This window comes from Scyliorhinus torazame, chromosome 13 (assembly GCF_047496885.1).
Source record: "Scyliorhinus torazame isolate Kashiwa2021f chromosome 13, sScyTor2.1, whole genome shotgun sequence".
NCBI classification, from domain to species: Eukaryota; Metazoa; Chordata; class Chondrichthyes; order Carcharhiniformes; family Scyliorhinidae; genus Scyliorhinus; species Scyliorhinus torazame.
In genome coordinates this window covers 200689828-200761763 of record NC_092719.1, presented here as the reverse complement: position 1 = coordinate 200761763, position 71936 = coordinate 200689828, and the positions used below count along the sequence as shown (strand labels likewise).

General features: G+C 46.7%; 2 protein-coding genes and 1 pseudogene across 5 annotated transcripts in view; all 3 read right to left on the bottom strand.

Moving 5' to 3' along the window:
* Positions 1 to 19463: 19463 nt before the first annotated feature.
* On the bottom strand, positions 19464 to 24201 carry LOC140387638 (cold shock domain-containing protein E1 pseudogene; annotated as a pseudogene).
* An 11558-nt stretch (positions 24202 to 35759) lies between these two features.
* On the bottom strand, positions 35760 to 47478 carry LOC140388528 (hyaluronidase-2-like). Of its 3 annotated transcripts, none has more exons than XM_072472885.1 (4): positions 47365 to 47477; positions 42215 to 43195; positions 38184 to 38273; positions 35760 to 36474 (listed from the first exon to the last, which is right to left on the bottom strand). In XM_072472885.1, exons 2-4 carry the CDS (start codon positions 43133 to 43135, stop codon positions 36157 to 36159), a joined length of 1329 nt encoding a protein of 442 aa, XP_072328986.1. In that variant the 5' UTR covers positions 43136 to 43195; positions 47365 to 47477; the 3' UTR covers positions 35760 to 36156. The 3 variants fall into 3 exon arrangements, with proteins under 3 accessions (XP_072328986.1, XP_072328987.1, XP_072328988.1); XM_072472886.1 differs by lacking the exon at positions 47365 to 47477 and adding an exon at positions 46947 to 47328; XM_072472887.1 differs by lacking the exon at positions 38184 to 38273 and having other exon boundaries at positions 47365 to 47478.
* Positions 47479 to 58214: 10736 nt separating this feature from the next.
* The window catches only part of LOC140388526 (solute carrier family 26 member 6-like), a 182758-nt gene continuing 169036 nt past the window's right edge, over positions 58215 to 71936 (bottom strand). For both annotated transcript variants that reach the window (XM_072472883.1, XM_072472884.1), the window contains exons 18-21: positions 67861 to 67915; positions 66507 to 66646; positions 63372 to 63431; positions 58215 to 58558 (exon numbers count right to left, since the gene is read on the bottom strand). In XM_072472883.1, the coding sequence (XP_072328984.1) occupies positions 58538 to 58558; positions 63372 to 63431; positions 66507 to 66646; positions 67861 to 67915 (276 nt within the window). In that variant the 3' untranslated portion in view covers positions 58215 to 58537. The remainder of the gene's footprint in view (positions 58559 to 63371; positions 63432 to 66506; positions 66647 to 67860; positions 67916 to 71936) is intronic.

The window sequence follows — 71936 nt, the reverse complement described above, 5'->3', positions numbered from 1 at the left end:
TCCTATCTCCTCAGATCCCCCTTGAACCCCCCTCCACCAGTCCTGTCAAGTTTCACCCGTGCATTGTTACCCAATTATGCGCAACCTGAATCCCCAAGTATCAGAACCTAACCTTAGCACCCCTAAATGGCAATACCCCAAGACTTGTAATCCTCCCCTAGTCATTCATCGGGAAGACTCACTCCTTTTCACATTCAACTTGTGCCCAGAGAAGGTCCCAAGTTTCTCCAACAAGTTCATAATTCTTTACATACTCTCCAATGTAGCAGTAAGTTGTGAGCATACAACGACTCCCTATGCTCCTTATCCCCCGCACAATATTCCGCCACTCTTCCGAGGCCCGGAGCACAATTGCCAAAGGCTCTATCCATCCTGTTCATTTGCACACTCGCTGTGGGGGATGCGTAGAATAAACGTACCCCTGCCACAAATGTCGGCCCAAACCTCCGCAAGGCTTCAAACAAATACCGCCACTCAACGTGGCCAGAAGGTTTTTCCGTGTCCATTGACACTATCACCTCCAGCACCCTGCTATCCAATGGGGTCATTCATGGCCATGTTCAACAGCCTCCTAATGTTGTTCAACAGCTGCCACCGCTTCACGAACAGATCTGAGCTTCTGAGACCACCTCTGGTACACACCCCTCCAATCGCCTTGCCAGCAACTTGGCCAATACCTTCATGTCAGTATTTAGCAATGAAATGGGCCTGGTATGACCCACAATCCAACGTATCCTTATCTTTCTTTAGAATCAAAGAATCAAATCTCACAACACCAGGTTAAAGTCCAAAAGATTTATTTGTTCACTCAACTGTTGAAGGAGCTATGCTCTGAAAGTTTGTGATTCCAAATAAACATGTTGGACTTTAACCTGGTGTTGTAAGACTTCTTACTGTGCCCACCCCAGTCCAACGCCGGCATTTCCGCATTTTGGAATCAAAGAAATAAAGGCCCGTACCAATGTATCCGCCAACACTCCCATCTCCAGTGCTCAGGAGGTGTGGGCCCAATTACCCCCAAATCATTTCATAAAAATCGACCAGAAACCATCCGGTCCCAGCACCTTCCCCGACTGCAATGACCCCACCCCCTCCACTATCTCCGACAACCCCAGTGGCTCCTCCAGTGCTTGACACTCCTCCACCTTCACTTCTGGGAACTCCAGCCCATCCAAGAAACACCCCATATCCGTCTCCCCTCCCTGGGCGCAGACCTATACAGTCCCCGATTAAAGGCCTCAAACACCTCATTAATTTGCTCTGGTGCCGTCACCAGGCCACCCCACCTCCCCTCCGCCGCCCTTACCTTCACAACTTCCCATGCCGCCGCTTGACCGCTGGGCTAGAAGGTGACTAGCCTTCTTGCCATACTCATACTGGGCACTCCTACCCATACAACGCTGATCCACCGCCTTTTCTCTTGTCAGTCAGCCAAACTGCGATTCGTGTACAATACAGAGCATTCCAACACAAAGCAACACAGGCGGTTAGCACTGTTGCTTCACAGCTCCAGGGTCCCAGGTTCGATTCCCGCTTGGGTCACTGTCTGTGCAGAGTCTGCACGTTCGCCCCATGTCTGCGTGGGTTTCCTCCGGGTGCTCCGGTTTCCTCCCACTAGTCCCAAAAGACGTGCTATTAGGTAATTTGGACATTCTGAACTCTCCCTTTGTGTACCTGAACTGGTGCTGGAATGTGGCAACTAGGGGCTTTTCACAGTAGCCTCTTTGCAGTGTTAATGTAAGCCTACTTGTGACAATAAAATATTATTATTATACAACTCTAACTCCCCATGGTCTCAGACAAAGCCTTTCGCCTCTTCTAGCATCTGGAAATAAGGTTCCTTGTCCTTGACCGTTACCCATAACTTGGCCGGATACAACACCCCAAACCGAGCCTTGGTACAGTGCTGCTTTGGCCCTGTTGAATCCCGCCCGCCTCTTGGCCAGGTGTGCCCCAATGCCATGATATATGAGTACGCGATTCTCCTCCCAGCTACAGCAAGGCGTTGCCTTGGCCCACCTTGTCATCTTCTCTTTATTTTGAAACTTCTGCATTCGCACAATCACAGCGTGGGCCTGCTCCCCCCGCCCTCAGCTTCTGTCTCAGGCACCGGTTGGCCTGATCCACTTTGGGGGCCCTCTCAAATACTTACTCATCCACCAACTTCTCAAACAACTTCATCACAAAGCTGGTGGCACTCGTTGCCTCCACCCCCTACGCAGACTTTCGCCCGCAGCACCTTGCACATCGACATCTTCGCCTCCAGTGATACAATTGGGTATTCTGGTCTGAGATCGCCACTTCTTTTATCGTCGCACCTCCAGGTCCCTCTCCACTCACTCCAGAGCCATGGGAAGAGGTGCTCCTGCCCTCTCAATCGCTCTCGGCCAGTTTCCCCGCATTTCCTTGCGCTGTTGTTGAAATTCATCTTTAATGAAGCTCTAAAGCAGGCCCATCTGTGATGTGGCCATCAACGATGACCCATCCCCCTCCCCCAGCTTCCCACCAGCTAGAGTGGGCTAGAGATTTCACCGAACTCTGCCAGGGCTGCTACCCTGTCGTCATCCCACACTGGGGAAGAATCCACCACCCACCTCTCTCCTCACACATCAAAAATCACCCAATGAATGGGCCGAAGGTTCCAAAACCAACACCTCCGCAGAGGAACTGTTGCCATCTAAAATGGCCGCCCGCAAAGGGTAATGTGAATTGTGGTCAAGCCAGGACACAGACAGTACACATCCTCTGTGTATTGTGCAAATGAAAAACCAGACCGAACTGAAACTTGACCTTAACAAGACCTTATTAAAGGTCAATCACAGATTTCCCCAGGACAATAGACTCAAATCAAGGAATAGCAACAGTAGCAGACTCCCCGGCGCCACCTCCCCTTATTTGGAAACGCCTACGCACTTGGAACAATAACGGCTAGGACCCGCCTAGCCATCAAGGTACTCGCCCCTAATTGGCCGGTATCGATCAGAGTGATTGAGACTCTATCGATCCATTGGACCATGAGTTAACCCCGCCCAAAAGGGCGCGAAAGAGAAGAAGGATAGGAAACCCTGCGCACTAGGGATCGATCTCTTTTGGGATCGGCCTGTGCCCACACCAACTGCAGCGTACTGACCAGCCAAGTTCAAGACCCGCGATCACTACCTGAGAGAGAGACGAGCCACAACCGATATGAACCTGACGATTTCCAGCCAACGCACGTGGGGACTCAGATAAAGGCCTTATCTACCCGGACAGAGCCTGTCATCCAGAAGTGAAGTAAAGGTCATCTTAGTTGGTAGGTGTAGTTTACTACGTAGCTGCGTGTATCATTGCACATAGAAATAAGTTTTGTGTTTAATAATAAACTGTCTTTTGAACTAACAGACTGGTTGTGTGGTCGTTTGGTCAATACAAGAAACATACTCGCGGCTTGTGGTTTGATAATAAAGTGGAAACATTTATTGGCGACTCTGACGGGACTCGATTAGAAGTGACTTTGTTACTCCGAGAGAGCCCACAACTTTGAATTAAATTGGGAAAAGGAAAAGAAACCACAAGCGCAAGTTTCGTACTGACCAAATAACCGAATTTCGGAAGTGTGCACTAACCGCATGCGTAACTAACAGGGAAGGGTCAGGTAAACTCGGCAGACTTGCATGCAAATCTAGGGGGCTTGTGAACCAGAATATAGCCATAAGCCGTACCCATTGTTCGATTGACTGTAAACATGTAATCAAACATTATGCATATCATGTGTATTGTATAGTAAACTGAAATAATGTATGTAAATATTAAACATTTCCAAAGGAAAGGGGATGTGATGATATGCATAGCCAATCATGTAAATAGTAATGTATAAGACCTCCAACCAGCAGGTGGCAGTAGCAAATAACCACATGACACAGTTACCTCAGGGAGTCTGGAGATAGTCGTCATCGTGGATGGTCATATTTGTAGTAGCTCTTAGATAATTTATAATAGTTAGTAGTTTTTGATATTTTTCTCATGGTTATCTAACCCACGTAATTATTTTATAATAAACATTTAACTAGTCAAGAATTAGATGTTCTCTAGTGCATGATTCCTACCGGCCAATACCCAGAACGTAACAATGGGGAGAGGCAATATGGATCTAATAGCGCAGTTCTAAAATTTGTGAAGGAACAGAGGGATCTTGGGGATCCTTGTGAACTGATCATTGAAGGAGGAAGGGTGCACTGAGGTAAGTTAGAAAAGCATATGCGATCCTGGACTTTATAGGTAGAGGTATTGAGTACAAAAGCAGGAAAGATAAGATTAACCTTTCCTGCTCTTTCAAATATTTATACTTTACAGCTAAACACCAACTGGCTTTAATTACAGACAGTAATACAGAGCTCAAAAGCAAATTGATGAGGATGCTGGAAATCTGCATCATAAACATTAAATACTTGAAATTCTCTCCAGTTGGTCCCATTGGTGGCTCTGCAATCAATGAGATAGGCTTCAAAAAAATGTTGTTTTTTTGCTATGTGGGTGTATTTGTCACCCATTCCTAGCTGTTCTGATGGGTCCTTTCAATGAACAGCAATATTAAATCAGGGTGCTGTGTGACTTGGAGGGGATTGAAGGATGATGATATTCTCTCCACATTGATGCACTTGAAGGCAACCATTGGGCAGGAAAACGCTTTGAAAGTAAATGGCGAGACTGTTTATTCTGTCTCACATTGTGAGCGAAGGCTGATTTGTTTTGCACCTCTGGTGAATATAGAACATACTGCTGCCTGTACACACCATAGCCACAATGCTTCAGTAATGGATGGGGTGTCGACTGAACCCGCCCGAAGAGGCGCCATCAAGTGAATTGCTCTGTACTGGAAGGTGTTGAGCAACTTAAATATTGTTGTGGCCGCCTCCGTCCAGAGACGAGGTGATCAAATTCATGGCTGATCTCATCCTGGCCTTAACTCCACCGTCCCACCTGTTCTCCATAACCCTTCAACCCGTTACCAATTTAAAATCTATCTAACTCCTCCTTAAATTTACTCATTGTCCCGGCATTCACCACACTCTGGGGTAGCGAATTCCACAGATTCACAACCCTTTGGGAGTTTCTCCTCAACTCTGATTTAAATTTTCTGTCTCTTATCCTAAGACTAAGATCTCTCGTTCTAGAATGCCCCATAAGAGGAAGCACCGCTCTACGTCTACTTTATCCATACCTTTTATCATCTTGTATACCTCAATTTGATCTCCCCTCATTCTTCTAAACTCTAGAGAGTATAGGCCTTGATTTTGTTCATGGTCATACATTGCACAAATATCATCCGCTACATGTTAGGCCAAGACTGAATGTTTATTCAGGTCCTGCTACAGGTTGACTTGAGCTGCTTCAGTAAATGAAGTATAAATATGACCAAACACTGTGTTAAAATTACCAGTATCACTATGGTGCAAATAAAGGGGAGACATCCTGGATGGGATTCTCCGCACAGTGCGCCCCTGCTGGCAGCGAGCCTCTCCATCCCACCAGCTGGCCAATGGGGTTTCCCATTGTGGGCATCCCCACGCCGTCGGGAAATCCCCGGGTCTGGGTGCACTGCCGACCAAATGGAGAATCTCGCCAGCGGAGAATCCAGTACATTGTGCATATTGGACGCAATGAAATGAAATGAAATGAAAATCGCTTATTGTCACAAGTAGGCTTCAAATGAAGTTACTGTGAAAAGCCCCTAGTCGCCACATTCCGGCGCCTGTTCAGGGAGGCTGGTATGGGAATTGAACCGTGCTGCTGGCCTGCCTTGGTCTGCTTTCAAAGCCAGCGATTTAGCCCTGTGCTAAACCAGCTCAGCAGTGCAATCGTGCACCAAAAGATTCCCACCCAGGCTGTGCACAAGTTTACACATCTAAGTAATTGCAGGTCAATGTATGCACACCACTCTTGAATTCCATAAAATGTGGGTATGATTCACTACATGGGGATTACTGAATAAATGGGATAGTAATCTGAAGGGAGGAGTGGAAGGTGTTAATTAATAACCATCGCTTGTAAGAGAAAAAGAGACAAAGGAGTAAAACTATGAGGCATGCAATAGTTGAGCCAACAGCAGAAAGCGACGAGATATTTTGTGATACTTGTACAAAAAGCAATTTTCTTTTTCAACCAATATTAATAATAATCTTTTTATTGTCACAAGTAGGCTTACATTATCACTGCAATGAAGTTACTGTGAAAATCTCCTAGTTGCCATTTTCAGGGAGAATTTAGACTGTCCAATTCACCTAACAGCGTGTCTTTCAGGGCTTGTGGTAGGAAACCGGAGCACCCGGAGGAAACCCACGTAGACACGGGGAGAACGTGCAGACTGCGCACAGACAGTCACCCAAGCTGGGAATCGAACCTGAGACCCTGGCGTGGTGAAGCAACAGTGCTAATCATCATGCTACCGTACCACCCACCTTTTCTGGTATCGGCAAAATTAACACTTACATGTCATTTTTCTGGGTCACAGTTAAGCTTGATGTTCCAAGATGTAAACTCATGATCAGGAAGATAATTCATTCAAGCACAGAGAAGTTTCTTGAACTTTGTTCAACTTGTTCTTGTTTAAATGGATTGTTGATATGGATGTAAAATCAAAACATAATTTATAGACCGGGACCCATCCATCATGGTTACAAATTATTACAAATCAAATAGTTACTCAGAGATATGGTTAGTTTTGTTCTGTACCAAGCCATGTTGAATTGAACAGCCGGTGCCCAGACAATGGAGAGATTCATGAATCAAATTATTACCAAGAGAAATGATTATATTTGTTATGTACACGCATCCAATTTTACAGCAGACACTACTGACATGACTGACACTGGAAAGATTAGTGGACTTAAAATTCAAATAGAGCTTCTGTAATCTGGAACCACTTTTATTAATTTCAAGTTTAATTTTAATGCATCAAGGTCTGGTTGAGCCAAAGATTCCCACATCTGGGCACCCACAAAACTGATGTTGTTTGGCTTGGCTCCATCTTGAGCAGCCTTGACTGCTGGCTCTGCCTGAAACCATTGACATCCTGAATGCTCTGTCCAACCCAGAGTGGAGTGTCAAAGCTATCCCACATCACAAGGTAGAGTTTCCATTTGCTTTACACCCAGTTCGAGCTCAATCGGCTGAACCAGCGCAAAGGATCCAGCAGTTTTGAACATTTTGCATTTGTGTTTTCTGTGATCTTTTACATTGGTTCAAATTTCAGTTTGTCTGAATCAGGCCCACAAATTGGCCATGCGCTCCAGGTAGTAATGGTGAGAGTCCATTGATTGCGCGGGATATCTTTGAGAGTGTGGGATAGCTCTGAGGATGCGGGATAGCTCTGAGTTGCGGGATAACTTTGAGAGCACAGGATATCATTGAGCTTGCGGAGTAGTTTTGAGCACATAGGATAGCTTTGAGCATATGGCGTAGTTCTGACCACGCAGGATAGCTTTGAGCACGCAGGATAGCTTTGAGTGTGCAGGATAGCTTTGAGCACGCAGGATAGCTTTGAGTGTGCAGGATAGCTTTGAGCACGCAGGATAGCTTTGAGCACACAGGATAGCTTTGAGCACACAGGATAGCTTTGAGCACGCAGGATAGCTTTGAGCACGCAGGTTAGCTTTGAGCACGCAGAATAGCTTTGAGCACGCAGGATAGCTTTGAGCACGCAGGATAGCTTTGAGCACACAGGATAGCTTTGAGCATGCAGGATAGCTTTGAGTGCGCAGGATAGCTTTGAGCACGCAGGATAGCTTTGAGTGCGCAGGATAGCTTTGAGCATGCAGGATAGCTTTGAGTGTGCAGGATAGCTTTGAGTGCGCAGGATAGCTTTGAGTGTGCAGGAAAGCTTTGAGTGCGCAGGATAGCTTTGAGTGTGCAGGATGGCTTTGAGTGTGCAGGGTAGCTTTGAGGACGCAGGATAGCTTTGAGCACGCAGGATAGCTTTGAGTGCACGGGATAGCTTTGAGTGGACTTCTGGTGGCGGATGTAAGTGGAGGTCACACACTGGGAGACGACCCATTGCGATTCGCAAAGCACATAATAAATAGCACTAGCTGCAAAAGAATTTTAAACCAAAGAACAAGGTAAGCATACAGCACCGTAACATGCTGCAAAACAACAGGAACAAGAGAGGGAGAGCCAAATGTCCTCCTCAAACTTCGTTGGAGTGGGCAGGAGTCAAAATGAAGGTGGCTCCCCACCACCCCCCTCCACCCAGGCGACCTCGTGGCCATCAGAATCAGTTGATGACATCAGCCGCAGTGTGGTGGCTGAATGAAAAAAACACCATCGGGACCTGGCCGTAGAAATCAAAAGGTGACTGGATGAGCCCCTAACTCAATTCGCGAGCAATTTGGAGGGGATGGATAAATAAAAATGGAAACGTGGGATGAAACGGTCCAGAATATGGAGGTGGCCCTCAGCGACCACATTGAGCAGATCACGGCACTGGAAAGAACAACTGTCTCCGGTCTTGGATGTGAATAAGTTTCTAAAGAATACAGTAAGTGACCTTGAGAACAGGTTTCGAAGCCAAAGCACCGAGAGTCTGCGGAAGGGAATGGAGGGCAACGCCCCCACAGAATTCATAGCCGACATGCTTTTTAAAATGGTTGGCGAGAAGGTGCTTAAATCCCCACCCGGAGCTGGGTCAGGCTCATCGCGCGCTGCGGCCAAAACCTCGTGCAGAGGAACCCCGCTCGAGTGATGATCTTGAGGTTCCATAACTTCAAAGTAAAAGAGCAGAACCGTGATGGATCAAGGAGCACCACGGCGTTAAATGGATAGTCACTCAATCCGTAATGGGGCAAAATCTATCTGATTCAAGAAGGGTATCCGGTTTGGACTACTTTTCCCGGCCCACCTTCGAATGTCGGTCGAGGGAATGGATCATTTTTTTGACTCCCCGCAAGAGGCAAACATTTGTGTTTAGAAACTGGGTTTGAATTCTGTATAAATCTTTCGCTACTGTTGTTTAAAAGTTAAATTGTGGTATGTTTGGAAGTTATATAATTGATGTATATTTGACTGATTTATACTGTAAAGCTTCTACTGTTGAAGTGTTCCCTTTTTTTCCCTCATTTTGCGAGTGTTATATATATTGTTCTTAAAGTGCGGTTGTTACCATAGGATAGTTATATGTGAAATTCTTGTTTTTGAATAATGTTCACAAACTTTTTAAACTTTTCGTAACAGGTCGGTTGAAGAGCCTCTCAGCTATAGCTAGAGATGGGTCGAGAGAAGGGAAATAGAAAGTGTGGGTATTCTGCAGCTTCCGCTCGCAAATATTCGGCAAGGGGAAGCATAGACATTAGTGTTAGAGACTTTAGGATTTATATAAATTTGATGTTTTGGGGGATTGCAGGATTAGGTGGGGACAGGAGGAGGGACGGGGGCACAGCTGGTAGTCAGACATTGTCCACTAAATCGTACTTGTGACCGGTACAGACCTCGGGCGAAATTCTCCGGAAACGGCGCGATGTCCGCCGACTGGCGCCCAAAACGGCGCCAATCAGACGGGCATCGCGACGCCCCAAAGGTGCGGAATGCTCCGCATCTTTGGGGGCCAAGCCCCAACATTGAGGGGCTAGGCTGGCGCCGGAGGAATTTCCGCCCCGCCAGCTGGCGGAAACGGCCTTTGTTGCCCCGCCAACTGGCGCGGAAATGACATCTCCGGGCGGCGCATGCGCGGGAGCGTCAGCGGCCGCTGACAGTTTCCCACGCATGCGCAGTGGAGGGAGTCTCTTCCACCTCCGCCATGGTGGAGACCGTGGCGGAGGCGGAAGGGAAAGAGTGCCCCCACAGCACAGGCCCGCCCGCGGATCGGTGGGCCCCGATCGCGGGCCAAGCCACCGTGGGGGCACCCCCCGGGGCCAGATCGCCCCGCGCCCCCCCCCAGGACCCCGGAGCCAGCCCACGCCGCCTTGTCCCGCCGGTAAGGTAGGTGATTTAATTTATGCCGGCGGGACAGGCAATTTATCGGCGGGACTTCGGCCCATCCGGGCCGGAGAATCGAGCGGGGGGGGCCGCCAACCGGCGCGGCGCGATTCCCGCCCCCGCCGAATCTCATGTGCCGGAGACTTCGGCAACCAGCGGGGCGGGATTCACGGCAGCCCCCGGCGATTCTCTGACCCGGCGGGGGGTCGGAGAATGTCGCCCCTCGTTCCTGGTGGGATCTCCTCGCCGTGACGTTACGAAGTTTCTTGCCTGCTGAACTATGGATGTAATGGCTGACCATGGTGGGAGAGGTGATAGAGGTTCTCCTGTGCACCTTATAACCTGAATGTGAGGGGTTTGAATGGACCAGTGAAGTGGGCAAGAATCTTTGCGCTCTTGAAGGGTCTGCACCTGGGTGTTGTGTTCCTACAGGAGACCCACGTGTGGGTGAAGGACCAGATAAGGCTTTCCAAAATTTGGGTGGGGCAAGTCTTTCACTCAGGCTTTAATGGTAGGGCCAGAGGCACGGCAATACTAATCTACAGAAAACACAATTTACTCCCTCGCGCATTATGGATGACCCCAATGGGCTACATTATTTTCTGTGGTTCAGTGGAAAACACTCCGGTTAGTTTAGGGAATATTTCTGCTCCTAATTGGGATGACCTGAGCTTCATAAATTCCCTGGTGCATGCCCTCCCCGACTTAGACTCACATCGGATGATTCTGCGAGGAGATTTAAACTTTGTCTTGGACCCTAAAATGGACGTCCAAATCCTGGTCCCAAACTAGAATGTCCAGAGCATTGACCTCTCTCATGGATAGGACTGGGGGAGTAGGCCCATGGCACGAACAGTAGTGGAGACAGCGGGCAACCCTGTCTCGTGCCACTGTGTAGTTCGAAATATCCTGAGCTCACAGCATTGGTCCGGACACTAGCCGTGGGGCATTATATAGCTGTTTCACCCAGGAAATACAAATAGGACCAAACCCAAATAGTCCCAAGACCCCGAAGAGGTAGCCCCACTCCACACGGTCAAAGGCCTTCTCCGCATCCATGGAGATGATTACCTCCAGCCCCTGCTCCACAGAGGGCGACATGGCCACATTCAAAAGCCTCCTGATGTTGGATGACAACTGTCGGCGATTGACAAATCCTGTCTGGTCCTCGGAGATCATTTGTGGTAGACACTCCTGCAAACATTTTGCCAGAACCTTAGCTGGTATTTTGGCATCAGTGTTTAATAGCGAAATAGGCCTATAAGTCCCACACTCAAGAGGATCTTTGTCCTTTTTCGGGATTAGAGAAATCGAGGCCTTCGTCAGTGTGGCAGGCAGCAGCCCTCTCAGCAGAGAGTCATTGAACATTCCCAGTAAGTGCGGTGCCAACAAGGCTGCGAACTGTTTGTAAAATTTGGCCGGAAAACCATCTGGTCCTGATGCTTTCCCGATTGCATGGAACCAATACAGTCTATAACTTCCTCCAACCCCAACGGTGCCTCCAGCCGCTCCCTCTTCACCCTTTCTACTACTGGGAAGTCCAAACTGCCCAAAACTCGCTCCATCTCGGTTCTTCCCAGAGGTGGAGGACAAGTGTAAATGGTGCCAGGGAGGCCCGACCAACCATATCCACATGTTCTGGGCCTGCCCCAGATCTTTTGAGTTCTGGACAGCCTTCTGGACGGCGAGGCAATGTCCAAGGTTGTGGGGGTGAGGGTGGAGTGGTGCCCGAGAGTGGCAGTCTTCGGGTATCGGACCAGACAGAACTACATTTGGGGAAGTGGGCCAATGCCCTTGCTTTTGCTTCCCTAATCGCATAACAGAGAATCCTGCTCGGGTGGCGATCAGCAGCATCACCCATAGCTGCAGACTGGCTGGCAAACCTGTCGGAATTTCTCCATCTGGAGAAGATTAAATACACCATCCAAGGGTTGGACGAAGGCTTCCACAAAGCATGGGGGCCATTCGTCAGCCTGTTCCAAGTCCTGTTCAAGGACAATAGCAGATAAGACGAGATTGGGGGGGGGGGGCAATAAGGGCAGACAGGACCACACAGAGCAGACAGGACCACACAGAGCAGATAGGAACAAGGGGGGGGGGCAGCAAGGAAGGAACCCAGGAAATATCAGGAGGGGATATGGGAAAAGACCGTGGAGAGGGCCAGAGGGCCACCCTAACAAAGCCATAGAGGCAACAGCAACAAATACAGAACAAAAGAGAGCCTACAACATCTACGATGGGAGAAAGGGCCCAAGGTGGCTCCGGAACAACAAAAAGGGGAGGAGGGGGGAAGGTGGGGGGGAAGGGGGAGCAAGGGAGAGGGGGGAAAGTTGATGATAGGGGAACATGTAAATTATACATAAGAACCATCTTACTCACCTTTGTAAAGTGTAGAGATGTAAAATTCAATAAAAACATTTTTAAAACTTTTGGGGATAGGTCCTTTAAAATGTTTCTCCAAATAAAATGAAACTGTACTGCAATATTCATTGGGTTTGAAGCAAAACATTGTGAAACATGGTTATTAGAGACAATGCTGCTTTGTGAAGGGGTAACTAGAATTGAGAGAATCTGTTACAAAAGTTAGTAGTTTGTAAAATGCAAGGTATCACAGCATTTTTAGTCACTTTAAATGGAGCCCATAGAAACCATGATCAATTGACACTCATTTATTTTGCATCTTAAGTTAGTGCCCGGCCATGTGGAAAATTGCCCAGGTCTCTTCTGACCACAAAAAGCAGGACCAACCCATCTAGCCAATTACCACATCATTGGTCTGCTCTCGATCATTAGCAAAACGAGAAAAGGTACGATCAAGTGGCACTTGCTCACCGAGGCTCATTTTAGGCTCCACCACGACCACCCAGGTCATGACCTCATCACAGCCTTGGTCCAAACATGGATCAAAGTGCTGAATTCCAGAGGTGAGGTGAGAGTGATTAACTTTATCATCAAGGCAGCATTTGACGAGTGCTACAGTAAGGAGGCTTAGGAGATTTGAAGACAATGGGAATCAGGCCGGAAGTTTTCCACTGGCGGATGTCATACATGGCACAAAGAAAAATGGTTCTGGTGGTTGCAAGTCACTCATCTCAGCCCCAGAATATTGCTGCAGGAATTCTTCAGAAGAGTGTCCTCAGTCCAACTTCAGTTGCTCCATCAGCGACCCTCCATCCTTTATAAGATCAGAAGTGGGGGTGAATGCTGATGTTTGCAGTTCCATTCGTAACTGGTAATGAAATTGTCCGTGCCTTTTGAAGACAGGTCTGGAAAACATTCAGGTTTAAGATGATAAGTGACATGTAATAGTCATTCCTCACAAGTGCCAGACAATGATCTCCAACACGATGCACTTTAACCAACACATTTAGCAACATTCCAATAGCTGAATCCTGCAACGTCAACATCCTGGAAACTAATATTGACCAGAAACGTAATCATCATTATGTATTGTCATGGGAGTGTTCCTTTAAGAAATGTGTATTTATCAAATGGCTTCAGTGATGTCATTGTGTGGGTGGAGTTGGGCTGTGGCTCTGGCTTTTACTTTCGTTTTGAGCTGGGAGCTGGCTGTGGCTCTGAGGTTTACTTTCGGTTTACACAGTTGGAAGCTGGATTCAGCCAAAGAAGGTTTCTCTTGTCTCTCTCTCTCTGAATGCTAAAAGGTGTCCAGATCACTTTAAAAGTGATAACTGTTTTCTGTAAAGAATTCAAACCTACTGTTTTGGTAAAAAGGGTTTGTCTGTGTTATTGGATGTTGTTATCAAATTGAAACAGTTGGAAAGGAAGTTATTAATTGTTATATATATAGAGAACTCTAGCTGCGTGGGGTATTTATGTTTGTAGTTGATAAAAATGCTTACTGTGTGTTAAGAGAAATGTTAACTGAATTCATAGAATAAACTTTGTTTTTGATTAAAAGTGCTTTAGGCCTCTGTTTGAATAACACCTGAAAGGTAGGCCCTAATGCTCCTCATAACCAAAATCTATAAACAGTTGTGGGTCAGGTGAATTCCATGATATACTTTGGTGTTCTCTAAACAGTATGCTAAGCCCAAAGGCTCATTGTTATGGGAATAGAGGGATACGGATCCAGGAATTGTGGAAGATTTTAGTTTAGACGGGCAGCATGGTCGGCACGGGCTTGGAGGGCCGAAGGGCCTGTTCCGGTGCTGTACTTTTCTTTGTTCTTTGTTCTTTGTTATCTTTCATTACGTCTCCATGCTGTGCCATTCTTTTTATTTGTCAGTAAATGCCTTCCATTTTCAAGCCATCCAACATCTATATTCTCTTCCTCCTCCTCTTTTCCCTTGAAACTTTCCACCCATAATGTCTCCTCCAAGTCTGTTCCATCTTCAAATATATTCTAACCAGTCTCGCCGGCTCTTCCTAATTACAGTCAGCAACTTTCTTTGTCTATTCACTCTCCACAGTCCTTCATTTGTTATTTCTTCTGTCGAGCAGATCTTTCCATTCTCCTCTGAACCCACATTCAAAACTATTTAGTAAGTTGTTCACTACCATTCCATAAGGCCTGTCTCACACCCATACGAAACACCACTCCAAGTCTCTTTTGGAGTTGTTCATTTAGCTTTCTGGTTAACCATCTCTTCTTACCACTCATTCCCATTGCTGCCCTCCTTCTTTTCCTTTGTTTTCTCTTCCATCTGCAGATGTTATGCTTCCTATCTGAATTCTTACATCTGCTCCAGTTCTCTTCCTTCTGTGAAGATATAAATATTTATTGATGATTTTGAGGTAAGAACCACTTTCATTGTAAAGTTAATGGGGGCGATTCTCTGACATGGAGGCCAAGTGTTCGCGTCATTGTGAACGCTGTCGCATTTCACGACGGCGCGAACAGGGCCCGGACATGACCTATTCTGGCCCCCACAGGGGGCCAGTGCAATCCTGTGCATGCGCAGTTGGACCACGCCATCCTGCGCATGCGCGGGGAACTTCTTACGCGCGCCGGCCATGACCCAACATGGGGTTGGTGTTCAGGGGCCGGCTGCACCGGAAAGTAGGCCCGGGGGGGGGGGAAGAGTACGGCCCACCGATCGGTGGGCCCCGATCGCGGGCCAGACCCCATCGGAGGCCCACCCCCGGTGAAGAAGCCCCCCTCCATCCCCACAGGCCACCCCCGAGCGTTCCTGCAGAGTTCCCGTCGGCAGCGACCAGGGGTGAACGGCGCCGGCGGGACCCTGTCGTATCGGGGCGGCCGCACGGCTCATCCGGGCCGGAGAATCGGCGATTCCAGCGGCCCTTGGCCGGCGGTGCGCCAAACGCGCCGGCGCAAATGGAGCCGATTCTCCGCACCTCGGAAAATCGCGCGCTGACGTCGGGGCGTCGTGGCACGGTTGCGCCGATTCTCCGGCCCGGCGCGGGGCTCAGAGAATCACCCCCAATGTCTGCTGCTACTCTTCTGCCTACTAGTTTTTGCAATCCTTCTTCTGACAGGAGCTTTTTCATCTGCAAATCGTGCTGATGTTCTCATATGTTCACCACACCCCTCCCCAACCACACCTCACCCAACCTTAACACTGGATTCTTTGTCTTCAAACACTTCTTTGATTATTGCTTCTGCAGAGACATAGAAGAGTTTTCTATCTCTTCAGTATACTGCAATGTTTTTCAGCACACTCAAGAGCATATTCCAGTCAACCTGATCAAATGTTTTTAACAAAATGTACAAAACAAAACACATGGGGCACGTCGTGCCGACCATGTCGTGCCTGGCGCAAATCCAAGAGAGCCGGTTATGTCATGGAAGCGGACAAAATTGGGAACTTCGCCGGACGCCGATTGGTTTCTGATCTAACTTACCCGTGTTATGGGCCAGGGTTTAGAGAACCCCAAAGTGTATCATGGAGTTCACCTGACCCACAACTTTTAATAGATTGTGGTATGGGGAGGACACGGCCCACTCTACAGATGTGGTACAGCAGAAATGGAAAAGTATTTTTTAAAGCAAAACTATGTTTATTCAATGAACTCAAGTTCACCTTTTTAAAACATCTCAGCAACCATCAATTCAAATACAACCCCCAAAGAATACAACACTGAGTACTCCTTACTAACTTCCCAAACAACATTCAGCAGACAAAAGACCCTTTTAACACAAAGATCAGGTTTAAATTCGCTATTGTCATGTGAGAGTACCTTTAAGAAATGGATGTTTAAGCAATGTACCTTTAAGAAATGGAGCTGATCATATTACTGAAGTGATGTCAGAGGATGGGGCGAGCTGAGCTCACTTCTGCTTTAGGTTTCAGTTTGAGGAGAAAGCTGGGAGTGGCTGTGTGTTTTGCTGAGAGCTGCAGGAAGAAAACACAGAGCTTGCTGAGTGCTGCAGGAAGAAACAGGGCTGGTCTGTTGATGTCTGCAAATCCAAAGACTATAAATATATTGAATGTAACCTCATGTCTGTTTTTGAAGGTTGAAGTCTTTTGGATGTTTAAAGGAACAGTTTGAAAGATTATTTCGTGTTGTAGTCTTTTGGGGTTATCTTTGAAGTAATGGGTGTTAAGATATTCAATGTTTGTTTTTTAAAGGTTAAATTGAGTTCATTGAATAAACATTGTTTTGTTTTAAAAACCATTTGTCCATAATTGCTGTATCACATCTGGAGAGTACACCGTGTGCTTCCCACGCCACAATCTATTAAAAGTTGTGGGTCGGTTGAACTCCATGAAACACTTTGGGGTTCTGTAAACCCGGACCCACAACAATTGGGGGCTCGAGGAGGATAAAAGTCTATCTATTGGATTGGCTTAGTGAACTTAAAGACAGTGAGGGGTCAGCATATTGTGGTTGCTTTTCAGGTGTGGTATTTTAGTTTAAGTGGGGAGTGTGTTGTGGACAATGGCTCTTTCAGAGGCTCAGAAGTTTTTGGGGGTGGATACGGTCACACGCTGTACCTTACGGACAGAGACTAAAAGCAGACTGTTAGATTTGGCAAAAACATTGCTGTTAACATTACCTGACAAAATGCGAAAAGGTGAGGTAATTATGGTGGTGGCTAAGCATTTAAATTGCCTGAGATACAGTCTGACTCATTAGAAATGGCAAAGATCCAGTTACAGATTAAGCAACTTGAACATGAGAAAGAATTAAAGCAGCTTGAATACGAACGAGAGAGAGCAGAAAAAGAAAGAGAGAGAGAGGGAAAAGAAAGAGAGAGAGAGGAAAAAGAAAATGAGAGAGAAGAAAGGAGAAAAGAAAGAATAGCCCTAGCAGAACAATCCCACCCTGCAGCAAAATGCCGAAAGCGAAAGTAAAAGCTGACAGACAGCCCAGCTCCACCCACTCTCTGTCATCACTGCAGTAATAAACACCCATTTCTTAAAGGTACTCTCACTACAGATATTGATATACACACCCATTTATAAACACCCATTTCTTAAAAGTACTCTCAGATGACACCCGTTCCTGTTGGCGAGATCTGGATCCCTCGCGATGTGCGAGACATCTATTGTCACCAATTAAGGCTATCTTCTTCCCATTAACGGGCAGGACCCCCTATTTAACGGCCACTGGTGATCAAACGGCTCCCCAGCGAGTGGTCACGCGGTGCCCTTTAGCACACCTATTTAAAAACGTGAAGCTAGCGCAATGGCTGCTGTGGGGATTGTAGCCACCTGGGTTGGCCACTTCCCGACTTAAAATGGAGATCCGCAAAGAATGCAGGGAAATTCAGTCAAGCCAGGAAAAACTAGCAGGTGCAAAGTTTCCTGTGTATTAAAACTTGCAGAAACCCAGACAGCACTGAAACTAGCAACCATCTGCATATTAATGAGTGATCCCCGGGAACAATTGAAACATTTAAGGTAAATAAGGCCAAGCCAGACTCCTCGGCGCCAGGAGGAGCCAAGACAAAGGAAAGCCAACGGACACTCAGGAACCGCCCAGCGATCAGGGAACAGCTCCAGTATTGGAGAAATCGATCCAAGTGATTGGAACGTAGTCCAATCACTTGGAACCAGATACAGGGTCTGCCCCGAACGGCGCGAAGCCCCTGGGGACTATAAAGTAGAGTCCCCAAGTTCAATTTGTCCTTCTTGGCAGGATCACTCAGCAGCTTGAAACAACCCTTGACAGTAGCCTGCCTAGCTGCCGCATCAACCAAGTAAGTCTCCAGTCAACGCACGCTACGAGATAGGCGCTCCTAGCTACAAGTCCATACCAGCTTTTGAATCCTGCAGACTCAGAATCGAACGAAAGGCCATTTGCTCCCCTGACCTGGTGGGCCAGTTCCAAAGCTAAATATAGGCCTTTTATTGTTAGAGATAGTCTAGTAAGTAGAGTTTTATGCATGAGTAGTGATTGACTGTGTATAATAAATATGTTTTGATTTGACTAACTGGTGTGTTGAGTTTAAAAAACATTTTTTTTAATGGTAAAACGTTTTATTGTAGTTTCTTTTTCATGACCATTAACAGGGACATAGGAGAAAGCCAGGTGTTTTAGTTTCCTTCTTACAAGAACAAAGCAATCTCCCAGTTTAGACAAACCCCAAACTGTGAGCAGAGGTGAAACAGAAACAGGGTACTGCCTCTGTCCCACATCAACATCAATTAAATTCCTGATCTTATTTGGTATAGTAACACAGACCAGTTACTTGATTACTAACGCTTGACATCAACTAGGCTCCCTGTTTCTATGCAAAAGGCATATATACAGTACCAACAATTAACATTTCCACCTTGATGCATTAATATACTTTTTTTTTAAAGTCAGCCGTTCTCTTTTTCATTCGGCATAACACAGGGTACCCTTTGTGGGAATAACAGTGATATTTATTTCTTAGGCACAAATCTGTTAGTTTCTGGAATAGGGAAAAAGTGTTCCAAGGCTGCAGTGCTCCACAGCATCAACAAACTTGTACTGAAAGGTTTAATGAAAGCCAGCACTCATGGCACTCAAGTGTTTCAGTTGTATAGCTTTTTTCACAGATTTTCTTTCTAACAAATAAGGGCAAATAAACTTACAAATTTCAAGTTAGCACTGATGTAAGATGCTGTCTGAGTTTAAATCAAGCTCCTATAAGGTTGAGAAACTATAAGGCTTCCTGCTCTTTCACTGCCCCGAGCCTGTGTGTTACCTTTTTTTTGTATTTTTTTTGTTTTTGCTTCATTTTGTATTTTTTTTAACATAGAATTTACAGAACATAGAATTTACAGTGCAGAAGGAGGCCATTCGGCCCATCGAGTCTGCACCGGCACTTGGAAAGAGCACCCTACCCAAGGTCAACAACGCCACCCTATCCCCATAACCCAGTAACCCCACCCACCACTAAGGGCAATTTTGGACACTAAGGGCAATTTATCATGGCCAGTCCACCTAACCTGCACATCTTTGGACTGTGGGAGGAAACCGGAGCACCCGGAGGAAACCCACGCAGACACGGGGAGGATGTGCAGACTCCGCACAGACAGTGACCCAAGCCAGAATCGAACCTGGGACCCTGGCGCTGTGAAGCAATTGTGCTATCCACAAGGCTACCGTGCTGCCCCTAGCTTTTGATAAAAGCACAGACAAGTGGTAGAACTGAAGATTTGCTTGAAAATAGATAAACTGTGTTCCATTTTGGACTGGGAAACAGAGGGTAGTGGAGGCAGACTAATCTTGCGTAAACCCTCCCCTCCCCAAAGATACTGCATTGGGTAATGTGCTTGCTGGGGGAAGAGAAAATAAATCAATCGATGACTCCAGCTTGACGAATCTTTCTCTCTGCAGTGAATCCCTTTGTGTTATCACGTCCCTTTGGTTGGCGAAGCACGACCAGTTTTGGAGCGCTTGCATCATCCAATGTGATGCTCTTGAGACGATGTACTAAACGATCAGGACGTGGAGCTGCCACAGGCCGAACACCCTCACTGACACGGAATACATTGCAGGCACTGCACTTTCCTGTACATTGGTTTAAGATGACTGAGAACGCCACCTCATCTCCAGGTTGCAACTCCACACCATCCAGTACTTCATTCACACGGAAGAATAACTTTTTACCATCACCAACTTCATAGTTAATAAAGCCAAACTGGTCTTTCACACAGTCCACAGTGCCTCTCTGTAAAGGTGTGGCATCATAGGCCAATTTCTGTCCTGTTAGGGCCACAGTGCATAGCTGGAACTTGATAGCCTCCCCCTTCTGAAGGCAATCTGTTTTGTTTGCCAGGCTGATGATGGCAAAAGGATATACTTCCCCTCGCTTTGTCCCCTCTTCTGTAATCTCAATAAGTCCTTGATACTCAGCCTGTTGTGGATCCAAACTGCGTAATGGCCTCACCACCTTACCAGTATAGACTGTTGGGTACACTTCATCACTGGGACCATTCACGGTTGTAATCTTGGCCACTTTCTCAGCACTCACTTTGTTCCCTTTGCCCTTTGACAAACTGTATTCCACAACATCTCCGACATCCAGCTCATTAACATCACCCGAGAACTCACTATAGTGGAAGAAGATTTCTTGATCATGCTGGGAAGTTTCTATGAAACCAAAGTTATCCTTCAGAGCTGCTACATATCCTACAAGCCTCTTGGCATTGGGGTTACGATTTAGAATTTTGATTGATACCGCACTCTGTAGGCCAGTTCTTTTAACTTCACAAATGCTAAATTCAACCTTATCACCAAGCTGTGGAATTGCACAGCCTTCCAGGTCTTTTATATGATACGGTACGGTCATTCTTATCCCAGCTTCCTCATATGCAATGATTCCCTCTTCTGCATCCTTTTCTTTACCCTTGGCTGGGCTGGTGGATTTAGATATTGAACCAGTAGCTTCTTTATCCACCATCCCAAAGTAACGCTGCTCAGATTGCGTGTGAAAGGACACTGTTCCTTTTGGAAGTTTTTTAATACGAATTGCATGGCCCCTCTGGGCTGAAAGTACATCAGGGACAACTGTGAACGCAACTTCATCTGAGATGTGGAGCTGGAGACTATCCATGATTTCACTAAAGTGGAAGAACATTTGAGTATCGCGATCTACATATTTAATGAAACCAAACCCATCTCTCATGGCTGCAATCACACCCATTTCTCTGGCTTCTCCAGTCAACTCAAATGAATCGGTCAGAATTTCAATATTTGTAGCACGTTCCAATTTGTCACGCCGATCAGTGGAGATATTAAACCTGACATGGTCACCTTCTAATAGCGTCACCTTAGATCTGGTGTCCTTATCTCCAAAGGGAAGTTCTTTGGAAATGGCAAAGTTTACTTTGATGCGCCCTGGCAAAGGGTCAGTCTGGGTTTTACTGGATACTTTTGGAATAACTTTGGTGACAGTTCCATCAAACTGTTCAATACTAACATCTTCAAATATAACAGTTCCTTGGGGTAACAGTTTCACTTCAGTGGCAACTTCTTTTCCATTTCTTTCTTTAATAGTAAATTCCACATCGTCGCCTCGCTGCAAGGTCTCCAGATTTCCCTTGAATTCGCTATAGTGGAAGAAGATCTCTTTCACAAGTGTTGAGTTATTGATTAGCACTTGAACTTGAACCTCGTGGCGGTATCATAAAGATACCTGGCAACTCTAGAGCAAAGTTTATAGAAACAGAGCAAATTAAGTAAAGACACAATAGGCAACATTTAAGAGCCAACCAAAAGTTAGCAACAGGATCGCAGGAGGTGAGTAGCCATCCTCAAAACAAGGAAATCAGCCTGGGGCACCACGGCTGCTATTCCCAGTTAGGCCTGGGCGCATATTTACAGATGCCTATCTTCAGTTTTAGTTCCCAGTCCCTCTTGATTTCCTTGTGTGTACTCCCCACCCCCCCCCCCCCCCCCCCCCCCCCCCCCCCCCTCATTCACTCTCCCTCCTCTCCCTCTCTCTCCTTTCCATCTTTATCCTGAGACTCGCTTGTGTCTCATCCCCCTCCCCCTTTATTCTATTGAGGCATTTGGGGCAGCACGGCAGCCTTGTGGATAGCACAATTGCTTCACAGCTCCAGGGTCCCAGGTTCGATTCCAGCTTGGGTCACTGTCTGTGCGGAGTCTGCACATCCTCCCCGTGTGTGCGTGGGTTTCCTCCGGGTGCTCCGGTTTCCTCCCACAGTCCAAAGATGTGCAGGTTAGGTGAATTGGCCAATGATAAATTGCCCTTAGTGTCCAAAATTGCCCTTAGTATTGGGAGGGGTTACTGGGTTATGGGGATAGGGTGGCGGTGTCGACCTTGGGTAGGGTGCTCTTCCAAGAGCCGGTGCAGACTCAATGGGCCGAATGGCCTCCTTCTGCACTGTAAATTCTATGATTCTATGATTGCTGGCTACGAACAGATTTTGGATCAAGTTGGTGAACCACTTCCATGTCCTGTGGAAGCCCTCTACTGACTCTCGGATGGCAAATTTTACTTTCTCCAACTTGAGAAATTCCGCCAGGGCGGCCAGCCAGCCTGCAGCCTTGGGTGGTGCTGCCGATCTGCAGCCGAGCAGAATTCGCTGGTGGGCGATCAGAGTGGCAAAGGCTGGGGCGTCGGCCCCCTTCTCCATGAAGAGTTCTGGCTGGTCTGAGACTCTGGAGACCGCCACTTTTGGGCTCCACCCTCACTCCAACAACCCTGGACATGGCCTCAAAAAGTGGCGTCCATATCCGGCAAGCCTGGGGTAGGCCCCGAACATGTGGGTGTGTTCGGCCGGGCCTCTCTGGCGCCGTTCATATTTGTCCTCCACCTCCACAAGGAACCTAGTCATTTAGGTTCTGGTTAGGTGTGCTCTGTGCACCACCTTTAGCTTTGTTAGGCTGAGCCCTGCACATGTTGAGGTGAAGTTCGTCCTGTGCAGTCCTTCGATCCAGAGTCCTCCCCCTATTTCAATGCCTAGTTCCTCCTCCCATTTTTTCCTGGTCTCGTCCAGGAAGGAGCGTACCTCCTCCAACAGTCATATGTACAGGACCCCATAGTTTCCCTTCCCTAGGTCACCCCATCCAGGACTTCTTTGATTAACGAAAGTCCTGGTATCTGAGGATACGTCATCATTTACTTACGGAGGAAGTTTTTAACTTGTATGTGTCTTAGCTAGTTTCCTTTTGGCAATTGGAACATCTCAGCGAGTTCCCCCAGGATTGCTGCTCTGTCGTCTGTGTACATGTTTCTAACCGTCAGTGTCCCCTTGTCCTGGCTCCACCTTTTGAAGGTGCCGTTCATTATTGCGGGAGTAAACCTGCAGTTGTTGCAGATGGGGGCTGTGGTGGGACATTTCGATAAGGCTGAAGTGTTGTTTACTCTGGCACCACGTCCGGAGCGTGGCTACAACCACTGGGAGTGGCAGTGCTTTGTCTGGGTGGGGTAGGAGTGCAGTTGTGAATAGGGCACAGAGGGACATTGCATGCAGGAACTCTCCTCCTTCTTCACCATTCCGCTCACGGTTCCTTCACCCATCCAGTTGTAATATCAACTGGGATGGTAACATATGGCTCTGCAAAAATTCCATTGGCCCCTATGGGTGGGCTGGCCTTGGTCTTGGGCATGACCGCGACAGCCAGAACTTAAATCAGCCAATGGGAGGCATCGCCAATTCAGAGCAAGATAATAATGAGTAAGGAAGCCTGCAGGATTGACAGCTTGACATGGCAGTGTGGGATGATAGTACGTAAAGTTATTTTGGTTTTGCAAATTTTTTTCCTCAATCTCCTCCTCTCTTGGAAATACTTACTACCACTGGGGTACGGCTCAATGAGCCATGTTTTATGCATGAGGTGCAGCAAGTCATTCGAAACAGGAAGAAGTAAGGCCTGTTGAAAACAAACTTGAAAAGTAACTTTAAACATCAAACCTTTTGTGACTTTTCCCCTTGTCACTAAAGTGTTCACTCTACAATTCTTCAAAATCCCATCTCTAAATGTTAATTGAATTTTTACAAAACGTCTGCACAGTGCAGAGGGAACACAATGTTTTTCCTCTATCAGTTACACTACATGTCACGCAAACAGAGAATGTCAATAAAACCCCGTGGCAATTGTTGACTGACAATTGACTCATTTTTACCAATGCCAACTTATCACGACTCCAGTCAAGTAAACATTATATGTGACACTGGATCTCCCTTGTCCTTGCATCTCAATGATCTGCCCCTCGGGATTTGAGGTCACCCATCTCTACACAATACTGCTGCCATCAAGGAGATTATACATGAAGCACAAGGGCAATTGTTGATTTGATCTTCTTGTGTAGCACATTACCTCAATCATGTCATCATAAGAGGAGAACAAGGCCCTGCCAAACACGCCGTGCTTTTTGTTCATGGTGGCACCCACACATACATTGTCTCACAACCGAGGTTTTTTCTATTAATGTGTGTTGTTTCGCATTTCTTAAAGACCCTAAAAACTTTCAGGAACCTTAGTAATAGTGACAGTGCAGGGACAAACCGAAAGTGTTAATGTTGTGACAATCCCCCTGGGAATCCATAAAACAAAAGAACCAACCTTACCCAATGATTCCCAAATGAAGAAATTGCTGACAACTGTTGTCTTCTTGAAACTTTTAATTCAACATAAATCAAGCCAACCTAAATTAAACATAAATTAACAGGCAGATCATGGTACGAACTATAGATCACGCATGGAATAACAGATAAAACAAACACCATCGCACAGGGTTAGGAGCCAGTTCACTTCAATTGTATGGCCCCCTGCTTCAGCCACATCGCTCTTCCAAACGGAATTACAATTCCTGGCAGTGGGATGGGATGGGGGACGGTGGTGGTGGTGGTACTGAACTGGTTGCACCTAAACAGAGCTGGGACCAAAGCTGGGGTGATTTGCTAGTGCTGCTGGGAAAGATTCAAACCAGCTTGGCAGGGGATGGGAATTGGAAGGAAATACGAGAGTGCAATGTCAATGTGCACAGACTGCTGGGAGACATAGATAGCAATAGAGTAGGAAATAGTAAGGTTTTAGGGGGACTCTGCATAAGGTGGAAAGTAATAACTTCTAAATTAGGGTTACTAGGACGGTAGATCACCATGTTGTAGTGATGCCCTCTCTTATCTATGACTGGTTCTTTACAACATAAATTGACCAAATGGTTGGGTGAGTTGCTGCACCCAGTTCTGAGCAGGCTTTCCGCTTACACGGTAAAGGATTCCCTCAGCTTTGCAACGACCATACAGGATTTGCCTACCAATAGAAATGCAATGTCTGTAGTAATAGCATGGTTGTGTTATAATTCACCGACTGACCACCAGGAGTCTCACTAGTTTATAAGTGAATGTTAAAGTCAGCGGATCCCTCAGACTGGCTAGAGGAAGTCAAAGAGAGATGATTTTTCATCTGTTCTCTTGTATATACTTTACCCACACTTTTAATGTTAATACACCGTTTATAACTTAAACTGCAAAAGTTCTAGTAATAAATAAGGCCATCCGACAAAAACATTGCAGTGTCCATGTGCTTGTTCAACATTGCCAGCCCATTCCCAATATTCCACTCAGGAAGCCTAAATATCTGCACTATGTCAGTATATCATGGCAATAGAATCATAGAATCGTACAGCACAGAAAAGGCCCTTCGGCCCACCACCGCTGTGTCAGTCAAAAACAACCACCTAACCATTCTAATCCCAATTTCCAACACTTGGCCAATATCCTTGCATGCCCTGGGATCACAAGTGCACATCTGAATATTTCTTAAATGTTATGACGGTCTCTGCCTCCACCACTGTTGGGGGACATTTTATGTCTGGACTATGATATAAATTATAGGTGGCTCTGTAACTACATTTTTGCTCCTATATTACTTTTGAATAGTTCTGCTGAGTTCTCCCAGTGAGCCAGAGAAGACACAGCCAGAGTGAGACAGCAAAGAGTGAGTTTGGGAATTTGAATCTAGGTGGGAATTCGAAGCTGGGTGGGGAGGAGGTGCTTTTTATCCCTGGTAAGTGACTGGTAAGTAGTTTTTCTTTTCATTGTCTAATTTATTTATTTTTTCTTTCGTTTTGTGGAATTGTAGTTGTATAAGTTTACCTAAGGTTTAAGACATGGCAGGAGTCCTCAGACCCGTGTCATGCTCCTCGTGTGCGATGTGGGAGCTCAGGGACACATCCACTGTCCCTGGCTCCTTTACGTGCAAGATGTGTGTCCAGTTGCAGCTCCTGTTAGACCGCTTGAAGGCTCTGGAGCTGCGGATGGACTCACCTTGGAGCATCCGCGATGTTGACGACGTCGTGGATAGCACGTTTAGCGAGTTGGTCACACCGCAGGTGAAAGATACTGAGGGAGATAGAAAATGGGTGACAAAAGACAGGGCAAGAGTAGGAAGGCAGTGCAGGTGTCCCCTGCGATCATCTCCCTGCAAAACAGATATACCGCTTTGGACACTGTTGAGGGAGATGGCTCACCAGGGGAAGGCAGCAGCAGCCAGATTCATGGCACCATGGCTGGCTCTGCTGCACAGCTGGGCAGGAAGAAGAATGGCAGGGTTATAGTTGTAGGAGACTCAATCGTAAGGGAAATAGACAGGCGGTTCTGCGGACGCAATCGAGAATCCAGGATGGTGTGTTGCCTCCCTAGTGCAAGGGTCAAGGATGTCTCGGAGTGGCTGCAGGACATTCTGGGGGGGGGGGGGTGAACAGCCAGCTGTCGTGGTACACAGAGGCACCAACAATATAGGCAAAAAACGAGACAAGGTCCTAGAAGCTGAATTCAGGGAGTTAGGAGTTAAACTAAAAAGTAGGACCTCAAAGGTAGTAATCTCAGGATTGCTACCAGTGCCACGAGCTAGTCAGAGTAGGAATGTCAGGATAGATATGATGAATGCGTGGCTCGAGAGATGGTGCAAGAGGGAGGGATTCAAATTCCTGGGGCATTGGAACCGATTCTCGGGGGAGGTGGGACCAGTACAACCGGACGGTCTGCATCTGGGCAGGACTGGAACCAATGTTCTTGGCGGGGTGCTTGCTAGAGCTGTTGGGGAGGTTTTAAACTAATGTGGCAGGGGGTGGGAACCGATGCAGGAGGTTGGAAGGTAGTAAAACAGGGACAGAAACAAAAGGCTGTAAGGGGGAAAATGTAAGGCAGAGAAGCCATAGTCAAAAATCAAAAAGGGTGACAGTATAAGGCACAGTGACTGAGGGGAGCTCAGTGAATAGGACCAGTAATACTAAAAGGAATAAAACGGGAAGTAAAAACATTAATGGTAAGTGACGCGGCAGGTTGTTACATGAAGATATGGGTTCAACGACAAGGAAAATTAGGAGAAAAGTTCAGAGGAAATATAACTTAGGAGAGGTTACTGATTGTGGCGTTAAGATTCAAAACAGAGGTAAAAAAGCCAACATAAGTGTACTTTACCTGAATGCTCGTAGTATTCGGAATAAGGTAAATGAGTTGATGGTGCAAATTATCATCATGAATGACTATGATTTAGTGGCCATTACTGAAACATGGTTAAAGGATGGTCATGACTGGGAGTTAAATATCCAAGGGTATCAAACTATTCGGAAGGACAGAGTGGATGGTAAGGGAGGTGGTGTAGCTCTGTTATAAAAGTTTCTACAAATATATAAAACAAAAAAGAGTAGCTAAGATAAATATTGGTCCTTTAGAGGATGAGAAGGGAGATTTAATAATGGGAGATGAGGAAATGGCTGAGGAATTAAACATGTTTTTTGGGTCGGTCTTCACAGTGGAAGACACAAATAACATGTCAGTGACTGATAGAAATGAGGTTATGACAGGTGAGGACCTTGAGAGGATTGTTATCACTAAGGAGGTAGTGATGGGCAAGCTAATGGGGCTAAAGGTAGACAAGTCTCCTGGCCCCGATGGAATGCATCCCAGAGTGCTAAAAGAGATGGCTCGGGAAATTGCAAATGTACTAGTGATAATTTACCAAAATTCACTAGTCTCTTGGGTGTTCCCGGTGGATTGGAAATGAGCAAACGTGACACCACTGTTTAAAAAAGGAGGTACGCAGAAAGAGGGTAATTATAGGCCAGTGAGCTTAACTTCGGTAGTAGGGAAGATGCTGGAATCTATCATCAAGAAAGAAATAGTGAGGCATCTGGATGGAAATTGTCCCATTGGGCAGACGCAGCATGGGTTCATAAAGGGCAGGTCGTGCCTAGCTAATTTAGTGGAATTTTTTGAGGACATTAACAGTGCAGTAGATAACGGGGAGCCAATGGATGTGGTATATCTGGATTTCCAGAAAGCCTTTGACAAGGTGCCACACAAAAGGTTGCTGCATAAGATAAAGATGCATGGCATTAAGGGTAAAGTAGTAGCATGGATAGAGGATTGGTTAATGAATAGAAAGCAAAGAGTGGGGATTAATGGGTGTTTCTCTGGTTGGCAATCAGTAGCTAGTGGTGTCCCTCAGGGATCAGTGCTGGGCCCACAATTGTTCACAATTTACAGAGATGATTTTGAGTTGGGGACCAAGGGCAATGTGTCCAAGTTTGCAGACGACACTAAGATGAGTGGTAAAGCAAAAAGTGCAGTGGATACTGGAAGTCTGCAGAGGGATTTGGATAGGCTTAGTGAATGGGCTAGGGTCTGACAGATGGAAAACAATGTTGACAAATGTGAGGTTATCCATTTTGGTAGGAATAACAGCAAAAGGGATTATTATTTAAATGATAAAATATTAAAACATGCTATTGTGCAGAGGGACCTGGGTGTGCTAGTGCATGAGTCACAAAAAGTTGGTTTACAGGTGCAACAGGTGATTAAGGCAAATGGAATTTTGTCCTTCATTGCTAGAGGGATGGAGTTTAAGACTAGGGAGGTTATGCTGCAATTGTATAAGGTGTTAGTAAGGCCACACCTGGAGTATTGTGTTCAGTTTTGGTCTCCTTACTTGAGAAACGACGTACTGGCACTGGAGGGTGCGCAGAGGAGATTCACTGGGTTAATCCCAGAGATGAAGGGGTTGGATTACGAGGAGAGGTTGAGTAGACTGGGACTGTACTCGTTGGAATTTAGAAGGATGAGGGGGGATCTTATAGAAACATATAAAATTATGAAGGGAATAGATAGGATAGATGCGGGCAGGTTGTTTCCACTGGCGGGTGAAAGCAGAATTAGGGGGCATAGCCTCAAAATAAGGGGAAGTAGATTTAGGACTGAGTTTAGGAGGAACTTCTCCACCCAAAGGGTTGTGAATCTATGGAATTCCTTGCCCAGTGAAGCAGTAGAGGCTCCTTCATTAAATGTTTTCAAGATAAAGATAGATAGTTTTTTGAAGAATAAAGGGATTAAGGGTTATGGTGTTCGGGCCGGAAAGTGGAGCTGAGTCCACAAAAGATCAGCCATGATCTCACTGAATGGCGGAGCAGGCCCGAGGCGCCAGATGGCTTACTGCTGCTCCTAGTTCTTATGTTCTTATGAGACAAAAGGTACTCATTGGGTTAGATGCCTGTTTAGAAGAGGCAATTTGTAGAAATGTATACACAATGCTTGTTAATATCAGAAAGGACACAAAATGGCTGTTAGCTATTAAAGCAATACTAAAGACACAAAATCGCTGAACTAGCCAATTTCCTGAACAATAAGTTACAAATTGTGTAACTACCTCATGAGAACCTAGGGAGTATCTCAACAGTTGCTGATAACAGCTTCACAGAACAAGGAATGCAATGTATAAGCTCAAGGTCCCCCGCTGTGGACAGGACATATCCTTGTGTTAGTTTTGAATGACTTCTGTATGAGGTTAGTGGCGGGTAAGACACCACCCACTTTAACCATATATGTGATAACTGGGATGCTAAGAAAATTGATTGACTGCATGTAATGGATTGTGACGCGAATATAGTTGATTGATTGTATGTAAATGAGAATACAACTAATTCCGCCCCTTGAATCTGTATATTAACCCAATGCGAACCTGAACTCAAGTGAGAAAGAGGATTGTGAGACTGCGTAGTCTCCAAATCTTTCTCCCAGGTCTAAAATAATAAACTGCTTCTTTACTTACTCAAACAGGCCTACATATGAATATTTTCACCTCTAACGATCACCACCCTTTCAGGCAGCAAATTCCAAACTCCCACCACTCTCTGGGTAAAAAGGTTTTTCCTCACACCCCCTTTCAACCTCCTGCCCCTCACCTTAAATCTATGCCCCCTGGTCAGTGACCCCCTCCACCAAGGGGAAAGGTTTGTTTCTGTTAATTATAACTATGCCCCTCATAATTTTATGCATCTCAAATCTCAATCTAAATACACCAACCATGTCTGAATCTGTATTTCATTGAACTTATGAATAAAGCAACCCATTCAGTTGAATTTAATTTTAATTGCGCCATGTTTGCCCAAATAGATGGTTTTCCATGGGTCCTTTGGGTCCAGCTCTTGAAAACATTTTTGTTTGTTTCCACTAGAAGCACATCTTCATGGGATGATACCTAACCTCCTACCCTTCACTGAATTCTGATAGGTAGATAATACATTTACTAGAATTGAATTTGCAGCTGCGTGTAAGAACTTCCTTCGACACCTTAATGGGCTTCATCCTGCACACAGATTCACCTTGAAATGGAGTAATCTAATAAGTTCCTTTACCTCGACATGCTAGTTGAGAAATCTGCTAATGGATTCTCTACTACTGCAAGCCTACCATCACTGATTAACATTTACATTGGGATTCCTACGGTTCCACACTCCATAAGACTGGCCTCATCAGGTACCTTATAAACAGACACCAAGATATTTGCTCAAGTCCAAGCTTAATGCTGAAATAAGGTGCATCAAAACTATCCTGCGGAATAGTGTTAAAAGGGATCCAATAATAATAATCTTTATTATTGTCACAAGTAGACTTACATTAACACTGCAATGAAGTTATTGTGAAAGTCCCGTACTTGCCACACTACGACACCTGTTCGGGTACACAGAGGGAGAATTCAGAATGTCCAATTCACCTAACAAGCACGACTTTCGGGACTTGTGGGAGGAAAACGGAGCACCCGGAGGAATCCCATGCAAACACGGGGAGAACTTGCAGACTCCGCAAAGACAGTGACCCAAGCAGGAATCGAACCCGGTACCCTGGCGCTGTTCAGCAACAGTGCTAACCACTGTGTCTTCTCTGAGCAACTAGTGAAAGTGTGGTAAAAGGTGATGTGGGACTGAATTTGGGACCAAAAAGAGGAACAATGCATGGGAGCAGCAGGCATGGGTGAAGGTCATGGTGAAAGCAATTTATTCACAGATTTGAAGAGTTTAAAACTGATATGGAGAAGGCATTAGATGGGCTGTCTATACTTGTTGATGGATGCGAAAGTGGAAAATGCAGTGGAACGGCCATATATTTTCAGTCTTATACCCAGAGGTGGTGCCAGAGGACTGGAAAGTTGCAAAGTTACACCCTTGTTCCAAAGGGAATGTGAAGATAAGCCCAGCAAAAGCAGGTCAGTCAGTTTAACATCGGTGTTGGGCAGCTTCTAGAAATAATCATTTGGGACAAAATTAACAGTCACTTTAGCAAATATGGGTTACTTAAGGAAAGACAGCAGGATTTGTTAGGCAAATCATGTGACCTTACCTGCTTGAATTTTTTGATAAGGTAAAAGAGAGTTGGTGAGGGTGCTGCTGTTGAGGTGATGTGCATAGACTTCCAAAGGACATTTGGTAAAGTGCCACACAACAAACAGATGAACTAAGTTTCAGCTCGTAGAATAAAAGGGACAGTAATAATAATAATCTTTATTATTGTCACAAGTAGGCTTACATTAACACCGCAATGAAGTTACTGTGAAAATCTCCTAGTCACCACACTCCGGCGCTTGTTCGGGTACACTGAAGCATGTCTTTCGGGACTTGTGGGAGGAAACCGGAGCACCCGGAGGAAACCCACGCAGACAAGGGGAGAACGTGCAGACTCCGCACATACGGTGACCCAAGCCGGGAATCGAACCTGGGACCCTGGTGCTGTGAAGCAACAGTGCTAACCACTGTGCTACCGTGCTGCCCACAAAATTGGTTGGGAGACAGGAAACAGAGAGTGTTTGGTAACAGCTGTTTTTCAGATTGGAGGAAGCTTTATAGTGTAATTTCCCTGGGATCGGTGTTAGGACCCCTACATTTCCTGATATATATTAATGACCAGGATATACAGAGCACAATTTCAAACTTGGCAGACTATGCAAAAGTTGGAACTATTGTGAACTGTGAGAACAGTGTGCAACACAAAAGGACATAGGCAGGCTGGTGGAATGGGTGGACAAATGGCAGATAAAATTTAATGCAGGGAAGAGTGAAGTGATTAATTTTGGTAGGAAGAAAGTGGAGAGGCAATATAAAATAAGGGGCACAATTCTAAAGGGGGCTTAGAGAGTGGTTAATAAAGCATACAGTATCCTAGGCTTTGTAAACGGAGAGCAATAGAATCCATGGTTTCAAAGCTTGTATTTTTTGAGACTGACCGGAACTCAGGATGTTTGCTCTGTCAGCTGGGGATCAGACTAAATCCCAGAAGAGCTGAAATTCGTTGAGAAAAAGGACTTAGAAGGATTTTGTGTCTGAGATTTACGATATATATGCTGAGTGGACTGCTTCCCAATTCATAAGATGTCTTAGTTGTATCTGCCATTTACTGTGTAATTTATAGCTGATAACTGACTGCAGTCTGCCTGTATATTCATGTTTAGCTGATGTTGATTCTGGATTTTAGAGTTGAGGTGGTTCCCCAAACTATAATTTATTGTTTGCTTTGTTTGACTCTTGCATAGTAATATTTATTTTGTTTTAAATTGTGGAATTTTGTGGCTTCATCCATTCAGTAAATAACTGGGATTTTTGTATTTCTCCTTTTTTCAAAAAAAAGTTACTGGACTCCACTCAGATCATAACAATGGCATAGAGCACAATACGTTCAATTTGTGGAAACGTTTGGGCAACAGAGTGGTTAGCACTGCGGCCTCACAGTGCCAGGAACACAGATTCAATTCCGACTTTGGGTGACTGTCTGTGCAGAGTGATTATGCATGAAAAATTAGGATCTGGAATGCCCTGCCCCCTGAGATTGTGAAGCGGGCTGGTTCAATCGGGAGGTACTTAGATTATTACCTGAAAAGGAAGAATGTGCAGGGCTACGGGGAGAAGGCAGGTAAGTGGCACCAGGTGAATTGCTCCTCTGCAGAGCCAACACTGGAGGGGGCAGAAGGTCTCCTTCTGTGTGGTACCAATTCTGTGATTCCATGATTACTGGTTCCGTAGCGCCGCATGCCGGGGCTCTGCCCCAGTACTACTGGCTCCGTTGAACTTCACCATGCTGCTTTCTGGCCCAGAATTCAAAATTATTGATTTTGTTGCTGCACATAGCACGCAGAATTTAATGTATAGGGGGGGGGGGGGGGGGGGGGGGGGGGGGGGGCGACAGTGATGTGACACAGTGGTTGGTGCTGCTGCCTCAGAGCGCCAGGGAACTAGGTTCAATTCCGGCCTTAGGTGACTGTGCACGTTCTCCCAGCGTCTGCGCGAGTTTCCTCCAGGTTGTCCGGTTTCCTCCCACAGTCCAAAGGTGTGCATGTTAGGTGGATTGGTCATGCTAAATTGCCCCTTAGTGTCCAAAGATGTGCAGGTTGGGTGGGGTTACGGGGATAGGGCTGTTTAGTGGGCCTAAGTAGGGTGCTCTTTCAGAGGGTCAGTGCAGACTCCAATGGGCTGAACAGCCTCCTTCTGCACTGTAGGGATTCTATGGGCACCTGCCACCAAAATGAGCCCAAGGTACCACTGGCATATCGAACGGTCTGCATTCCAATTGCCCTTCGTGGAAAGTCCACTGGCGACTGCTGGGCAGCAGGATGAGGTTTTGGGCATAAATTGTCCACTTAAGGACCTCAACTGGCAGGAGGCCTTCCCGCCCCGCACTTAATCCAGGCAGAGTTCCCACTCCCTCACCTTGGGAGGGGTTGTGGCGCAATAGATCCTGGTCATCCAAACCCCACATTCCTGCCTGTCCAGTGACAGGATAATCTCACTTTATTGCCCTCAGGTTCTCAGTGTGATCCCGGGTGAATCATGTTTCTCCCCCCAGTCCTGGGACCCGGCTTCCCCCAGACCCCCTAGGGCAGCACGGTAGCATTGTGGATAGCACAATTGCTTCACAGCTCCAGGGTCCCAGGTTCGATTCCGGCTTGGGTCACTGTCTGTGCGGAGTCTGCACATCCACCCCGTGTGTGCGTGGGTTTCCTCCGGGTGCTCCGGTTTCCTCCCACAGTCCAAAGATGTGCGGGTTAGGTGGATTGGCCATGATAAATTGCCCATAGTGTCCAAAATTGCCCTTAGTGTTGGGTGGGGTTACTGGGTTATGGGGATAGGGTGGAGGTGCTGAACTTCGGTAGGGTGCTCTTTCCAAGAGCCGGTGCAGACTCGATGGGCCGAATGGCCTCCTTCGGCACTGTAAATTCTATGATAATCTATGAAAGGCCGAGGCCATTGTCCACAGGGCAGGCCAGACTGAGTCAAGGCCTCGGCCTCTCGTTCCACTGGCACCGCAAGTTATTCGGAGTGCCGCCCTCCTCCCTCCTCTCCCAGACCGGCGAGAGCGGAGCGGGTCTGCCACATACAGCGCCACCAGCTGGAGGGAAGTAACGAAGCGTGTCCTCGCAGACAGCGCCACCAGCTGGAGGGAGACCTAAGGAAAATCGTTCAATTAAATTTAATCCATATACTTTCTTTCAAGTAGATTGTAACTTCTGAAGCTCCTTTACTGCTCTGTGAGCCACACGCAGATTCCAACTTCCTTGTGGAATGATTTGGCTATGGCAATCTCAACAGCACTATTGACAAAGTACGCCAGTAATAAGCTGCTCAGAATGTGAGCAGTTTGCAGCGAGGGTTGAGGTCTGGACTGAGCTGGCTGCCAATGGATTATAGTCCAGGCAAACAGGAGAGAAATAAACAGGGATTCTTCCTCTTACATAAATTAATGAGGGGGCGGTGACTAACAATGTTCTTTTAATTCTATTTACTCCATTAGGTAGATACTCACCAAATATATTTCTAAAATCCATGCTCTACTTTCTAAATGTGATAAAATTCAAGTAGGGGATTTTGCTGTTTGCTTGTGATGCATGCATCGTCTATGATACTGAGTAATATGAAAATGAAATGAAAATCGCTTATTGTCACAAGTAGGCTTCAATGAAGTTACTGTGAAAAGCCCCTAGTCGCCACATTCCGGCGCCTGTTCGGGGAGGCTAGTATGGGAATTGAACCATGCTGCTGGCCTGCCTTGGTCTGCTTTAAAAGCCAGCGATTTAGCCCAGTGTGCTAAATACAGGCGAGAAAGGCTTAAGGTGTGGCTTTTTGATGTTGCTCAGCCGGCTAGTGGTGGGTACAATATATATTTTTTAAATTCGTAAAACTTTTATCTTAGATCACTCATCATCAGCAGTGATCTCTCTAAACGTTCTGTTTTGCGTGTCCCGTCTATATTAATGTGTTGTATTTTAAAGCTATACGCATATCTTAAAAGAGATAGCTCAATGAGCAGTACCGTCACGATTGCTGCACGTGTGTGCAGTTCAGAAGGAATACTGACAGTCCTGGACAATCTGCATGTACGAGGGTTGCCTGACGAGGGAGGATAGTCCACTGCTGTTCAACGTTAACCCCAATATTGACATTGATTGGAAAGTCAGTGGAATGGAGTCAGACATTAAGGCAGTGTAGCAGATAGCTGGAGGAGCTCAAGAAACCAGACTGGAGCACAGATCATCACCTTCCACAGAGGAATTGAAGGAAATTAACCTGTGAGCTGGCTTCAAAAACAGCAATTAAAAATATATTCCATTTCATTTACCAGATTGAAACACAAAACAATACTATCAGCTAGGTGTGAAAAACTGACAGTGACCTGTGTGCAAAATATTTTATTGGATATTCATGATGTATTATGCAATGATAGCAGCGAGAAGCAAATTCATCAAAATTGATACAAAAAGCAAAATGCTGGAAATCTGAAATTAAAACAGAAAATGTTGAAAATATTCAGCGAATCAGGCCGCATCTGTGGAGAACGAATCAGAGTTAATGTTTCAGGTCCCATGTTCTGATGCAAGGTTGTGGACCCGAAATGTTAACTCTGTATCTCTCTCCAGAAGTTGCTGCCAGACCTGTTGAGTTTTGACATCGTTTTCTGTTTTAATTGAATGAAAAGTGAACCAACCAAATGAGGTAAACGATAACTGCAGGTTAATGGTTGTTCGCCTTAGGCCCAGGTACAAAGGTTGCACAGAGTCTCCAGCAACCTATCAGCATGAGATCTCACAGTGGGATCCCCCCCACCCACTGTAGCACTGGCACTGAAATCCCCTTGCCATTTCTCTCACGTCCTTCTCAGCCATCTGTCCCGTCAGCAAAAATGCCGGGCCTTTGTCTGAAGGGTTCACCCTCACGGTGAAGGAGTCTGGGTTCAGGTGCAGATAGGCGTGGCTGGCTTTGCTCCTTCGCACACACCTGCCGTGGTTTGTGCACAGCAACCAGCTGCAGATCATTGCAGCATTCGTCACATTGACAATATAGTTACCCAATACTCCACTGATATAGGCTTTCAAAGCAAGGCAGGATTCCTAAATGAGAAACAAAACATTTCATTTAATTATATTTCCTGCTTTTTAAAGGTCTTTTCTCCACCTTCAAGTGACCCAATGGTGATGTGGAGACTGAGAAATCGTTCTGTAGGCAACTCCTCAGTGACGTTAGGTTCAGAATCATTTCGTTCCATAACATGACATTACACCAACTTACTATTAACATTAGAATTTCAGTTTTTTATAACTGTGGTTGGATATTGAGGGTTGGGGAATGGGGAGGCGTGGGGCTGGAAGTCACGTTTGTACCAGATGTGATATTATGATATTGTAATATATATATATATTATTCCTTTTGTCTAGCCGAGTTGTTGAAATATAGACGTAGCCTTCCAGTGATGATAAAGTAATTTACTGAGTAATACTAATTAAATTAGTGAGTTTTTTTTACTGAACTAGTAAAACAAACAAATAACAGTAGATTAAACTATTGAATTAAATAATACTATATACTAAGATCTGTTAACTTCTTCTCTCTAGCTGTCTCCCTTCTGTACTCTCGGCACTCCTGACACACTCTCCTCTAGGAAAGAGCGGGAAAACTTTTTTATAGGTCTTGTTAGTGTGGCCATCTAGTGTTCAATTGCCTGTACTTGCTTAACATAGTCTGATCATGTATTACAACATAGAGATCACTGCACCAAGTAATATTTCCTGCTCAATTATCAACGGATTTCACTCCTTTTTCCATTGTTATGACTGAAAGGTAGATGTGTAACCTTAGTCTTCCTGTTAACAGGGCGGAGACAGAAAGGGGGGGGGGGGGGCAGTGCGCCGGGGGTTGGAAAAATATTCTAACTCTTTTATCTACCAAATCCTTGCCACATTGAAAACAAGACTTACAACTGAGGGGGTGGCTGGATGGCTGGTTCGTGATGCAGAGCGAGGCCAGCAGCGCAGGTTCAATCGCTGTACCGGCTGAGGTTATTCTTGAAGGTGTCGCCATCTCAAATTTGCCCCTTGCCAGGGCAGCACGGTGGCGCAGTGAGTAGCACTGCTGCCTCACAACGCCAAGGTCCCAGGTTCAATCCCGGCCCTGGGTCACTGTCTGTGTGGAGTTTGCACATTCTCCCCTTGTTTGCGTCGGTTTCACCCCCACAACCCAAAGATGTGCAGGGTAGGTGGATTGGCCACGTTAAATTGCCCCTTAATTGGAAAAAATGAATTGGGTACTCTAAATTTAAAAAAAGAAATTTGCCCCTTGCCTGAGGTATGGTGACCCTCAGGTTAAATCACCACCAGTCAGTTCTCCCCCCACCCACCCCCTCAAAAGGAGAAAGCAGCCTATGGTCATCTGGGACTATGACGACTTTACTTACTTGCATGGAATGTAGGACTAAAGGTAGAATTCGTATAATTTATTTGAGATAACCACTGGAATTGTGAAACTTATAGTGAATTGTGAGCTCAATAATAAAGAATCAAATTATTGTACGGAATTGTACTGTATGATTTAACTGAGTACTCTACAGAGATCTGTGCAACACAAGCTCATTAAAGACAAAAATATGAATCTGCGGTTGTTACAACTGATCAAAGGAACAGATGACAGCAGATTAAGTAATGCAACAGTTATGAATCTTGAAACCTGGAAAATAAGCCTTTATGGTGTGGAGCATTATACTAAAATGTAAGTGCTTCGATATTTAATTATGGTTCTAACAAAATGATCAAACAACATCTTTTACCTGCGAGCGGGCATAATCTGAATTCCCCCAAAGAACAATCCCCGCAGCTCCCATTGCTACACTCTGTCCAATTGTGTGGACCAAGTCAATCTGAAAGAATCAAGAACAGACAGAACTGTGGTGTTACTGTTTGTGATTCTGATCACGTTTCTGCCACAAGTAACCAGACTGTATTTTGTCACGGCCTCCATAACCCAACAGTTTGTCTGGAATACCTTTTCTCTCGCGGTGATTTCTTTGGATTGCTGTGCTGAAGCCGCGTGAAAAATGCAAAATAAACATCTTAATATTCATTTACCTCTCAGTCTTATGTCCCCAGTTTTCTATTTCACAGCACTTCCAATCTTTCATCGAATCATAGAACTTACAGTGCAGAAGGAGGCCAATCGAGCCTGCACCGGCCTTGGAAAAAGCACCCACGCATCCACCCTATCCCTATAACCCAGTCACCCCACCTAATCTTTTGGACACGAAGGGGCAATTTATCGGGGCCTAGCCACCTAACGTGCACATCTTTGGACTGTGAGAGGAAACCAGAGCACCCGTAGGAAACCCACGCAGACACAGGGAGAAAGTGCAAACTCCTCACAGCCAGTCACCCCAGGCCGGAACTGAACCCGGGTCCCTGGAGCTGTGAAGCAGCGGGGCTAATCACTGGGCCACTGTATCAAAATAGTGGAAGCCCCTCCCTAACAGCGCAGTGGGTGTACCTACACCTCAGGGACAGCAGCGGTTCAAGAAGGCAGCTCACCATCACCTTCTGAAGGGCAATTAGGGATGAGCAATAAACAACTAGGGATGGGCAATAAACGCTGCCCTAACCAGTGATGCCCACATCCTGTAAATTACGTTAAAAAATAATTTAAAATTTCAGAGCTGGCACCAGTTGGGAATTAGGAGGGTGGGAGATTTATTTATAGATGGGACGTTTGCGAGCTTGGGAGCATTGGAGGAAAAGTATAAGTTGCCCCGGGGAAACTTCCTTAGATATATGCAGGTGAGGGTTCACAAGACAACAGGTGAGGGAATTTCCGCTGCTCCCGGTACAGGGGATTCAGGACAGAGTGCTTTCGGGGGTGTGGGTCGGAGAGGGCAAGGCGTCAGAGATATACCGAGAGATGAGGGAAGAGGGGGAGGAGTTGGTGGGCGAATTAAAAGGAAAGTGGGAAGAAGAGATAGGGGAGGAGATAGAGGAGGGTATGTGGGCTGATGCCCTAAGCAGGGTAAATTCCTCTTCCTCGTGCACCAGGCTTAGCCTGGTTCAATTCAAGGTGCTACATAGAGCACACATAACGGGAGAAAGACTGAGCAGGTTCTTTGGAGTGGAGGACAAGTGTGGGAGGTGTGGCGGGAGCCCGGCAAACCACGCACATATGTTTTGGTCGTGCCCGGCACTGGAGGGGTATTGGAAGGGAGTGACGGGAGTGATTTCCAAGGTGGTGAAGGCCCGGGTCAAACCAGGCTGGGGGCTAGCTCTATTTGGAGTTGCGGATGAGCCAGGAGTGCAGGAGGCGAAAGAGGCCGACGTTGTGGCCTTTGCGTCCCTAGTAGCCCGGCGCAGGATCCTACTCATGTGGAAGGAGGCGAAGCCCCCCGGACTGGAGGCCTGGGTAAACGATATGGCGGGGTTCATGAAACTGGAGCGGATAAAGTTTGCCCTGAGAGGATCGGCTCAAGGGTTCACCAGGCGGTGGCAGCCATTCCTCGACTACCTAGGGGAACGTTAGAGGGAAGACAGATGTCCAGCAGCAGCAACCCGGGGGGAGGGGGGGGCGGGGGGGGGGGGGTGGAAGTTTTAGTTTATGTTAAACGATTCGATTACCAAGTTGATTAGCCATTTGTTTATTGTTAAACTTTCTTTACTGTTATGTTTGATCTGTAAAGGGAAAAAATTTTGAATAAAACATACATTAAAAAAATAATAATAATTTAAAAATGGAAAGCATTTTCATACTCAGTTTAGTCAGTGAGGTTGGGCAGATTACTCATCTCCGAGGCGTGCACAATCAAGCTCGATTTATAAAAAAATGCTATCCCTTTCTCAGAGTTACAAAGCCAATGTGCAGAATGGACAGGGCAAGCCCTTAATCCATGTCCTTGCTTGGTCCAAAAACAAATTCAAACTGAATCCAATTCATGGACCCCACAAGAGAGACATACCAGATCCAAGCTGACAAGAGCAGACATTACACCTGACCTCAGGCTCGACCTTAGCCAGAATGGCGAGAAACTTCGCTAGGTGAGTGTGGCTGTCCGTGTTTGCACAGAACCAATGGATAGCAATCATGATCAGTAACCCTGGATAATCTTCCTCTCCGAATCCTATTGAGATCAGCCAATTCATTGCAGACTAAATATTGAGCCCAGGAAATTTCGGGTCTGCTTAGCTCAATGACGCATTACCTTTGCTAATTCTTTCATTTTATTTTCAGAAACACCCAGGATTGGAATTTCTGCTCAGTTACGCCAGATTGTCTTTTGGTGCAGTTTTCCCAGATATCTTCACAACCGGCACAAGATTCCAGGCCTTTCGTCGCAAACTGAGTTCACCACAAATCATTGTCACAATCTGTGTACAAGTTTTAAAAAAGTGCGCGAGGTGCACACAAAACTGGACAGGCATTGGGAGTTTCCGCTGATTTGCCAAGGCAAGTTGGTGGTTTGGGGCACAGGGATAATAATTGGTGTGTTTTCAAAGGTTTTGAATTTATCTTTTTTTTTTAAGTTACAGAGGACTACTGTATCCCAATCTAACTAGATCATGGATATTTCTTAAAGGTTATTTCCAGCAATGTAATAGCGGTTATGAAATTAAAATTGCTTATTGTCACAAGTAGGCTTCAAATGAAGTTACTGTGAAAAGCCCCTAGTTGCCACATTCCGGCGCCTGTTCGGGGTGGCTGGTACAGGAATGCTCTCATTTACATATAAAACGATCACTGCCCAACTGGACTGGCTCAAGGCAGGTTTTGAGTTTGATCATATGGAAGTATGTTTGAGTGAAAGCTTGGGGGAAATACATAGAACATAGAACATTACAGCGCAGTACAGGCCCTTCGGCCCTCGATGTTGCGCCGACCTGTGAAACCAACATGGGCCGGGATTCCCCGGGGGGACGCGAGAATCGTGCTCTACCGCCAGCTTCATCATTCTCCCGCCCCATTTTTCAGGCGCCCGCGGGATTCCCGCCACGCCGGTCGGGGGCCGTTGACAGCGGCCCCCCAGGCGATTCTGTGGGCCCCGATGGGCCGAGTGGCTGACGGGTTTGGCTGAGTCCCACCGGCGTGGATTACTCACCTCCCGCACGGCGGGACCTGGAAAGTGAGTGTGCGGGAGCCGTCCCGGAGGGGGAGGGGTTGGAGCATGGTGGGCTGGTCCGCGAGCGGGGCCTACCGATCAGGTCGGTTCCATGGGGGCTTACTTTACTCCACGCGGGGCCCCTGTAGGACTCCGCCATATTGCCCGGGGGCCGGCGCGGAGAAGGGAACCCCCCGCATGTGCGGAAATACGTCAGCCGTTCCATGCATGCGCGGACCCACGCGGGCCGTTCCACGCTGGCTGGATCTGCGGGGACCACTCCGACGGCAACCTAGCCCCCTGTAAAGTTGAGAATTCCTCACTTTCGGGGGCCGTTGATGCCGGAGTCGTTGATGCCGGTTTTCACGCTGGCGTGGGGACATAGCCCCATTATTAGAGAATCCCGCCCATGACTTTTCGAAAAGAGATGCAATTTGTGCCTGAATTGCTGATTGTGCCCAGAGTTAAAATTGTACCCCATCCCCACCAACCCTTTGTATTTGAATCGTCCCGCACATACTTTGCTCTCCTGGTTCACGGTGATACTTTCAGACAGCATTCATGGGATTATTGGTGTGATCTCACAGTCCTGTGCTCCCAGCGTGTGGGCTGGACAATAACATTACTGACCAACTCTCCGACCTGCAAGTGCAGCTCTCTGCTGGGAGCTTGGGGGCATGGAAACACACCTCGTATTAGTGCCTTACTAGAGGGTTAAAGACCATACAGATTACCTCAGTCAGGAATTCCGTGGTATTGGCGTACACAATCCGAGAGTATGGCAAGACAGGCAAGCTGTAGTTTGCTCCCAGTTGAGAAAGACGGAGGCCCTCTTTGATTCGATAGTGAACATACTTTTGTGCATTCTCCGTTGATCGAAGCGTATGATCCAGGTAAATGCTTGGATATAAGGCCATGCTTTCCCTCCAGAGCCACACCAGATGATCATTTCTCTTCAGCTCAATATCAGGACATTCTCCAGTGTAATTGTTGGAAATGATACTGTTATAGCAACAGGGAAAGCCATAATAGCCCCACAGGCCCTGAGGCCTAAGGCCTTTTGCCATCTTCAACGTCTGTCCCATGAAATCGCGGGCAGCTTGTTCATACTCATTTTGCGCTTGCTTGGTCACCTGACTGTCAGACCAATCAGGATGCCGCCTGCGGACCAGCTCTTTTGATTTCTTATGGTAAATATCTTTCTGACTCCAGTCCCTTATCCAGGACGGCCTCCAGGCCTCCCAGTCGATGACAGACAGCCCACCAAAGTCCTGCAGAGGTATCAGCTTTTCCACATCTACTTGGGCCTTTGCAAGATGATCTTTCAAACTGGCGTTCTGTGGGACGCCCCCATTTACAGAAACCCCGCTGTCAGTATAGTAGGGGTAAGAGCCCAATTTATCATAGTAAAAGATGGTGACGTTTTTCCCAATGAATGATTCATTTTGATTTGCTATTATGTCAAAAATTCTCAAATTGAGATTAACACCAAACGAGGATTGACAGGCTGCGGTAGGAGAATTCCATACTGTTATAAATGGCTTATTGGATTTCACTGGAGATTTTGCTGGTTTCAGTGGTTGTCCCAGGGCCACAGTGCACCCACATAGCAGGCCGATTACTGCTTTCACCAGGATCATCGTGGTTGCACTCATTAATATCTCATTCTTTAATGAATCAGCCTTTTCATGTTCTGCATTTAATTAAAATTCACGCTGTTCAAACAGAAGAAAGGAAAATAATTATGGAAAGGGCAACAGATTTGTCACATCAAAAGTGAGACAGTTGGTATAAGTGTGTCAATTGTGAGGAAGTAACTCAGTGGATCAGGTAAACCCAGATTCATTGGTTCCAACAGAGGTGTCATTTGTTCATCTGTTTTTGACACAGTTCTGCTTCACTGCTAAAAGGCACCATCTCAGCAGGTAGATAGGTCTGACTCGTAAATCTAACCTATTGAAATCTGACTGTCAGCTCGGCACACTTACAGAGATGTTATAGAAATATTTACGGCTTCCTGTGAACTCCACAAAACTGAGGCCATTTAAAATTCTGCTCACTGTGCCCTAACTTGCACCAAGTCCTGTTCAACCATCACTTCTATTTCTGGTTAAGCAACACCTCCATTCTTCTTTTAAAAAAAAATATATTTATTAAAGTGTTTTAACACAATTTTTCTCCCTTACAAACAATAACCCCCCCCCCCCGTAACAAAAAAAAACCCCGAAATCGCGCAGAGCAAGATATATACATGGCAAAATGATATATTTACACAGCTTTGTACACTGGCCCTCACCCGTACGTGCCAGTTTCCCCAACCCTTCATGTTATCTCTTGCTCATCCACCCTCCCAGGCAGTCCCCCCCCCAGGACGTCCCCTCCAACCCAAGGTTGCTGCTGCTGACCGACCTTCCTCTAAATCTCCGCGTGATAGTCTAGGAACGGTTGCCACCGCCTGTAGAACCCTTCCGCAGACCCTCTCAAGGCGAACTTAATCCTCTCCAACTTTATGAACCCAGCCATATCATTTATCCAGGCCTCCAGGCGATGGGGCTTCACCTCCTTCCACATTAGCAAGATCCTTCGCCGGGCTACTAGGGACGCAAAGGCCAGAATGCCGGCCTCTTTCGCCTCCTGCTCTCCCGGTTCATCCACTACTCCAAATATTGCTAGCCCCCAGCTTGGCTTGACCCGGACTTTCACCACCTGAGATATTGCTCCCGCAACTCCTCTCCCGAATCCCTCCAGTGCCGGACATGACCAAAACATAAGGACATGGTTCGCCGGGCTCCCTGAGCACCTTCCACATCTGTCCTCTACCCCAAAGAACCTACTCAACCTCACCCCCGTCAAGGGCGCTCTGTGGACCACCTTAAATTGTATCAGGCTGAGCCTGGCACACGAGGAGGAGGAATTAACCCTACCTAGGGCATCAGCCCACAGACCTTCCTCGATCTCCTCCCGCAGCTCCTCCTCCCATTTACCCTTCAACTCTTCTACCAGCGCTTCCCCCTCTTCTTTCAACTCCTGGTGTATTTCCGACACCTTGCCCTCCCCGACTCATACACCCGAGATCACCCTATCTTGAACTTTTTGTGCCGGGAGCAATGGAAATTCCCTCACCTGTCGCCTCACAAAAGCCCTCACCTGCATACATCTAAAGGCATTTCCCGGGGGTAACTCGAACTTCTCCTCCAGTGCCCCTAGGCTCGCAAACGTCCCGTCGATGAACAGGTCCCCCATTCTTCCAATCTCCGCCCGATGCCAGCTCTGGACATCTTCCCCGGGGCAAACCGGTGGTTACCCCTGATCGGGGACCACACCGATGCTCCCATTGCACCCCGGTGCCGTCGCCACTGGCCCCAGATCCTTAGCGTTGCCGCCACCACCGGGCTCGTAACACCTCCATTCTTAATGAAAAAAAATCTTGTTTTCAACCCCATCTATGGACTCGTCCCTTCCCCAGCTCGGTAATCTCCACCACCCCCATAATCCTCTGAATATACGTGTCCCTCCAATTCTGGCTACTTGACTATTCCTTTCATTTTAAACCCCTCCCTCACTGGTCCCTCACTGGGTCTCTGGAACTACACCCGCCCCCCCAAAAAAACCTCTCCACCTCTTTGACCAACCCTTTGGTTACCTGGCCTGATAATTCCCTGTGTGGCTTGAAGCTAGGAGGCACAGTACAACTGGATGAGACACTGGCTTATTGTGACAGAATCCAGGATCTCAATATACTATTTACACACACATATGATCAAACAAACAAAATGGGGCTGCTATGCAAAGAACAAAGAAAAGTACAGCACAGGAACAGGCCCTTCGGCCCTCCAAGCCTGCGCCGACCATACTGCCTGTCTAAACTAAAATCTTCTACACTTCCGGGGTCCGTATCCCTCTATTCCCATCCTATTCATGTATTTGTCAAGATGCCCCTTAAATGTCACTATCGTACCTGCTTCCATCACCTCCTCCGGCAACGAGTTCCAGGCATCCACTAACCTGTGTGTAAAAAACTTGCCTCGTACATCTCCTTTAAACCTTGCCCCTCACACCATAAACCTATGTCCCCTAGTAATTGACCCCTCTACCTTGGGAAAAAGTCTCTGACTATCCACTCTGTCTAAGCCCTTCATAATTTTGTAGACCTCTATCAGGTCGCCCCTCAACCTCCTTCGTTCCAGTGAGAACAAACCAAGTTTATTTAACATCTCCTCAAAGCTAATGCTCTCCATACCAGGCAACATCCTGGTAATCTCCAGAGAGTCCATACACCAACAGAATTGGGGGCATTCTGTGGTTGTTACAGAAACAGTGTTGTCCTTCAAAGCAACAGAATTGGAAAGACCAACAATGCCCACCATGGACTGAGTGGATTTGTCGAAGTGTAGTTCAATTCCAAAGTTTTGCCCTCCAAGGCTTGCATGGCAGTCAGTGGAGAAGGCGTGATGCGGAGATAAAACAGCCACAAACACGTATAAAAATTGCTGGGCATCCACAGTTTCTCAATATTGTGGTATCACACATCTTCACATCGCAACACTTGTTGGACATATATTGTGCACATGGGTTAGGTGCTGGTTATAAAGAAGGTTGTAATATGTCCCGTGATACTTGAATCTCAGGATTTCTGCTGTTGTCATACTGTCAGTGTGTCATTAGCAAGGACAGTTAGATATCTGGCAATTCTATAGATTTAATTGAGACTCCTAATTTGGTAAAATGGTGAAGTGTGAATTTATGATGTAAAAGTGCAGGCAAGATTACAAACTTGTAAAACAGGTATATCCTCACTTTCTCATGGGTAAAATAAATCAAAATAGGTTTAATTCTTAGACCAAAATGAGAAAAACTTACGCAGACACAGCCGTAGAGAAGAGAGACCCGGGGTGGAACCGAATGATAACATGGGTATCTTACAGCACAGAAAGAGGTCATTCGGCCCATCCTGCCAGTGTCAGCCCTTTGAAAGAGCTCTCTAACCACTCCTGCTCCCCCTCTCTTTCACCGCATGTATTTCCTTTTTAAGTGTGTATGCGATGTTGCCTTCTGAAAGTTACCACGGTGTTGAATCTGCTCCCACCAAACCGGCCAGGCACCTCATTCCGGATTAGAACAAGACAGTGTTGAAAAAAAATCTTTACCTCTCTTGCGTTTTTTTCTGTCAATTATGGTAGTAATTTCTTTACAGTGCAAAGAAAATTCCATAACAAGAGCGGTCCCATTAACCAAAATAAAATAAATCATAAAGGAAACTTAAAACATCAAAACAAAATGAGACTAAAGGCTTGTCACTCTCTGTGTAGGTCCTCACCGAAGGAAAGTTTTGATTCTAATTTCCTGTATTTTATACACATCTCCCTTAGTGAGCATGCTTTCAGCTACCTCGGTCTTAACCGTTGCAATTTCACCTCCCCCAAATTCACTTCACCTCCATCCCTCACTTTACGTCTTTGACCCTACCTTTGGTTATCTGGCTTTTGGGTGGCACAGTGGTTAGCACAGCTGCCTCACAGCACCAGGGACCCAGGTTCAATTCCAGCCTTAGGCGACTGTGTGTGCGGAGTCTGCATGTCCTCCCCCGTGTCTGCGTGGGTTGCCTCCACGTGCTCCGGTTTCCTCCCACAGTTCAAAGACGTGCAGGTTGGGTGGATTGGCCATGATAAATTGGCTCTTGGTTAAGTGGAGTTACAGGGATAGGGTGGGGGCAGTGGGTCTAGTTAGGATGTTCTTTCAGAGGGATGGTGCAGACTCGACGGGCCGAACGGTCGCCTTCTGCACTGGAGGGATTCTACGATTCTATTCAATGACATCTCCTGACGTGGCACAGCTAAAGTTTGTGTTGGGGGGGGGGGGGGGGGGGGTCAAATTCCGTGCTCACCCTCAAAGTTCCTCTGACTCCCCGCTCGCATCTGCTTCTAATGTGTTCTTCCGGGGCCGCACGGCCCTTGGAGGCTCAGCCAATGAGTGGCACGGGTCATGTCGCCAGCGAAAGTGAAACTAACACAGTCCAGTGAGAGCGACCGCAAGGCGGGCCAGCTCCCTCTGATTGGGAAGAGTTTGAATGGTTTGAGAGGGAACTAGTTTCTCCCAGCGGGAGCCGGGAAGCAAAGCGCCGACACTTGGCCAGAAGCTTCATCCGGGATGAGACTGCTCGGGGAACATCTTTGAATGGCTCCAGGACACTCACTGTGAACAACACTGTTGCAGTGATATTTTTAATCCAGGCTCGGGCAGGCAGCACATTACAAAAAATACAAGCATTATTTTAGCAGCATTCTAACAAGCAAAAAACGACAGTCGCTGATGTCCTTTGAAAAAAAATTATCCATCTTCCCTCTTGAGAGTGAAAACATATTGAGGGACAGCAGGAAGCCCATTTTCCACGTAAACTGGAACGTTTCTCCTCCAAGATCTATTGGACATTGGATCAAGTCATCATAGAATCATACAGTGATAGAATTTACAGTGCAGAAGGAGGCCATTCGGCCCATCGAGTCTATACCTGCCCTTGAAAGAGCACCCTACTTAAGCCCGCGCCTCCACCCTTGCCCTGTATCCCAGCAACCCCACCTATCCTTTTTGGATGTGGAGATGCCGGGTTGGACTGAGGTGAGCACAGTAAGAAGTCTTGCAACACCAGGTTAAAGTCCAACAGGTTTGTTTGGAGTCACTAGCTTTCGGAGCGCTGCTCCTTCCTCAGGTGAATGAATAGGTGGGTTCCACAAACACAAAGGTTCACCTTTTTGGACATGAAGGGGCAATTTAGTGCGGCCAATCCACCTAACTCGCACATCTTTGGATTGTGGGAGGAATCCGGAGCACCCGGAGGAAACCCACGCAGACAGGGGGGGGGACGTGTAGACTCCACACAGTCACCCGAGGCCGGAATTGAACCCGGGTCCCTGGAGCTGCAAGGGAGCAGTGCTAACCACTGTGCCACCCATCACTGGAATATAGGGTGTGGGGTATCAAAGGCTCTGTCGAAGGTGGGCCAATGGATTGGGCTGCAGAGTAGTTACTATCTGAGTGAAAAGCTTGTCACAGATCCACATTCCATTATTCCTGTCCAACGTGACCAACTTTTGACCTTTGTGGAATCAGGGAATGGTGACAGCACAGAAAGAGGCCATTCAGACCAGCATTTCTGTGCCGGCCCTCTGCAAGTGGGTTCCACTTTCCCGCTTTTTCTCTGTCCTTGCAATATTTTGCTCTGTGGATAATTGACCAAAACTCGTCTGGAAGCTACTGTTGAACCTGCCTGCACCACATTCGCAGACTGTGCACACTCTGCTCCCTTTACCATTCACATCAAATCAGTGTACCCTGGTTCTCAATCATTCCACCAATGGGAACCACCTGTAAGATGCACATCTAGGTTCCCTCAACAACACCTTGAAAACCCATGACTTCTTTTTTTCAAATTTTTTTAAAAATTCTCCTTTTTCACATTTTCTCCCACATTTACATCCATCAACAATAAACAATAATCAGCAAGATATGTCAGTCCCCATAATAACAACGATCCCATCTACCCACCAACCCCCGAACCTCAACCCGCATGTTTACATAAACAAATGACAAAAAGGAATCAGGGATTACCCGTAGTCACCCTTAATCTTACACAGCTCCCCCCCCCCCCCCCCCCCCCCCCCCACCCCCAACCCAGGTCTCCAGCTCCTCCCGTCCACTGCCTCTTGTCAAACTACTCCTCCCAACCTCGGTTCCTTCCCTCCAACTTTCCACCCCGGCTAGACCACTCGGACCCTGTTCTGCCAGGCTCCGATGGCCGCAGCCTCTTCCCCCACCTCACTCCCGTTCACTGGCCGGCTTAAACCGGCCAGCGTGGAGGCCCCCGCCCGGGTCCCTTTCCCACTTGCCCGGCCCTAGGAAAGCCCAAAGATCCCCTTTTAGCACACAAACCCCGCATATCCACCTACACCCCAAAGAACTCTCATTTCGAGTGAAAGTCCCGTCCCTTCCCTTGTCCAAATATATACCACCTTGGCTCCTTTGATCTCTACACCCGCGCACAGTGATACAAAAAAGAAGAAAATACAGTCATGAGGTTACATCGGCACATGGCCATTCCTCAATTTGTCAGTTCTGCCACAGTCCTTCTGCTTTCGCAAACTCCTTCGCTGCTTCCGCCGTTCCAAAATAAAAGTCCCTGAGCTTGTAAGTCACCCTCAGCTTCGCTGGATATACAATGCCGCACCGCACCTTGCTAATGTACAGTGCCCTCTTCACCCAGTTGATGGCAGCCCGCCTCCTTGCCAGCTCCACCGTAAAGTCCTGGTATACACGTATACCAGCTCCAGCCCACTGCACCACCTGCTTCTGCTTGGCCCAGCTCAGGACCTTCTCCTGCACCCTGTACCTACGGAAGCACAGAGTCACTGCCCTTGGTGGCTCACTCGCCTTTGGTACAGGCCTCCACGACCGATGAGCCCGATCCAGTTCATATCGGGAGGGATCCTCCCCCTCCCCCAATAGTTTTGCCAGCATCGCGGCAAAATACTCAGTCGAATTCGGTCCTTCAACTCCTGGCAGCTCCACAATCCTCAAATTCTGTCGCCTGGATCTGTTTTCCAGGTCTTCCATTTTTCCTCGCAGATCCTTGTTAGTATCCATCACCTTCCGCATCTCTTTCCCCATCGAGGCAAGTTGATCACCGTGCTGCAATAACGTCTCCTCCACTTCCTTCAGCGCCTCCCCTTGCTCTCACACCTCCGCCACTGCGCTCGCCACCTCCGTCCTCACCGGGGAAACCGTCTCCTCCACCAGCACACTCAAAACCTCCCTCATCTCCTTCCTCACCGTCTCCATGCATTTCGCAATCTGCGCCAACTGCTTTTCAAATTCCGCAGCCATCACTTTAGTTATTTCTTCAGCCGTAAGCAGTGCGGCCTTCCCTGGTGCTCCAGCCTCCATTTTTCCTGGTGACCCCGCGGTGACCTTTCCACTCCCCGACGGACCTCCAGCTGTTTTTTTTCCGGCCGTTTTCTTGCTCACCCTCGACATTTTTCTTTGTTCTTTTTTTCCTCCGTGCCTTCTCCCTGCTTCTGCCGCCTCCGCGGACCCTGGGACCGGGCTTAAAGCCCCGAAAATGCCGTTGCCGAACGGGAGCCCTCCATTGTGCGGCCGCCTCCCGCCCGCCGTCACCGGAACATCGAAAACCCATGACTTCTTGATGAACAAGGGCAAGTAGTACATGGGAACATCATCACCTGCAGGTTCCCCTCCAATTCACACACCATCCCAACTTGGAAATATATCGCCGTGCTTCCACTGTCAATGTGTCAAAATCCTGTCAGGCCCTCCCTCACAGCACTGTGGGTGTACCTACATGACATGGACTGCAGAGGTTTAAGAAGGCAGCTCACCACCACCGTCTCAGGGGCAATTAGGTTGGGCAATAAATGCTGGCTTAGTCAGTGACACCCACATCCCATAAAATAATTAATAAAAAGCAACATTATTTGAAATCTGTCTTGGGAAAATAAGTGATGAATAGTCTTGAAGAGTGAGTACAAGAACTATCATTAACTTTGACATCAGTTGGTTTATTTCTCTCTTCCTAAAGTTATTGCAATGTAGTCGAAGGAAGGCTCTTTGCTCCATTAGTTATTTACAGACACTTCTTTATTTTTGATGTTAAATATATTTTGTTCCTGCTGTTTTGCTGAAAGTGGCCCAGAACAAGTTGCTCAGGAGGCCATTCGAATGACAATGACCAGACTGCTGTTGCACCGATGGGGGGTCTCACTCACTGGTGGGAAAAGTGTTGGGGAAGGCCCATCAGTTCTGGATAGATGCTCAATGGAATCCAGTGCTCTTCAGACACTGATGGGCATTTCCCATGATTGAGATCCCTGGTAGAGGTTCCTCAATCAGGCACAGAGTGCCTCCTGGGAGGCCACTGGCAAACATGTCAGGCTTGCTAGATGCGCGGGAAAGCTGTGTGGGCTCGATTTAATCCTTGAGGCACCACTAAATTGCCGTGGGCTCAGGGATAATTAGTGTCAATTGGCTCTTTAATTAACCTAATTAACATACTAACTCCGGTGTCCAAGAATCCCACCTCAAACATTTCCACCCTCCAAGGCTGGCGCGATGGCACAGTGTTTAGCACTTCTACCTCACAGCACCAGGGACCTGGGTTCAATTCTGGCCTTCGGTGGCTGTCTGTGTGGAGTTTGCACTTTCTCCATGTGTCTGTGTGAGTTTCCTCCGGATGGTCCGGTTTCCTCCCACAGTCCAAAGATTAGGTGGATTAGCCATGATAAATTGTCCCTTTGTGTCCAAAGGTTCGGTGGAGTTACAGGGATTGGGCGGGGGAGTGGGCCTAGGTGGGGTGCTCTTTCAGAGGGTCGGTGCAGACTCGTTGGGCCGAGTGGCCTCCTTCTGCACATTAGGGATTTTATGAACTTAATTGGGCGGTTTTGACACTGGAGGGAGACTGACAGAGGTCCTCTGACATGGTTAAGTGGGAACAACCAGCACATTTCCCATTGCAATTGGCTGAATTAAATCCAACTCAATGTCACTGAAGTAACTGGGAAATTAATTGGGTTAATCATTGATTGTTTCACTGTAACCACCTCACCATCATCTCCACCCCAGCAACAACTTAATTCGGCAATGTTCTGAGACTTGATACATAAACAATAATGAATGGAACACACAAAGTTGTTCTTTTTAATGGTTTAATTGTCAAAAGCGAATCCTGATAGAAAACCTTCAACTCTATCAGACATCATTTGACAGTAGCAGCAGTTTTACATGAAAATCAAAATGTAACACAATAAAAACATTTATTTAAGGAATATGTACCGTTTTCAAATGTTGAACATCTCTTTGATATTTTTAATAGGTTAAGGAAAAGATAATCATTCGTATACATTTACAATCAGCAAATTTGAACACAAATTTATGATGTATCTTTGTAATTTAACTTGCCAAATGATTATATTCTGAAAAAAGAGCCAAGCTGTCAAAGCTTTTTGTCTTGCATGCATCAGGACAGATGCAAGAGTACCAAATTTCAAAAGAAGAAACAATTTATACTGCATGGGAAAAGAGTGCTGATTGATTGGCATGTGGACTCTGGTTCATTGAGGCGTTACCATGGAGAATGCACCAGGGAACAGTTATCTCTCAAGCGTTTATTTAAGTTTAAAAAAAGCAGCAAATTGATTCTGACTGGTAAAGATGTTACCATGGGGAATGCACCAGGAAATAATTGTTCCCCCATGCTTCTATTTAATTGTAAAAGGTGCATTGCCTTGACATATTCTTTTTGATTTCAGAGGACAGGGTCCTGCATATGAATAATTAAATGACTCCTAGCCAGCACAAGTGAGCCACATTGCGAGCTCCTCTGATGAACATAAATTGGTTGCTAATGCAATTCTTAGCACATTCAGGATTGTTCAATATCTGCTATCCAATAGCAGAAATATCTCTAATGTTGGACACTATGGGCGGGATTTATCGGTGGTTTTTGGCGGCGGAGGCAATCCGCCAGTGACATTTACTGGTCCCGCCATTGTCAACGGGATTTCCTGTTGGCAACACCCCTCATCGCTGGGCACCGGCATGGAACCGAAATATCCCTCCGGTAAATCCAGCCCTATGTTCTGAGGTTTGAAAGTACTGACTGGTTGAGTACAGTCAGTATTCTGCCTGTTGTAAACAGCTGCAGAGGTGTGCTGTTTGAAATGATCATTGTGACCAATGGCCTACATACCTGGCATCGTACTGGCACAGAAATTCATAGACCACATTATTTATCTGTGGGATAGACAAAATGGGCTGAATTCTCTGCCGTCGGGATGCTCCGTTTTGCCGGCAGTCCGGGGGTTTCCCGACGGCGTGGGGCTGCCCCACAATGGGAAACCCCATTGACCAGCCGGCAAAATGGAGCATCCCGCCAGCGTGCTGAACCAGAAATCTGGCGCTGCGGGACGGAGAAACCCGCCCATTATCTTTTTGGCTTGATGGCAGCATCCTGTTAATGGAAAATACCACTCTTCCAAGGTAATTTGGTGCAAACGAGGCATATTAAAGGATTGAATGTGGCTGCCTTAGGCCCATTCATGAGTTTGCAAAAAAACAGTGAGCAATGACCTGATTAAGGTAGCCAGTATCTCACAGGATAGCTTTTGTGCTCCCAATTTCAGTATCAAGCCTAAACAACTGCAATGTCAATGACCCTGGGCTGGATTCTCCGCTGTCGGGATTCTCTATTGTGCCGGCAGCCCGGAGGTTTCCCGACAGCATGGGGCTGCCCACAATGGGAAATCCCATTGGCCGACTGGTGAGAAGGAGAATTCCGGGGAAATTTGGTGCGGTGAGACGGAGAATCCCACCCCCTTTATTTAAGGTTGCCCATAAGGCCTATCTTATATAGCGTGGAATCTCAACAGGTATATTGACCATTGAAGACAGATTTGTGGTAGTTAGTAGTAGCGAACACATGAGCGAATTTCTCAACTAGCAGATCAAAGAAAGAACATGTACAGGCATTGCACCTTTTTCAATTAAACAACAGTATGTGGACAACCGTTCCCTGGTGCATTCCCCACGGCAACACCTAAACCAACCAGAATTGACGTGCCGTTTTTAAAATTAAGCAAATGTTTGGGGGATTATTGTTCCCTGATGCGTTACCCAAGGCAATGCCTCAACCAATCAAGTCTACTTGCCAACCAATCAGCACCTCTTTCTCAACACATCTTCCCCTCATTCCCCCTGTCAGCATTCCTCAGGGACTGTTTCCTTCCGGATACCCTGGTTCACTCCACCATCACCCCTGCAAGAGATCTACCATGCGGAATTAGTGAGGAACTTGCGACACTAAACCTCAGTAGAAATTTGAGTTAAAACCTCTCGGATACAAACAAGAATCGTTTATTGCCTCTATTTGATTACAATTGAGAGTCACTTAAATCTTATTCTCGAGGGCAGCACGGTGGCGCAGTGGGTTAGCCCTGCTGCCTCACGGCGCCGAGGTCCCAGGTTCGATCCTGGCTCTGGGTCACTGTCTGTGTGGAGTTTGCACATTCTCCCCATGTTTGCGTGGGTTTCGCCCCCACAACCCAAAGATGTGCAAGTTAGGTGGATTGAACACATTAAATTGCCCCTTAATTGGAAAAAAATTAATTGGGTACACTAAATTAAAAAAAAAATCTTATTCTCTAATAAGTCCGGCTAGCAAAAAGTACTTAAAGCGAAGCAACTTATACACAATTTAACTTTTAAAATAATACAGAAATGGTTTCTTGCTTATGGCACAACAGCTTGCATTTACTTCAAAAGTTAGAGTGGAAAAGTGAAAAATAGAGATAGTGAATAGTTTAGATCAAAGTATAGAATGATCTGGATAAAAATGGCCGTACGGATCATCATGTTTATATGAAATCTTATCTGGCTTGAGCCATCTATTTACACCTCTAAGTTGTCCTAATTGGTTCGGGTTAGAATCAAATGTATTTGATTCGATGGTTAGCTGTCAATCCTCAATGTGCAACATAAGTTCTGAGTGCTTCATGTTTGAATATTTGTGTATGTTGTGGAATGCGATTCTGTGCTATTATCAAGACTAGTTTCTACTGGATTTCTGCTGACTTCGCTTTATCCACATTGTAGACAATAGCGTCTTAATGTTGCCATGGTGCCTGCCCTGTCCTTGGATTGATATCTGGTACGGCTTGTGTTTTAATGTCACACTGTCTTGCAAATGTATTTGCTAGAACAATGGAGCTCAGTAAAAGTGAATTATGCTGTGTCATGCTGTTTTGTGTCTCTATTGAAGCTATATGTTTTGAGATGACCTGAGGTTGTGAGTGAATTTAAATTGGGTATTTAAAACTGGGGCTTAATATTTTACGCTAAATAGCCATCTTTTACTTATCAGGTGTATTAGAAAATAGTTGGTTTCTTCAACCCCCAACACCACGCCCTCCTCCCATGGCACCTTTCCATGCAATCGCAGAAGGTGTAACACCTGCCCCCTTACCTCTTTCCTGCTCACCATCCAAGGGCCTAAACACTTTTTTCAGGTGAGGCAGCGCTTCATCTGCACCTCCTTCAACCTGATCTATTGCATTCGCTGCTCTCAATGCGGTCTCCTCTACATTGGAGAGACTAAACGCAGAGTGGGTGAGCACTTTGCAGAACACCTTTGGTCTGCCGTAAGCTGGACCCTAACCTTCCTGTTGCTTGCCATTTCAACTCACCGTCCTGCTCTCACGTCCACATGTCCGTCCTTGGCCTGCTGCAATGTTCCAGTGAAGCCCAGCGCAAACTGGAGGAACAGCACCTCCCCTTCCGATTAGGCACGTTACTGCCTTCCGGACATGACATTGAGTCCAACAACTTCAGACGGTGAACTCTCTCCTCCACCTTCACCCCATTTTTATTTCTATCAATTTATTTTCATTTCTTCCATCCATCTGTTTTTCCCTCACCATTGTCTCCCCTCTCCACACGGGGGCCATCTGTTCCTTATTTCAAGTTGTCCTCTGACATACTACTATTAGCACATTCTGATCTCTTAATGTGCCCTGTAAGCACTCTTCTTGGTCATTATCACCACCATTTACATTCCCTTGTCTTTCTGTCCATGACATCTTTGTCAATCTCCACCTATCGTTAGCCCTCTATCCAGTCTCACGTCCCACCCACCAACCCACCCACAACAGTAGAAATCTGACCCCATTTACAGCTTTGACAAAGAGTCATCCAGACTCGAAACATTAGCTCTGTTCTCTTTCCACAGATGCTGCTGATATTGTCCAGTATTTTCTGTTTGTGTTTCCATATAAATTGCTGTTCCCTTTGAGGTTTCACATTCTTTCACCTGTCTTGATGAATGAAAGAAAAAAAGCTTAGACAGCATGTGCACAATGTACCCACCGGGTTGTGCCCGGCGCCATTCATGTTGTGCCAGTAGCATTATGGGCGAGGCCCAAATCAGGCTTCGTGCCAGGTGTAAAACCGTGTGTGACTCACCCGACCTGTGGTGTTCGGTGCAATCTGGATCACTCCCTCGCTGGCCATGATCCAGATTAAAATATTTAAATGGGCCCATTTAATTATGCGCGGCCTATTTGAGGCTGCATTCTCCCAGCACCCAGGATTCATCGGCTGCCCTGGCAAGGCCTCAACCTGGCACAAGCGAAGGCCAGCTGTGATGGCCACTCCGGGGGTCTCGGAGGCCATTGTAGCCACCCATGGTGATTGGTAACAGGGCAGGGCAGTACCCTGGCACTCCCCCTGGCACCGGGCACTCTGGTCAGGTGCCAGACTGGAAGTGCCAGGATGCCAGTGCCAGGTTGATGCTGCCAAGAGTCAAGGACTGAGGGCAGCGATGCCTATGAAAGGGGAGTCGGGGTGAAGGGTGTTATGAAGGGTGAGAGGGTGAAGGGGCTATGAAGGGGCATCATAAAGGTTGCGGGGGGTTGAAGGGCGGGTGGTCCTGAAAGGGGGGTGTCCTCAGCGAGCCCGTAGTGAGGTACGCTCACTTGGTGGGGTGGGGGTAATGCCCATGTCTGTGGGGGGGGGTGACATTATCTGTGGGAGGGTGTGGAGGAGTCTCAAACTCACTTCGAGATCAGGGCACCCTTTCAAAATGGCGGCCTGATCTCAGAGGAGCAGGTCTCACTGGTGAGTTTAGTTCCCCACTGCTGAAAAAATTTCAAAGTGTGGGCTTGACCAGTGAAAACCTCCCCAAGAAAATGACTAAGGGTCGGTGAATCCAGGTCTGGATCTCCCCCAAGCGGCCGGCGGGAAACATCCCGCCAAACCTGCCCAAAACTGGGAGAATCGCATCCAGTGTCTCTTTTTTCAGCAATACTCAAATTCTGTACTACCGAGCAACTAAATAATTACCTGTTGAAATTCAGAAAATGAAGGGGGTAGCTAACTTAGAAACATACATTTTTGTCGCATTTTAAAAACTGGAAAAAGCACAAAAATGAAAGGACAAGGTGCATTCCGCCATGTTATACAAAATACAAAGAAAACATTATGATTGCATGGATTTATAATGTTCTTTAAAAAAACTATCTGCAGATTTTAGCCGTTCAGCATTAATGGCCATCAAATATTAGGAACTATAACACAGTCAAAAGCCTTTTTCTCCTTGATCTTCCTTGACCATTTCTGCTTTCATGTTCCTCCCCCTCCTCCACCCCCACCAGAACACATCACCCAATGGCAACAATGTGAGTGGGGATGGCACTAGAGTGCTTTCGGTTAACTCAGTTGGTTGGACAGCTGGTTTATGATGAGGAGCGACACCAACATCGTGGGTTCAATACCCGTACTGGCTGAGTTTTTTCCATGAAGGCTCCGCCTTCTCAATATAATAATAATCACTTATTGTCACAAGTCGGCTTCAATGAAGTAACTGTGAAAAGCCCCTAGTCGCCACATTCCGGCGCCTGTTCGGGGAGGCCGGTACGGGAATTGAACCCGTGCTGCTGGCATTGTTCTGCATTCCAAGCCAGCTGTTTGGCCCACTGTGCTAAACCAGCCCCTTGCCTGAGGTGTGGTGACATTCAGGTTAAAATCACCACCAGTCAGCTCTCCCACAAAAGGGGAAAGCTGCCTATGGTCTTTGGGGGCTCTGAAGACTTTCACTTTCAGAGGGAGACAGATATTGACTGAAGAAGATTAATCAAAGCGAGAGAGAGAACATTCTTTCAGGTTGTGTCTCGAGGGCTATTCAATTCAATTTTATTTGGGTGAAAGATTTAGAGAGAAAATGGATAGAAGAGCAAAGGAGAGACAGACTGTCAACCTCTCGGTCTTGACTGCCAGAGGTGAAGAGTTCGAAACCACCACACCCCATAGTTTTACACACAGTCTGAAAATATTGTTAATATTCACGTTGAGAAAGTTTTTTTATAGTTTCCTTCATGGCTTGTCTCATTTTTTTTCATTGCAGGACACAAGAAGAGTGTCATTTTGTTCTTTAAAAAAGCTATTTCCTGAAGTTTCCTTCAAAATGAAGATATTTATATCCCAGCATCAGTCGACCAGTGTTAAAAGCTGCTGCTCGCTACCTGAAAGGAGCAAAAAGAAGAAAATTGATCTGAGAGTCCTTATTTCCATTTTAAAAAAATGTCATACTTAGATCTGCATCGACTGCCACATTTTGCTCCCAGTAATAATGACTGCATCAGTAACCTCACAACACAGAAAAAAAATGTCAAGGCACTAAATCAAGGAGTAAGGAAAATTAATGTCAAAGTAAAGGAGGAGATATTTGGAGGGGGTGACCAAAGTCTTAGTCAAAGGGGTTTGACCAAAGGTGTTAAAGGAGGAGAGGCAAGTGAAAAGAACATGGTGAGCAAATTCCAGAGAGATAGCCTGAGAATGGCCAGAGGCACAGTTGCCATTGATGGGTTGAAGGAAGGGGAGAATATACATGAGGCTGGATTCTGATAAGCAGAGAGGACAATGCTGGTGCAGGGATGGGGAGTGTTGGGAGAGGTGGGGAAGTGCCATAGGGTTGGAGGAAGCAATAGAATTTGAGGTTTCGTAGGTTCAGGAGTTGACGTAAGTCAACAATGATAGGGTCATGGGTGAATGGGACTTGTAGGGGAGGATACACGCACAGTAGTGCTTCACAGCGCCGGATTCCCAGGTTCGATTCCCGGCTTGGGTCATTCCATCAGCCTGCCTATGTCCTTTTGTGTTGCACACTGTTCTCACAGTTCACAATAGTTCCAACTTTTGTATAGTCTGCAAAGTTTGAAATTGTGCTCTGTATATCCTGGTCATTAATATATATCAGGAAATGTAAGGGTCCTAACACCGACCCCTGGGAAATTACACTATAAAACTTCCACCAGTCTGAAAAACAGCTGTTACCCAACACTCTCTATTTCCTATCTCCCAACCAATTTTGTGGGCAGCACGGTAGCACAGTGGTTAGCACTGTTGCTTCACAGCGCCAGGGTCCCAGGTTCGATTCCCGGCTTGGGTCACCATCTGTGTGGAGTCTGCACGTTCTCTCTCCCCTTGTCTGCGTGGGTTTCCTCCGGGCGCTCCGGTTTCCTCCCACAAGTCCCGAAAGACGTGCTGTTAGGTAATTTGGACATTCTGAATTCTCCCTCAGTGTACCAGAACAGGTGCCGGAGTGTGGCGACTAGGGGATTTTCACAGTAACTTCATTGCGGTGTTACTTGTGACAATAATAAGGATTATTAGAAGTTCTTTGAATACAAGGGGAGGAGGTTGGGGACTTTTCCAGGGGACCATTGGAGAAGTGAAGCCTGGGGGTTGACAAGTGAGGGTTTCATCAGCATTTATTTCACCCCAAACCCTTTTTCAACTTGGCTTTGGATGTGAACCATTTACATGGGCATTTATTTTGATATCAAGATACTAGACTAATCGGTGCTACTATTAAAGTTACCAGTAGGTGACAGTATTGCATGCACTAAACAGTATAAGAACTTTATTGAGGGGAAAATATAGCAGCAAATTATTGAGTATATTCACTCTTTCCCAAAAGCTAGATTTACAGCAGAGCATAGAAAATGCTAAAATCATAGCGTGGGAAGTGAGTAGAATGCCTTACTTGGGATCTGCTGCATTTTGGAGACTCTCCAGTGAAGTAAATAACCCCAGTGTTGAGTCTGGGAGCTTACTGCTGTATCCGGGAAGAAGGATCTTCCCCCAGGTAACCTTGGTTTCTCTTGTAAGGTGCTGTGCATTTTTTATTCATTTTGGTTTTAGCTCAGATTCAGAATTATTTAGAACATTTACTTTTTATTTCCAAAGCCAGGGTTCATTTTATATATTTTAGGATTGTCAACACTGGTTGTGTGTATTCCTGGAGGTTTCATTATGCGACCTCCCAATTGAAGCACTCTCCCCACCCCAGCATTCCTGCCAGGCAGCAGTTCCTCCTCCAAACAATTATAAAGGAAACAAGCTATTGTTACTCAAATTGATTCATCTTGACTGCTCATGAAACAGCCTTTCCCCCTTTTATAACTAATGATTGAAAGTATATTGCTGAAAAAAGGGACATGATGTCAAACCTTTTCATCTTGCACAATCAGGATAGATGCAAGAGTGCCAAATTTCAAAGGGAGCCAAAAATTATGCCACATGAGACAAGAATGCTGATTGGTAGGCAAGTCAACGCTGATTGGTCAAGGCATTGCTGTGGAAAATGCACCAGGGAACCATTGTCTCCAACTGTTAAATTCAAAAACAGTGCCACGCCTGGGCATATTCCTTCTGTCTGCAGAGGACTGGTCCCTGTGTACGAATATATGTGGCTTCTAGCAAGTGTGAGTGAGCCACATTGTGAGCCCAACTGATAATCTTACATTAGTTGTCTGTGCAATTCTTAGCACTACACTGGATTGTTCAGCAATCACGGAATCACATGTATTGCTAGACATTATGTTCTCAATTTTGCATGCATGGGTTGGTTGATCACAGTCACTACTCTGCCTATTTTGAAAAGCAGAAGGTTGTTCCTTCAATAGTTACTCCCTTTGAAATTTGGAATTCCTGCATCTCTCCTGATGAGTGCAAGTTGAAAAACATTGACAGCATGTCTCCTTTTTCAGCATGTTCTGTGCTATCAAGCGGCTGATAGAAAGTGTGCACAATAATGAGAAATTGCATGATTTTATTTGGTGATTTAATAATTTTGTCCCTGTGTCATTTGCAGCAATGTTCTGGAGATTAATCCTCAATTTCTGGAGATACCCAGACAATCCTGGAGGACGGGTAAACTGAAGTATATTCTTCAGTTTTTCACCAACTCTCACTCCATTGCCCTCTCTCTCTGCTCCCCGATCAGTGGCAGACCTTAGGTAACTGGTCTTGCCCAGTTTGGAATATTGGTCAGTTTGGGTCAGACCCCATGTGGAGTATTGTGAGCAGTTTTGGGCCCCGTATCTAAGAAAGAATGTGCTGGCCTTGGAAAGGGTCTCATAGAATCATAGAATTTACAATGCAGAAGGAGGCCATTCGGGCCATCGAGTCTGCACCAGCCCCTGGAAAGAGCACCCCACTCAAGCACACGCCTCCTCCACCCCATCCCCTTAACCCAGTAACCCCAATTAACCTTTTTTTTGGAGACTAAGGGCAATTTAGCATGGCCAATCCTCCTAACCTGCGCATCTTTGGACTGTGGGAGGAAACCGGAGCACCCAGAGGAAACCCACACACTCATGGGGAGAACATGCAGACTCCACACAGAGAGTGACCCAAGCCGGGAATCAAACCCGGGACCCTGGAGCTGCAAAGCAACTGTGCTAACCACTATGCTACCACGCTGCCCCTCTCGAGGAGGTTCACAAGAATGATCCCTGGAATGAACAGCTTGCCGTTTGAGGAACGGTTGAGGACTCTGGGTCTGTACTCCAATGAGTCACCCTCAGTCAGAGGGTGATGAATCTGCGGAACTCTTTGCCACAGAAGGCTGTGGAGGCCAAATCACTGAGTGTCTTTAAGACAGAGATAGATAGGTTCTTGATTAATAAGGGGATTAGGGGTTATGGGGCGAAGGCAGGAGAATGGGGATGAGAAAATTATCAGCCATGATTGAATGGCGGAGCAGACTCGATAGGTCGAGTGGCCTAATTCTGCTCCTATGTCTTATGGTCTAACAGTCTTCTTTACCTGAACCTGTCCATATTCTTGCTGTACACTATTGCCACCTCCTTCTAATGCCTGCTCATTGTGTATTTCCCCGCTCCCTTTATGAAGCAGCCATGATATTTCCCAACTAACCCTCAGGCACCTTTTTCACGACAAGGGTTGCGTGCCTGCTCCCAGGTTTAGGGCGGGATGGAGAATGGATGGTAGCCTCATGTTGTTTCACCATTTCAAATGTAATTCTGGTCTGGCTTCAGGAAACCTGACTGCTTAGTGATGCCATTCCACTTACCTGCTGGATTCACTGCACCTGCCTCCCATTACAACCTAAAAACCTTCAACCTTTCCATCTCGCGTCCCCACCCACCTTCTCACAAGGCCATCAATCTCCCCGTCAAAGACTCCCATCTCCACCCTCGGCACCCAAGCTGTCTGATCTCACCACCCACCCTGGCCTCTGATCCGTCTGGCCTTTAATCTCTAGGCTGCCACCCCCCCCTCCTCCAGCCCCCACCCACCAACATCAGGGTTGGATACCACTGCCAAGAATCAGACCAGCACACTGAAGCTGGGTACCAGCAGCCTCTCCGGGGATTGGAGAGCCCTCCCCTGGTATCAGACTCTCTCCCACCTTTGTTCAGGGAATCAGCTAACTGCTCCTATGGCCTTTCCCCCAGTGTTTCCCCCATCCGACTGTAGGCCAAGAAACTCTGTTGATCGGACTGACTTAGAGTGGGGAGCCTGTCGGTGACTTGCACGGTGTGGGGTTAAAACTCCTCCGTGTACGCCAACACCCAGACTGACAAGTTTCCCTTGTTCTCTGACCCCTTCCTTCCCCTACCTGGTCAAAAAGGTGAATATTCCACTTTTGGAAGCAATCAATTTGGACGATGAAAGATACCAGTGGAAATACACAGAGATTTGTTTACTGGTTTGTTGGTTCAGTTTGGACTAGGATAGCCTTAGTCTGGATATCAGAAGATTCCACACCCTGCGGCTTATCAGTTGTGACCTGACACAAGTTAGGGAGCTTCGAGATTACTGACTCACTGCATGCCAGGTGCATTGAAGTGTAAAATCTGGGCTGTTTTATTTAAACAGGTTTTTCCGTTCGTATCCATGGCAAACTTTGCAGTGGTAGCCAAGAATGTGGTGAGGCAGAATGTCTTGGCCTGCCTTTCCCAAAGATAATTCAGATTAATTGACATCAAGCATCCAAAATATGAGATTTAAAAAAAGGTTTCTTACACTGGCAGAGGAAGGCCCCTCCACCTCGCCCTGTGAGGGAAGCAGTGCAGGAGTTCCATTCTGTGAAGAAGGGTTCAGAACGTTACAGTAACATCTCAAGAATTGGGAACGCTGTAAGCCCTTCCAACCGAGCACATTTTCAAAATCATTTTCCTTCCTTATTCCTTCAATCTCACAGCCACGAGAGCAGCCAGAAAACCTGCTCCCAGGTTTCTGCCAGATTCCTGCCGAGCCAACTCTTAGGGAGTACATGACAGCTAAAGAAGTAGAAAATGAGAAAGAGAAAACACAAAGAGAAAGATCGATTTTCCATTCATGCAATGATTGCCCATGTTCTCAGGGCATCTTGTGGTGCTTCACAACCAATGAACTGCTTTTGTAGCACAGACATTGGGTTGTTAGGCAAACACAACATCAATTTAAAAATAGCAAGATGAGAGCTGAGGGAGGAATATTAGCCTGACCATTGCAGAGCTCCTTACTCTTTGCTATTCCATGGGATCTTTCCTATCCATTTGAATCACTGGCACCGGCGGACAGAGCCTCAATTGAGCACTTTGTTTAAAATACGGTACCCCCAACAGTGCAGCATTGCGCCAATAGTGTACTGAAATTCCAGGCACGGTTATACACTGGAGTGGGACTGGAACCCACAATCATCAGTGACCAACTACGCGGAACCAAGCTGACAAAGCAAATCATGGGTTACCCTTTCTTAAACTATCGCCTCCTATGGACACTGTCTGACTTTAGCTTAGCACCGCTCCACTGACAACTCACTTTATAGGCTGCCCTCGTGACCAGGCGTCATAGTTTCATAACATAGCAACCTCCATGGGAGAGACTGCTTAAATGAGAGAAACGACTTTGCCATTATACTTGTTGCAGGAAATATTAGTAGGGTGCATTTTAAGAGTCACCAAAATGTCGAGGTGGCATGGTGGCACAGTGGTTAGCACTACTGCCGCACAGCTCCAGGGTCCCAGGTTCGATTCCCGGCTTAGGACACTGTCTATGTGGAGTTTGCACGTTCTCCTCTTTTCTGCGTGGTTTTCCTCCGGGTGCTCCGGTTTCCTCCGACAGTCCAAAGGTGTACAGGTTCGGTGGTTGGCCATTCTAAATTGCCATTAGTGTCCAAAAAGGTTATGTGGGGTTACTGGGTTAGGATGGAGGTGTGGGCTTAAGTAGGGTGCTCTTTCCAAGGGCTGGTGCAGACTCGATGGCCCAAATGGCCTCCTTCTGCCCTGTAAATTCTGTGATTCTATGATTGAAAGGGACAGTAACTTGGCAGAGTGGAGAACCTGCCCATTGTCTCAGTGCTGAATTTACATTTCATTCCCTTCAATGGATTAAAGATCCGTCAGATCCTACAATGGGCAGATAATCCACTTCACCATTGTGCCATCCATGTCGTGAAGATAAAAGTTTACCCCACTGTTTTGGGGGCAAGGCGTAGTCATGGTGGTGGCACTGGTTGGGGTGGGTGCGAGGTCGAATTGCATCATTACTTATCCATCTGAAAGCATGGTCCCTGGTGTCAACTACCTTTCTTCTATCATCAACAAGGTCATAATCTGGTGAATTGTCTGCCCAATCCACTATTTCATAGGGGGCCAGTAAAAATGAGAAGCATGTAAACAATTGCGTAGATAATAGTCAGTGGTGTCACATCACAAAATATTCTGAAACACCTCCTAAGTTACTCCACAATTTACAAACCATCGACGCAACTGATGTTAGCTGCACTGCACATTAGGGATTCTCCTCCCTGAACTTACATTCCATGTTGTTTATTCATGGTCACTTTTCTCCCTCAACACCCCCCCTAATCTCTTAGGATGACATTTCAATGCTGCCAACAGTTCATGGACCATTCCATATAACAGTCTATCATCTCTGTCTGTACATAGTCTTCTAACCCTGTACATTCATAAACCAGAATTGGATTGGATTGGACCTGTTTATTGTCACGTGTACCGAGGTACAATGAAAAGTATTTTTCTGCGAGCAGCTCAAACAAATCATTTAGTACATGAAAAGAAAAGAAAAAAGAAAATACATAATAGGGCAACACAAGGTACACAGTGTAAATACATAAGGGCCGGTTTAGCTCAGTGGGCTAGACAGCTGGTTTGTAATGCAGAACAAGGCCAGCGACACGGGTTCAATTCCCGTACCCGCTTACCCGAACAGGCGCCGGAATGTGCTGACTAGGGGCTTTTCACAATAACTTCACACTTGTGACAATAAAAGATTATTATTAATAAATTATTATTAAACACCCGGCATCGGGAGAAGTATTAATCAGGTCACTCCATAAGAGGGTCATTTAGGAGTCTGGTAACAGCGGGGAAGAAGCTGTTTTTGAATCTTAAATTCTTTCTAAATGAGTGAATCCACATCATGACACATAACATCAGTTGGGAATCGGTCCAGTTATAGGGTTGCCAACCCTTCAGGACTGGCCTGGAGTCTCCAGGAGTTGAAAATCAATCTCCAGGACAACTGCTATGTGTAACCCTTGAGGAAAATCATCAGGACATAAAGAATTTTTTTTTGTAATTTTCTTTGAACATTTCCCTTTATTAGATGGTGGCACAGTGGTTAGCACTGCCGCCTCACAGCTCCAGGGACCCGGGTTCAATTCCGGCCTCGGGTGACTGTCCGTGCGGAGTTTGCACTTTCTCCCCGTGTCTGCGTGGGTTTCCTCCGGGTGCTCCTGTTTCCTCCCACAGTCCAAAGATTAAGTGGATTGGCCATGCTAAATTGCCCCTTAGTGTCCAAAAGATCAGGTGGGGTTACTATAATTTATTAGGGTGGAAGCATGGGCTTAAGTAGGGTGCTCTTTCCAGGGGCCGGTGCAGACTCGATGGGCCGAATGGCCTCCTTCTGCACTGAAGGGATTCTATGACAGATTCTAATCTATGAAAATGGGAATAAAAGGCTGCTTGGCTGACAGCCAGACATCAGCCAATTGGGCAATGAGACACGGATCCCTTCATCTCCAAGACTTGCCTGCAGTTTGTTCATTGTACATAAGGTTGTGCAGATGAAAGTTAATTAAACCCGCGTAAAAGGGCCCCATATAAATAAAAATGCAGAACCACAAAGTGATAAAAGACAAAGATGACAGACCATGCAGAGTGCCTGATCAGTAGGTGGATTATTTTTCATCATGCAGTACAGAACAGCATCGTGCACTGTGACGAAAAGCTGGCATTTGCTGATGTTTTTTCCAAAGAGTCCTCCTCGTTCAAACTGCTCAATGATCGCCCCTAAAAGAAGCAATATTCAGATAAGATCAACTGTTGACCTGGAATGATTCTATGTGCATGCACATATGTACAGATATTTATATATTTTTAAAAAAAATACATTTGGAGTACCCAATTCATTTTTTCCAATTAAGGGGCAATTTAGCGTGGCCAATCCACCTAGTCTGCACATCTTTGGGTTGTGGGGGCAAAACCCACGCAAACGCGGGGAGAATGTGCAAACTCCACACGGACAGTGACCCAGAGCCAGGATCGAACCTGGGACCTCGGCGCCGTGAGGCAGCAAGGCTAACCCACTGTGCTTGTACAGATATATATAATGATGTTGAATTTTCCCATATTCAGCTGACCTCTACTGAAATCCTGCAAGACTTTGGCAGTCCTGGTGAAAGGCAAAGAGCTGGATTCCGGGTCCCCATTTATTCTGGGACACAGCCGGCATCCTTGTAAGGGGTGGCATTCCCACTGGCTATTACAAGACTCATGATGCCATGGAGGCATGGCCTGCAGGCGAGGGGGTTTTGAGAACTCACATTGAGAACTCTTGTTTCCCTCTCACAGAAGGAACCTGCTGCGGTACTAGATGTCACATTACTGAGAAAGGTGGGGCTTACCGAGCCCCAGAAATCGCCAGTAGGATGTGATCTGCGCCCCCAAAGAAAAGAGAAACAGAAACAAATGATTCCGGATCAGCCTGCTACACACGGGTCATACCATGTGGCAAATAAAGGTAAGCTCCTACAAACCACAATAACCATAGCTCCCTTGGCGGGCTGACTGGCTGACATTCACAAACTTAGCACCAACCAAACCTTGATCTTAATCTTCCTGGACTCTGCGGAGGTAATGTTAACCTAACTGTTCCATTGGGAAATTGATGGGATCAGTTGCAATGCTTGTTTTACTCCCTGCTCGATTTTACTCTCCATTAAAGCCAGTGGAGTTATAAAAAGTTGCAAATTGGCATTGCACCTGACTTTACCACTTTCCTAATGGTTATCCCAGGTCTTCTTTCCATATTCAGTCTGTTTATTTTCCAACTAAGCCAACATGCAAAGGAGCAATGTGGGTAAAATGGAAGGTAACTATTTGCATTTTCTGGTCATTGCATTTATCTGAAAAGTTATAGGCAATAGGTCACACGGAAACATGGCCACAATATCATGTGAGATAAACAAGCACATTGCATTGAAAATGATCCATATTATACTTACAGTGACATCCTGACAGGTACACATCAACCTCAACTTCCTTAAAATCACGAAAAATCTGGAATATAAAAGCATTGAGTTGCAAGACAGTCTGTAAGATGCTCAGTAAAGCACACAGGATCCAATCAATAAAGGTGCAGAATCCACAGGCCAGGAAGTTATGCTAAAGTTATAAAAGGCAGCCCCATGTAAGCAGAGGAGATGAGGAGGCACAGTGGTTAGCACTGCTGCTTACAGCGCCAGGGACCCGGGTTCAATTCCAGCCTTGGGTCACTGTCTGTGTGCGGAGTCTGCACTTTCTCCCCGTGTCTGCGTGGGTTTCTTCCGGGTTCTATGGTTTCCTTCCACAGTCCAAAGATGTGCGGGTTAGGTGGATTGGTCATGCTAAATTGCCCCTTAGTGTCCAATGATGTGCAGATTAGGTGGGGTTACAGGGCTAGGGCAGGGAAGTGGGCCGAGGTAGAGTCCTCTTTCGGAGGGTCGGTGCAGACTCAGTGGCCTCCTTCTGCACTGTAGGGATTCTAAGTAACACTTTCCTTTTTCCCTCCTCTTTCCTTACTGTCCAAGATCTTTCAGGTGAAGCAGCAATTTACATGTAGTCCTTTCCATTTAGTATACTGTATTCACCCCTTTTGGTTCTGCATCCTTTGATTCTGTGGAATTTCTCAGCTTATTTCAAAGGGATCAAACGATATATGTAATAAGCCCTTAAAACAAAATGTTTATCACCATTTCTGCCTCACTAGTTGAAAACACTTGCTCCCAAAAATGCGGTGACTGATAACAGAGTCATCGAGTTTTACAGCACATTTGGTCTATTACGCCGGACATCCAACATCTATTTATTTTATCCCATTTTTCCAGCAATTGGTCCGTAGCCTTGTACGCTATCGCGTTTCAAGGGCTCATCTAAATGCTTCTTAAATGTTGTGAGGTTTCCCACCTCTACCCCCCTTCAGGCTGGGAGTTCCAGATTCCCAGCATCCTCTGGGTGAAAAAGCTTTCCCCTCAAAATTTCTTTCTCCTCACCTTAAATCTCTGTCTCCTTGGTTACTGGCCCCCCTTTTAAGGAGAAAAGTTTCTTCCTATTAACCCCATCTATATCCCTCATAATTTTGTACAACTCAGTAAGGTCTCCCCTCAGCCTTCCCTGCTCTAAGGAAACAACCCCATCCTAACCAGCTTCTCATCACAGCTGAATCGCTCCAGGCAACACCCGGGTGAATCTCCTCTGCACTCTTTCCAGTGCAATCATTTCCTTCCTATAGTGTGGCGACCAGGACTGCACACAGTATTCTAGCTGCGGCCTATTGAGTGTTATATACGACTCCATAATCACCTCCCTGCTCTTACACTCTATGGGCGGGATTCTCCGACCCCCGCCGGGTCGGAGAATCGCCGGGGTGCGGTGGGAATCCCGCCCCGCTGCTCCGACACCAGCTGCCGAATTCTCCGGCGCTGGTTTTCGGGCGGGGTGGGAATCACGCCGCGCCGGTCGGGGGCCGTTGGCAGCGGACCCCCCCCCCCCCCTCGGCAATTCTCCGGGCCCCGATGGGCCGAGCGGCCACCCGTTTTCGGCCAGTCCCGATGGTGTGAAATGGACATGGTCCATCCCGACGGGACCTGGCTTGGAGGGTGGCTAGCGGAGTCCTCGGGGGGGGGGGGGGGGGGGGGGGGGGGCGGGGGGACCCGACCCCGCGATCGGGACCCACCGATCTGCGGGCGGGCCTGCGCCGTGGGGGCGCTGTTTCCCTCTGCGCCGGCCTCTGTAGGGCTCCGCCATGGCCGGCGCGGAGAAGAAACCCCCTGCGTCGGCGCAGGAAACACACCAGCAGTTCTGCGCATGCGCCAACTCACGCCGGCCCATGGCGGCCCTTCGCCGCCGGTTGGAGCAGCGCCAATCCCTCCGGAAGTGCGGAGGATTCCGCAACTTCCGGGCGGCCCGATGCCAGAGTGGTTCGCGCGCTCTTGGCGCCGACGTCGGGCCATCCGGCCAGTTGCGGGAGAATCCCGCCCTATGTCTCTACTAATAAAGGCAAGTATCCGACATGCCTTCTTAACAACTTTATCTACCTGTCCTGCTGCCTTCAGGGATCTTTAGACACGCACCCCATATCTCTCCAGTCCTCTGTACTTCATAGCATCCTACCATTCATTGTGTATTCCCTTGCCTTGTCAAATGCATCACCTCACACTTTTCAGGGTAAAATTCCACTTGCCACTATTCTGCCCATCTGACCAAGCCCGTCTATATCATCCTACAATCTAAGGCTTTCCTCCTTGCTGTTTACCACATCACCAATTTTCATGTAATCTGCGAACTTACTGATCAGAACCCCCACATTCACATCTAGATTCATATTGTACACTACTAACAGCAAGGGACCCAGCACTGATCCCTGCGGTATACTACTGGACACAGAATACCAATCACAGAAACTATCTTTGACCATTACCTTCCACTTCCTGTGACAAAGCCAATTTTGGATTCAATTTGCTAAATTGCCCTGGACCCCAAGGGCTCTTACTTTCTTGATCAATCTCCCATGTGAGACCTTGCCAAAAGCCTCCCTGAAGTGCATGTAAACTGCATCAACTGCACTGCCCTCATCTACACACTTCGCCACCTCCTTGAAAAATTCAATCAAATTTGTTAGACATGATTTCCACTTGACAAGGTTTTGCTGACTACCCTTGATTAATCCTTGCCTTTCCAAGTGGAGATTAATTCAGTCCCTCAGAATTTTTCCCAATAATTTCTCTACCACTGATGGTGGACTCACTGGCCTGGTTTTTCTGTTTTTTCCTTACTTCCCTCCTGAATTATTGGACCACAATAGCTGTCCTCCAGTCCTCTGGCACCTCTCCTGTGGTCAGAGTGGGTTTGAAAATTAGCATCAGAGTCTTTGGAATCGCCTCTCTTGTCTCACACAGCAGCCTAGGATACATCTCATCTGGGCATGGGGATTTATCCACTTTTAAGACTGCTAAAACCACTATTAGCTCCTTCCTCTCAATGCTAATCTGTTCAATTATATCACAGCTCCCCTCCCTGCTTTCTATGCCTACATTGTCATTTTCCATAGTGAACACAGATGCAAAATACTCATTTTATATCTCACCTACAACTTTCGGCTCCACACACAGGTTGTCACTTTGATCCCTAATGGGTGCTACTCTTTCCCTGGTTACCCGCTTGCCCCCAACATACTTGTAAAACACCTTGCGATTGCCCACTATTTTGCCTTTATTTTGCCCACTAGTGTTTTTTCATGCTCATAATGATGGTCATAATCATAGAATTTACAGTGCAGAAGGAGGCCATTCGGCCCATCGAGTCTGCACCTGCCCTTGGAAAGACCACCTTACTTTAGCCCACACCTCCACCCTATCCCCGTAACCCAGAAACCCCATCTAACCTTTTTTGGACACTGTAGGGCAATTTAGCATGGCCAATCCATCTAACCTGCACATCTTTGGACTGTGGGAGGGAGCAGGACCACCCGGAGGAATCCCACGCAGACACGGGGAGAACGTGCAGACTCCACACAGACAGTGACCCAAGCCGGGACTCGAACCTGGAACTCTGGAGCTGTGAAGCAACTGTGCTAACCACTGTGCTACTGTGCCACCTGATAAATATCTTATGGAAGAAAAATAACTAGACTTCTTCCACATAACAACACCAGCCAGATGTCAAGCACAATCACCAAAGTATTCTATTAAGATCTTTTCTGGAGGGGTCTTTTAAAGTTACTTTCATGCTCTTTCCTCGTTTCTCTATACTGGGAGTCTCAGATTGTCTCCCATTTGAGCCTGGATCAACAGCACGCGATTCTAATGGTTCACCACCTACCATCTACCTCTGGAAAAGCACATGGCTTCCTCTCAGTGCCCCTTGTTTGGCTTGTGTCCAAGTCAGACAGTGTTCCAGGCAGCCAATTGCGCCATAGAGAATCTTATCAGAGTGTCACATATTTGATGGGGATGACTTTCACCATCATTTTAATACATGACAGGAAGTGGATAGTACTGTGGGTTAGATTGTCACTTTCACCTTAGGGATTTAGGTTTAAATC

Bases quoted from the DNA above. Each gene is read 5' to 3' on its own strand.
- LOC140388528 (XM_072472885.1), bottom strand. From the start codon at position 43,135: ATGAGTGCAACCACGATGATCCTGGTGAAAGCAGTAATCGGCCTGCTA. The intron at 38,274-42,214 runs GTAATCTGTATG...TGATTCTTTCAG, and splicing joins CCACGGAATTCCTGACTGAG to ATTGACTTGGTCCACACAAT. The intron at 36,475-38,183 runs GTAAAAGATGTT...TTTCTCATTTAG, and splicing joins CAGATTATGCCCGCTCGCAG to GAATCCTGCCTTGCTTTGAA.